The sequence below is a fragment of the Anopheles moucheti genome, chromosome 2 (assembly GCF_943734755.1).
Source record: "Anopheles moucheti chromosome 2, idAnoMoucSN_F20_07, whole genome shotgun sequence".
In the NCBI taxonomy this organism is placed as follows: domain Eukaryota; kingdom Metazoa; phylum Arthropoda; class Insecta; order Diptera; family Culicidae; genus Anopheles; species Anopheles moucheti.
The window spans coordinates 69578437-69650525 of NC_069140.1; the positions used below are offsets into that span (position 1 = coordinate 69578437).

The 72089-nt window shown below is 40.1% G+C and overlaps 1 protein-coding gene and 1 pseudogene across 1 annotated transcript; one reads left to right on the forward strand and one right to left on the reverse strand.

Annotated features, from left to right (window-relative positions):
- Positions 1 to 19439: 19439 nt before the first annotated feature.
- Positions 19440 to 20326, forward strand: LOC128298647 (uncharacterized). Its single transcript, XM_053034420.1, has 4 exons — positions 19440 to 19569; positions 19633 to 19908; positions 19939 to 20067; positions 20277 to 20326. Exons 1-4 carry the CDS (start codon positions 19440 to 19442, stop codon positions 20324 to 20326), a joined length of 585 nt encoding a protein of 194 aa, XP_052890380.1.
- Positions 20327 to 22049: 1723 nt separating this feature from the next.
- On the reverse strand, positions 22050 to 23089 carry LOC128298425 (uncharacterized; annotated as a pseudogene).
- Positions 23090 to 72089: the final 49000 nt, after the last annotated feature.

Below are 72089 nucleotides of genomic sequence, written 5' to 3' on the forward strand. Positions count from 1 at the left end.
AAGTCTCGATGATGTTTCGGTGGCTTGGCGAAACATCGAAATTGGTATTTTGTTGCCTTTATCACCAAACCATCACAACCTCTCACCGGCAGTTCGGTGTCCTATCCGTAGCGATTGTTCGATTCCATAAATTAATGGCCGAGTGGCAACGATTGAAGGGCAATTTCATCGCGTAGGGAGTGGATGGTGGTGCAGGATACAGTGTGCTATCGCGGTGCGGAACAACAAACTTCACAGGCGCTTACCGGCAGGGACTTGAACCCGTTAGCGTAACGGTAAAACCACGTGTCGATAAACATTCATCTGCTATTATTTATTTATTACTAAATTAATAGGAGACCCCCCCTGCTTGCGTACGGTAGGCATTGAACTAGACGAGAGATTCTTGGTAGAATCCCTTTCGGAAAAGGGCGACCGTATCGTGTATGGAGATCTCTCGCACGGGGTGGTTGAGCCGGGCCAGACCATAAATTACTACGCCTATCGGTCCATCGGAGATTTGTAGTTGTTTTCGAGCGAGGGAGAACAATCATTCCACATTCTGAAGCACTGGCAGGGTATGTGTGAAGAAAGGAAAGCATACATTAAAATATTGTCTGAATGCCTTTGGAAAAGTGAGTCTAGTGCGAATCAAGCAAAACGCGCGGATTCCTTGGTCTATTTCGTATTGATTATCTAGCTAGCTATACACGTTCTACAAACAGGACTTTCCGTGAGTGTCCCTAGAGCTTCATCGAATCAGGAAGTTATCCGGAAGTTAGTCTCTCACTAGGTGATTGGTAGTTTTTTTTTATATACGACTCAATATCATCCTATGATTTTGTCCTTCCATATGTGACGGAATGCTGAGCGTACGCAGGAGGGTAGGGGTATTAATATATTTTCATTAATTATCCGCCCCACGCAAACCGACGTCTTGGTTCAATTAAATTAATTAATATCCGCCCGGTGAAATGGAGAGACCCGTTGGAGTGGCATTGACCGCGGGGCGTTCCAACATACAGCCTTTTACCTAAGCCGTGTGCGGCTTGTTCATTTTGCTTCCCTGTAGGCAGAACATGACTTGAATTGCCTCGGAACGGTTTGGCTGTGCCGAAGCGTGTGAGTGTATCTGGAAGGAGCGTATCATCTCGGGGGAATGTATTTGCATCAATATCTTATAATCCTTCCAGAAAGGCTCGTCTGACAGCCGTGTGATTGATAGGATTATGGATGCTTTTCGAGCACGATGTGTACTTTTTTCTTCTAATTTTGAGTGGCACGCTTAGCATGAGTATATGTTAGACGCAGGGCACGTATTTTGCTGCCGGCATGTTCTGGTATTAAAGGATTATTCAATTAAATGGTGTTAGAGTATGTAAAACAAATTAGCAATCATTAGATAGAGTGAAACTGTTGAAAGATTTGTTGTCTGCTACCCGTTGACATAGGATTATTCTAAAAACGTAATTTAAATAGGATCTTTAAATTGATGTGAGTTGTCGATAAATGACAGATATTGTAACATTTGCTGCCCACGTGAAACCATTTCAAGGAATAATCTTAACGACTTTCATCAACTGTAAATGAGTTTTATGATGTAGAGCTTTAGATTTCTTTTTTGCATGCTATAAGCTGAAAACTAGTTTTACCATACTCGTAAGCTGATTAACGTTGATTTGTTTTTAATTTCCTCACCTCACCGGTATATTTTACATGAATTTAACATTTTTCATTCATTCGTAATGGTACCCGATTGTCTGCGACCCCTTGTTGGTTGACAAAACAAATAGTTGTTGGCGTGCATATTTGTTTTTACACTTTCCGTCGCACAGCTTGCAATAATTTTTCAATTAACATGCACAACTGTACGTGTGCGTCTATGTTGCAGTCAGCATGAGGCTGTGCATGGCCCATCCGTCTGGGTGGCATTAATTTATAATGGATTGCACCGTGGAGTCGATGACTCTTGCCCGAACGAAGCGAAGGTTGGTCAGTGCGAGACTTGATAAATTATTTATTAGTTTTAATTAATCGACTGATAATGTATGGCGCTTTGGATCACGAGCTGTGATGGTCTGTGTGAGAAAAAATGCATACAGAAAGGAGAATACTGTTGTTTTTTTGTGGTTCTTTTTTGTTTATCATCATACATTTTCGTCCGCCAAATATTCAACCAAATGGCATCAACTGTCAGACGTAAATGAATTTATGTAACAATTTTATGCCATCCGGGTGAATCGTATGTATCATAATAATAAAAAAGAATAAATATACTTTTCGGTCTGCACCACATGTTGCAATGATTTATAATTGTTCCCATTATCGAAACGATTACAATCCCAACGCATTTGGAAGGAATTTGTTAAGCGTATAACACTGTTTTTCTTTGCAATTGAGAAAAAGTTTCACCCTTAAACACATGGTTTTGCGAAACAAGGTAGCTAATGGTGGGTGCTTATGGGGCATACCTTTCCCTTAGTTTTATTGCTTTTCTGCGGCATGATAATCATCTGACAGCTGCTACTGCTTTTTTCTTCCTTTTTTTATCCTGGCGATTGTGCCCACGTAACGAGACCCCACTTTGCGTTGGGGAACAAAAATAGCTAAATCGTTAAAATTTATCTATGCTTTGCTTTTGCTTGATTATAAACCGAGGCAGAAGTAGGTGCCAGTTCTAGTGAAGACGTTTCTTACGTATGGTGGTGTTCTGAAATTATTGTCCCCTATAAATGTCTACTTAAAATGATAAACTGTGTCATTAATAGGCAGCGCCTAACGGGGAGCAGAAAGTCCATTCATTTTTACCCAGTCCCACATTGGATCTTGAGACGGTAGTGTGTCCTTCGTCCTGTCCAATTGTCTAGTTTGTCGATTGCCTAGACCTTCGGGATAGATGTTGATCTGTAAAGCGGGTTTGAAAGATGCTACGATCCCTTCGCCTGGAACCCATTTTCTGGCAAATTGAGCAGTGCGATTCATTTCTCTAATAGATTCCGTCTATTGAGCTATTTTTCTGTCTCGTCTCGTTTGTGGGTCTTATTTATGGTCCATATCTTATTTAGCTACTTTTTCAAAAGATTTTCGGAAGTATTTTGGACGCATGAAACGATACAAAAAGTGTTTTTCGTAAAGTTTCATATCTTCTCGTAACGAGGTCCCTTATAACGAGTTGAAAAAAGGTAATAATAATATCCCCAACGTTGCTTGAAGGCTTTTCTTAAGTTAAGCACCCTGTCGTGGGGTTGATAACACAAGCGTCATGATTTATTTGCAACTGCAATAGACTATCGCAAATAAAAACTACAGCAAACCGCACATTGCGAAGGAATTTTATTTTGAGTTTCTATTCCTGAATGGCGATTTATTTATTGCAATGTAGGAATGGTTGTTAAGTAGGATTTTATGTTAGGAATGTTACTGTAGTAACTGTAGTAAGTTTACTGATAATGGACTGTTTTATATTCAACGTAATGAAGAGTTCGTTAGTAGAACTTTTATAGGTATAGAAATGGGTGCTGTTAATTGAGAACCTATTTCTCGTTAATTGTCGTATTCCAAAAATGGCCAATATTGTAGGACCCAGAAAAGTCCCCGTTTCGATTACAGGCTGAGAGTTTAAAGTTAAATTAAATTATTTATTATTAACAAAACATAACATAAAATCACAGAATCCGTCGATTGTTTCACGGTAATCATTTATACACAAAGAAGCACCAAATACAAGAAGTTTTCTGTAAATCAAATATGCATTAATGAAAGACGAAAGGTGGGAAGACAGTTGAAAGCATGGTTTCAATAAAAAATAGATAATAAATGACTAGTAATTAAATACTTCCCTTATATTATTGGAATGCTTCAAAAATGTTCGTAACATACAATAACAAAAGATCAAAATTAAATTAATTTTTAATTTCTCAATTAAAATATCTATGAGCTATACAAATTGAGGCACCCGTTACAATTATTCCAACCATTCATTCGATTTGCTTGGCATTGAAACATTATTTACCAACAGACAGCTTTAAATAGAGACACCACTTTACCGCTGCCGTAAAACAGAAGACAACTGCACAAGCTCCCCGGGTGCTACCAGTCCGATTGCTCATTTAACACCATCAAACGGTCGCTGGTACCGATTGGAACTGGAAGCGATTGAATTGGTTCGGTACCGGCCAGCTTGGTCGAAAACCCTGGGCAGGTAGGTGTCCAAGAAGGCCCCCAAGAACCGCCAGAGAGGAGGTTGGGCTGTTGCCATTAACCTTCTCAGGAGCGCAAGCAATCTTCAAAAACCTCAAGCACCTTCGACCAGATCGGCGACGTGACTTGCGGAAAAGGGTCTATATTCGTATGCATACGCCCTGCAAATACGGTCCAGACAAAAACACACACGGGCAGCGCACACGAGGAGGCTAATATTTGTCTAGCAAAGGGTAAACTTTTACGGATTGCGTGCAGACGTGGAGGTGAAGTATACTAATGGTAACGTTATAGTTAGCTAACGGTAGAATGTGTAGCAGAGATAGCCATAACGCTGTATCTCGCGAAGTTCGCAATAAAAGACTCCCTTAAGGCGATCATGCGAGTTAAAATTATCGTTGTGTTTACTTGTTGCTGTTGTGTGGAGGGTTACGCATCGATCATTAGTGAGTTGAAATATAAAAAATTGAAAATTTGCTTATACAACTAAACCTAAAAGAGTGAACATCAAGAAGGTTTTATTCGTGTAGAAAAATGAACAGATTTTGAGGTTAATTTTCAAATGCCTATTCACGGATCGGATAGACAATTGCGTGAGCCTTAGCTGAACCTTCCGTAGTTTTAGTCTAAAAATATAATTTTTGTTTACTATCGCTGGCCCCTTCGGTTCCGTTTTATAAAACGCGACATCGTGGTTTGACGATTTATTACAAAATCGCGAGCACTCGTCGCATTCGGTAGGCCGAACTCACACGGCGCTTATTAAAATTAATCGATCGTGGCACATATTGATCGTAATGCTAATTAGGGATTAAGGGAACAAAAAATACTAGCTCTAGTTTAGAAGAAGGGATATTGCGATGGATTTTAGACTATGTAGGGCAACCCTTCTATCAAGAAAGGGTTTTGGGAAAGGGATTGATTCGATTACAAATTAGGTGGTTAGTGGGGACTGTAAAATAACGAATAGTTAATGCTCTCTAATTGAGGCTAGGTATGTGAAGCTGATGATCATGACGTAATGCAAGTAATTCCAGTAAAAGATTTCAAATTTCAATTTACATATTTTTTAGTCTTTTGCAACTATTGGGCTTTGTATTGTAAGATTGGTAATCGTATAGATTTTTTTAACATAGTATTCATGGTTTTATATAGCGCTATGAATTAAATTTAATTTTCCGTTGTAACAAAATGATCGAAAATCTCATTATTGAAGTGCACAAGTCTTTTCCAATTGCAGCATGAACTGGTACATACTTACTCAAATGTAACACTGATGACATCAGTTATAAAATCTGTATTTTAAAATGCTACGGTTTTTAGAAAAAAGTTTATATAACATTCAAACTAACGCTAAACTGTATGTAACGCTGTAGGTTTATGTCAAAATTTTACATAAGTTTGCTGTAAATAATTCAGAGTATAAAGTTCTACGATATTAATAAAATATTGAAAGATGGCCGAGGCCAAAATTCAAAAAAGGTCAAAATTGTGATAAAGTGACCATAACATAAAATCGCTTAAGTTGCTAATCATTTTTAAAAACCTTAAATATGTTCATTAGTTTTTCGTATTCGCACCATGTTAAAAATTAAGGATCAATTGCGGTAGAAATGTTGTTCACCAAAAATTAACTTACGATCCAAACCGTATTATTCTTTCATTCGTTGTAATTGACCATGAAGCTTTGGATACAATAAAATTTGTGAATCAAGAACAAAAGTCAAAACTTTCTTTAGTGTCTAGTTCAGAATTTTAAGACAAAATAAAATATGATCAACAGTCTTTCAATAACAATTGTTAAAACGTATTTATATTTATAACTTTCGAATCGATTTTAAATGATTTATTTTAGTCGTGTTTTGACCATTTCGTTTATTGAGAAATTAAATTGTGTGAATAGTTCGAATCTTTTTGAATCCTCCGTGTTTCGCGGTTATTTTAACTATTCAGAGAATCATTAGAAATAATTTATTGTTAAGGTTTGACTGAAGTGAGAATTTGAAGTTTGCGGTTAGTTTTATAATAAGTGAGGTTCGTTAAAAAGTGTTTTTTTGTTCATAATATAACTCTTAGTAGTATGGGGCGGCCCGGTGGCATGATGATAGTGGAGCCAATCTTCACACGAACGGACCGGACCAAAATCCCATTCAGACCAATCACCCGTAGCAAGGACTAACTATCCGCCTCGTGGTAAAATAAAAGTCGATACGGTCAGGCCATTCTTACAAAAAAACTCTTAGTAGTATTATTTAAACATGTAACGCTGTGCATTTTTGTTTTAATTTTCATTGCACTGCAAGCAATTACACTAAATGGCCGCCTTCAGGAAAATTAGCAAATTGAAGCAATAAGCTCTCGTAAACTGCTTCGAACACCAACCCCCGTTTATGATGCTTTGGTCATAACGGTTACACCAGGGCGTTCGATGCTCGTTAGAAAAACACCTTCAGAAATAGCTACAAGTGCAGATAGTAGAAAGGGAGAAACCCAGCCGAGCACGAGCCAAAGCTGGTACCACAGAATGTAAGTGACTGTTATGTTTAATGCGATTACTTGGCAGTAACAAACGAATTGACATCCTTTGCAATTCTCGCATAAAAGGCGGTGAGGTCGAGACAACAAAAACTGTAGTATACATATGTTCAACAGCACACTTGTACCCGAGTGGCACCCAACCTCAAAAAGTGGTCGTCACAAACGGTTCATAATTCGATGATAAGCCAAACCATGTGTGGGAGACACCCATTTCTGAGAGTTTGACTGATTCTCGGTCCGATTGCTTGCAAGGAAGAAAAAAAAAACATAACAAAAAAAAAACGCAACTACCCATGTAAGAAGTGAATTGTCTGATCGGACTCGCGCGATGTCCTCGAATTGCTCAGGTTCGGGTGATTGGCTTCTTAGGTGAGGCTAAGGTGATGTAACGCCCGAAAGGGAACTGTCTTAGAACCCTACCAAACTGAGCGTTGATCCGAAGGTGGAAGGCACATGAACTTTTCGTGTCCATTTCTTGGACCGGGGCGTTGGACACCGGGGCTGGATTGGATCTGAACGGTGCGCTGGGACAACCTTGAGTTGCGCGACCTAAGCCCACCGGGGAGTGGCCCGTAACTATGGGAGCAGCAGTAGAAGCACCACGGTGAGCATAATGTTTCCTATGTTGTTCATTAAATTCATAAAGCGCCAAATGGGTGCAATCGTTTTGCGAGGTGCTCCACACACTGTGGCTTCAGTCGGACGGTCGATCGATGGATGGACGTACAAAAGAAACGGTGCCCAAAAGGGTCGCATTGGGCTGCGAGGTAACGAGCGTGTAAGGCATAGTTGCACACAGTTAGAGAAAATGTCTCACGTCGCGTCACCACGGTGCCAAGTGGATTTCGATTGATTGGCTCGAGGAACGATTCAAGAGTGTCCTGAGCATTGCGGTGAAACGAGAGGGCGGTTGCAGGAACCGGGAAATTGTGGGCGCGTTTGCAAGCTGGACAAGCGAAGAGACCCGTTAGGAGCGTACACAACAAAAAACTGTAAACTGTCATGCTAACGGCTTCGCTGACCAGAGGGCTGAAGGTTAGACTTTCGAAAAGTTGGCCCCTTCAATGCGAACGGTTCGGAATTGATGTCGATGGCGCTTGGAGAAACGTTTAACGGTACGGTCGCTCGAAGTACGAAATGTCCCAACTCGAGGAAGGTGTGCTAATGTTTTAATATTTCTTCCAATTTGTTCTTACGCACCATGAGCGAGCATGCGTTCCACGCTCACGCACGTGCACACAAAAAGCACACACGAAACCTCGTGTATACACGAGTGAGTCGTGAATACAGACGATGACGACATCCGCAGCGCCCAGGGACTGGATCAAGCGCGCGTGTACGGCGTGCCGCATGATTTATGATATCAATCTCGTTCCCGATCGTGTACCGCTGGACGAACGATATTGATCCCCGACATCCGCCGGAGATCACGCCGCATCATGCCAACCCGGGATATGTTTTGTTGTGGTCGTTTCTGGGTCAGGCGGTAGTTATGTTATCTTGTGGCTTCTGAAGTAACACTTGATGCTGTACGTCTTTGGCATCGGTATGAGACTGAGAAAGGGAAAGCGACTGGTGGTCAGCGATCGAAACTGGATCAATTCGTGTACTAATTCGTTTGTGTCATGCACTTTGGGTGCGCAGGATGATATACGGTTGGCTATTTTTGATTTATGCATCAGGGAACATAATTTGAAACTGTTGCCGTCGTTCATTTTAGTAAGGTTTAGAGAGTTAGCTCTTAAAAACTATTTATGTTTTTTTTCTTTATTAAACTGTTGAGAAGTTTTGTTAACTATAATAAAAGTGATACATAAACTTACTAAGCGTTCGGTGCAGTAACCTCCACAAAAATGTAAATAAAGAAACGAGCAATAAAAAAAAAGCGTTCAAACATCACTAATCATCAATGAGCTTTTGACAAATGATTATTGCTGCCGGTGACAAATTGACAGCAGCTGTGATTATGATAAATTCCCGAAAACGCGCTCGTTAGTATGCTTCGACACCTTCCCATTTCGCGCCGACGATGCCAAAGAACCGTGGGCGTATGGAGGACTTTCCACGTCGAGTCAGTAAACGGTTGGTTCGGTCGTCCAGACAGGCAAGTCCAGTTACCCGTTGTGATAGTTTACAAAGTTACAGGCCATGATTGAGTGATAGCGTTTAATCACCAGCATAGTCGTAAATGTTTATGTTCTCCCGGTGCGCAACTAGCAGGGACGTGCGATTTTACTGTGGTTAATAGTTTTCTGCGCTTAGGGTATTGATACAAGGAAGCTAAAGTGTAGTGCACATGATGACAGGTGTTTCTTTTTTCAATTATTGTACAAAATATTACAAAATAAAACGAAAGCTTGCATCAGCATTAGAATTATTTAACTAACAGTTTTATTGTACACATCTGTAACATGCTTAAAGCTAAAATATACGCGCCTATGTACTTTATCCTGTAAAGAACCGCACCAAACTGGAACAAGGCGTGAAGGTTTCATTTTTATAGACCATTTAATTCAGCCTGGTGTGACAGAAATTGTGGCTTACCATAACCATGAATTTGTGCGTCGTAATTGTCGTATTCCACCAGGAGGGAGCTACTTGCTCTAGGTCAGACTGTGGTCTGACCGTAACGACAAATCTAATTTGTCATACGAAGATCAAATGCTATCATTCAGCAGTGCTTGTACTTTAGCGTTGTAATTGAAGCCTAAGATAAATTCCAGAACTGTTGGATAAAAGCTTGAAACAAGAAAAGTTATCACAATCCAACACTAATTTATTGCGTACCGACCTGACTATCAAATTGATGCATATTAGGTTTTCTTCCATAGCACAGTTTAATTTGGGTCAGTCTTGCCTGTCAATAAACAAAAAAGCAAGAACACACTGTCAAATGCGTTTTTTGTACAGTTCTTAATATCTTAATTGACCACAAAACGGTAGTGTGGGATACCGCAAGGGTGTCCCAAAATTAAGTCGACCTCACAAACACTGTCCATTATCTTGGCTCGGGTGACGATAAAAGTAATTGCCACTCGTGTGGACGGTGAGAAATAATACAGTACTACAAAACTGCCGGTACGTACCAAGTCCTTACGATTGGTGGTACTGAAACAGTGGATGCTTATCAGTAAACCTGGATCTTGCTTGACCATACACACTATGCGGGAACGTGTCACGCGACACCAGTCCGTCGACTAATCGATTTACAAGCTGTATTTTGCTTACATTTCAATTTACGGCCAGTTCACCGGCAAAGGTAGATAATTTTGGTCACCTCGAGTCAGTTGTCACAACTGGCTACCGGGTATTGCATCGTTGTGACCATATCAATAGCAAATCTGCAACACCGGCAACGGGTTTAGCACCGTAGGAAATTTGCAAACGATTACTATTTTGTACCCATTTGACAGCTGTCATCGAAACGGCAATGGGATTTGAAAGCTAGGCTCTCTTTTTCACGTTTGTCTCTCCCTCTCTCTCTGCACGCAGTGTCGCATAGTACCTCCGACGAGTATTTCGAACAGCTTGGGGAATCGGCATCGTCACCTTCCAATCGACAGGCGACGACACAGTACCCTCTCGCTCGGTGGGATGCGGTTGAGTAAGTTGTCAACGCGTTGGCGCGTCGTACGAATGTGTGGTCCCGTGGTGTGGTCCGATGACAGACCTGTGGGTCTATGCTTAGCTCTGCATGTCTCCGAAATGTGCTAGTTGCTGCAGGCGACCACAACGAATCGTTTTTGCTAAGGTGGCAGTAGGTTAATAGAGATAGACAGGATAGAGATGGCAGTGTTCAGGCAAGTTGAGGAAAAATTTATAGAGTTGTGGAGGTTAGTCGGTTAGTCTTGGTGTAGTGTCGATTAAATTTGTTTCAGATTGCATTATTGGTAGAAAAAATGAAATTAAAGTCACGAGGTAACGAATGAATGTGTATAGAATTTTCTTATCCGTGAAGTAAAATCGTTTCAGATAGAATTGGTTTCTGTCGTTGAGAAAATAAATCTTAGTGATGGAGTATATAAATACGCTTAAAATGGATTGTTAGAAGAAAGGTCATTTGAATTATCGGTGGTTGCGTGAAGAATTTTTCCATGTACTCCAATAAAAGCCTTGCCAACAGCTCTTGAATATACATTGTACCAATCAAAGTGCAACAATTTGCATTCAACCATGCACGCGATGCGTTTTAAAAGAAACGTTTCAAAATCGTAGTCCATCCGTGCTGTGATGGGCGAAAGTTGAAAAGTTTCATTAGTCTCAGCTGTCTCACATGAATGCGAGCACCCAAGAGGGTGGGCCGTCCGTCATCATTAATCTTTCGACAAGTGCATTATATATTCTTTATTATTTATTACCCGAGTTGTTGTGAAGTTGCTTCACTTGGTAAAGCTCGTCAGAAAACGACCGTAAAACGGTCATCCAGCTTCGCATCGTGTCAACTGACGACGGTTTGAACGGTGAGAGGTTTTTGGCCTCCTACAAAACCGACTGGATATAGTTTGGTCTATGTAACGGTGCAAGCATACCAGTAATAGAGTAGTTTTTGTTCGTGATGCACTTGTGCTTGCGATTCTTGTGTTTTGTGTGAGAAGAAGCTTGAAACTACAGCCAGGTGCCTTTAAGCAGACATAAAACTGCATCATCGAATGCCGGCTCGGGCGTTTGCAAGTGTCTGCCCTTACGCTGCACTTTTGAGTGTCGTCTCACGAGAAGATGCTGAGGTAATCGCTCATCAAGTCCATCAAACTGGTCTCGTAGAGTGTGTCGTTTTTTCGTGGTGTTTTTAAAATAGGCAAGTGAAGAGCCAGATCCAACGAAATGCAATGGAGAAGCGCTAACGTGGCGAAAAAAAAAAGATACTGCATTGCTCGTAGCGTAATCAATTGTTCGCTCCGTAGCTGTGGGCACGAACGATAAGTCATTAATTTTATTATTCAACTGTACTTCTGTACATTGGCATTTACACACGAAAAAAACTGTTCCCATCGTACGCGCATCTTTCCATTACAACACATGAAACAAGCATAATTCAGAAAATTAATCGATTGTGAATGCTGGAAAAAACCAAAAAAACCCCAAAAGCGCATTTGAAGGAAAAATGAAATGAATTTCGGGGTAAAAAAAATCAGAGAGGAAGAAAAAATCAGCAATCCTTGCAAGTGTGCTTGTGGTTCATCCCACAGGCATACCATTCAACCGAGATCGGTTAAATGCAATCAATTCATTTGCGGACATCAATTTGCCATCGATCGGGTTCGCTGATAGGCCCGCGCAATGAAACGGCCCCTCAGGTGATAAACGGTCTCGGTATGGGGAGTTTTAATTGGTATGTAAAAAAAAACCCCTTTGCGTTGTATTACTTCTGATTGTTAATTCTCTCCGGACATGGTTAAAGTGTTGGTTGGTTCGTGTAAATGACAACGTTTTTGGTGCAAACATTTTTGAAATCTTCCATTTAAACCATGTTTCATGTTGTTTTGAACGAAAACCTGACATGTTGAACACATCCATAGTTTTAAATCTTGAACTTTCTTTGAATAAGAATCAAATCTAAATTAAAAAAAGGATTTCTTCATATATTTTACTATACATACAAATTTTTATTATATAAGCATATATATTTATTTAATGCATACTGCAAAAATTCAAAATCAAATTCTTATCGTTTAATTTTTAGTTAACTTTTAGGTAATTTGTGGGTTTCTATGTAATGTGTTTTTATATTTAAGAATGTATTTTAGTACAAATAATACGTTACGTCAAAATCACAAATAAAAATACTTTCTATTGTTGCATGCAGATTTAGTTAAAACCCATTTCCGCTCTGAGCGGAAACAAACAAACGAATGTAACATGCACTTGAAGTAGCAGTACACTATCATTCATCTATGAATGTCACTCGTCAACGGTGTTGCTCCAAGCAACGGAAGGAAATTAATTTAATGCTACGACAAACAAAAACAAACCCATGCGCGCGTTGAAATGCTTTTCTTTTCCTCTCTTTCAAAAACCACTGGAGCAGTGGCACGAACAAGCACGGAAAATCGCACTCGAGGGCAACCGGTGCTGCAGCCGGGCGGTTGTTAATGGTCGCAAAAGTTTGCGATCGTTATGGTCGATGGTTTATGCGACGCGACGTTAACGACACTGGCCGACGCGATAGTGATCGTCTCCGTCAATAGGGGAGTGCGAGTGCGTTTTGCTCGATGGTGCTTAAAGTCAATGGTGTAAACGTCACCTTTCACCAGGAAGGAAACGGCTAGCTGCCATGCTGGAGCGGTTGTGCGAAATTGAAGAAGGCAATAAAACGGGCAATAAACATAAACATGTGTAAAAATTGATATTCATCCTGAGCTGGGTGTGTTAAGAAACTTTGATTAAATTGTTTGCTCCATGTCGATGTGCGTCGTTATTTTGACGTTTATAAAGTTTTTATATGAGCTGATGTGTTTCTTTTATGGCAGTCAACTTAGAAAAACAGCAGTTATTTAAAAGAAACGAGATTTTAATTTGATCGGACAAGACGCAAAGAATAAAATTTAAAAAAATGTGCAGAGTGTGTACCTCGGGAAATAACGATTTTGAGTTCTTAGCTCGTCGTTAAAATATATCCTTTTCCTTTTTTCTTGGGCGGCAATAACGAACTATTCAAAAGTTTTCATCATCGAGAATTTGAATATTTACTCAAACGTGCTTTTTAGATCAAACAAACAGCAAAAGTTGAACTCTTTTATTCTATTAACACTTTCTGCAACGCCAGTACACGATACAAGGCTAACAAAATACTGGACACATGATTGAAGCAAAGTAAATGGACTACTTTGTTGTTGCCAAAGAACCCTTATTAAGGTCTAGCGATGTAGTTAAAACACAGGATGAAAAGTAGTATAAAACGACATATACATATTATATAGATTAGTGTTTCATAATAACCGAACTCTTAAACCATACTATAACATTTCATATCAAACGTTCTTTGGTGTAATCATTTTACGGCTAAAAAAAATTAACAGCATAAAACGACGGCATTGGTGCATTTTACTCCAGACTGGGTGGCACGCGTCTGCACTAATTTCGACTGACATTTATCGCATTAATCTCTTCACCAGAAAGCAAACCAACTCGCGTACTGATGCCGGTTGCAATATCGAGCTTATTATGCGTGGCCCCTGAGATTGATCTGCAATGTATGCAGAAAATTGTGCAAGTGCATGGGCAACGTTGCACCTAATCTGCGTAAGGAGCGGTTCGTGAGCGTATTTCGGCTTTTCGTGTGCGCACGCTGGGGAAGTGTTTCTTGGCTGTGGGTGTTTGAAGGAAGGAGATAAACTTCCTATTAAAAGTAAATTGCATGGGTTCGTTCTTGATGCCGGGAGCATTAAGCTAAGCGAACGGGGCAAATTTGAACGCCAAACCATGTATCGAATTTCAAGGACAGCACGATGGCGGAAAAGCAACCGAACGCCCTGAACATTGTCGCAGAACGCAATTCCACGATGGTTTAATTTTATTAACGAAAGGATAGCGTATTGCACCGGGCAATAGATTGGGCAATGGTAGCAGTCGTATTGATTCGTGGAATGTATTTGCGTAACATAACTTTGCCGGAACAAATGCTAACCTTTCCCTTTCTGGTGTACGTTCTGGATCGAGTAGCTCTCGTTCATCGAGTGAGAATTTTGCAACGACAGGTTGCAAAGCGGCTTAGGGAAGCTTAGAGGCTTCATAAATATTTACGTTCGATTAATTAATCGATTGGGCTGTTAAACTCGAAATGGATAAATCGTGCTGTATGGGCGAGATTGTTGTGGAAATGAGTCCTGTAGGAAGGATATGACTTGGTGCAGAATGTGGATCATGTAGTTGAAGGAATAAAAAAAGTTTTATTAATCACCAAAGATCATTTCAGTTTTTGCTGCATTCATGAGGTTTAAAACTAGTTTTGAAAAACTTTTTTACCAATTTTTTCAACTACCTTATTCTCAAAAATATAGATTCTTCTGTAGTTGTTTTTATAACTTTATAAGCATGCTGTTTTTTATTATAGCCGATGTTAAAAAAACATGGATTTTAAAAATTCAATTAAAGTAAATAAACGGTTCTTTTAAAGAATTTACTCACTTAGTAACTCAACGGTCACTGTACTGATACAGATTAAATCTGTTTAGAAAACGACCAACCTGTTGAATATTTTTGAGATGTGACTGACATAACTTATTTCACATCGCAATATGACTTATACCAATAATTCAAAATAAAAACAAAGGGGAATTGAGATGTACACGTTGACATTTTCATGGGCTTTTGCTTTTGGAAGAACGTGCATCAAGCAATTGATTTATTATCATAGATTATTATAACCTTCATGAATGCAAGGAAAGTTTTTTTTTCTTTTTTTCGTCATTCTTACTTGAGTAATTTTTAATTGCAATCGTTTCACAAAGAAACTGCTTTTTTAATATCACCACAATTCTTTGTCATTACACGTTAAATATATGAGACATCGTTGACTTCGTGCTCTGCGTCATAGTTGCGCATAGCTTAAGCGCTCGTTAGTGCTTTCACTTCCGTGGTTTCGCACGATGGAGATGAGTGCAAAGTATCGATAACGCATTACCTTTAACAGGTTATTTCATTTTTCATTAAATCAACGAGATGACACGAGATAAGGAAGGGTAAATTCATTTGACTGGTTTAGCATAAACATTATTGCCCAGCGCGATTGCTTAAATGTTTCTCATCAGCGTAAGTGCGAAGTAATTCAAGGAGATATGTATATTCACCAGTTTGATCGCAAACCGTGAGTAGATGCTTGCGATCATTACATTACATAAGAAATCAGATAGTTAGCTAAAGACGCGTTAATTGAGAAAGCAATTTGATTATTTAACGTGCTTTAGGCTATGAATTGGATGTGATAACAAATTTCAAGCACCAAATCGGGGTGAACCAATTGTTACGATCGTCCATTTTTGGTGCCCTATTTGTATGATCGGCAATACCACAGATCAATAGCAACCAAATCAATGGTATGGATAGCCGATAAAAGGAATTCCCATTCCTTACCTTCTATTGCAAGATAGATTTATCAGGAATTTCTTAAGATGGTTTTCAACCACTCGATGATGATAATCGCTATTACCGATCCGATTGTGCACACCCTGGCACCTGTATAGGGCACAGTCACTGTTGATCAGCGTTGAATGGTAATTGCACGCGAACTTATCGTAGGGCGCAACTTCTCGCTCCCAGCGGGAATTTTCTCTCCAGGGTACGGTGCTGCTGCCAATAGCTGCAGGTTGTTGTGAAAACATTTGTTTGCATTTTGTACCTTTTATGGGTGGGTGGCGGTAAACGAATGCTATCTCACCGGGCTTTGCATTGAACATGCTAAACGTTTTACCAACCCGGTGCAGTGGAGTTTCCGTGATTTTTTCACTTGCAAAACCTTAACCTCACCGCAGGGGTTCCTATCTGCGCGGCTCGTGAGACGAAGAAAGACAAGAAACCTTCCGACGAATTATTGTGAAATTACCATTGCTCCCCGAAGGTTTTACCCTCGGACACTCGTTTCAGAAGCGGCCTTAGTATTGGCAACTCCGGCTCGTGGTCGTAGGTCTTTGCTTGATTAAATTGGTAACGAAATAAAAATGGTTAACATTTCATTTTGCAAGACATTTGGCGTTTAAGCATGTCGATCAGAGGGCTTTCGCTGTGGCGGCCAATGTTTTGTTCAGCGTTTTGCATACGATTGGTCTCGTGTGTGTGAGGATGTTGATTCACGGTAAAGAAGGGAGATTTCTGTTGGTGCGGAGTGGGTTACGGTGTCGTGTGTAAGAAATGCGAAACAGAGGCTTGACATTCATGTACACAAAACACTAATTCATTTCGTTAAGGAAGCTGCATGTAAGGCTGTGATTTTGTGCTGCGATCATTACATAAATGATAAGTGTTTAGAATGCTTAGGTGACTTATAACTTTAATAGAGCAATTAAATTTAGAAATGAATGAATGGAAACTGAAACTGTAAAATGTAGGGTTTTGTACGTCGTGAAACAATTTTAAAAGCTTAAAATTTAGAAATCAGCAAAGATTTGTGTTTTAGGATATAATACATTTTCTTAAGAAGCTGGCTTTAAATAAATAATTACTTTTATAATTTTTTTTTTTTGTTTTATGTTGCTTATTATGCTTTTCAAAAACGCGCATAGACAATTTGACTGCTGGAACTTATCATTTGATGAAGAATAACTGCAAATTTGCATGATAATTTTTTTGTACGCCAGGATTCCATTGGATTGGCTCCCGGTGGAGCAATCCGTGATAGAAAAAATAAAAAAAATGAAAACGACCCGTACATCGACAGGTAAGTGACGCACGAAACAAAAGCGCTCCTTCAGATATGGTCACCGTTGTCTTAGATGGTAGACAGATGCCCTGTACCATGTCGCTCTGCCACAGACAGCTGGCAATCGCCAACTGAACAATGCCTTTTCCCGACAATATTCACATCACTCGAGTCCGAGGTTGGTACGGTGCGCAAAGTAGTGTTTAGCCTCCATTAATCGTGTTCGCGTTGGACGATGGCTATTTTTGGATCAACGCTTGCGATTTCTGGACTGTCGGTATGATCGTACCGGGAGCTTGTTGAGCTTGAATCACGACACTCCTGTGCGCGTTGATGTTTGATGGGTGTTTGAAATCGGTCACGGTCTGAAGGGATCCTTTTGTAGCGCTAAGCGGGAACCATGGCATGCTTTTCGCACATTTTTCACTAGCTCCGCTCCATTCGCACTGGTTACGCGCGCCACACGAGAATGAATGGCACTGGATTTTGTTGTAGGCCTATTTGTAAAATTTACGGAAATGGACCAGTGCGGAACGAGTTGCGAAAGTGACAAATGTTTGGTAAAAAGCATTTGAAGCATGCGTCCATGTGCTTATAAATCATTATTATGGTGTGATGTGCCAAAATGAGGAATAAAAGATGTCTTTGAACTGTATAGATTCGCGAATGAGCTGATTCGTACGTACAAAACATTGTTGGTCCAAATTCTTGAAAAAATGTACAATTTTTGTGTATAAAGGAAGTCATTTGGTGTATGATTAATTCAGTAATGCATATTTAACTCAAAACATCTGTGATTTATCCTTTGAATCATAATGAAGAAAGGAGGTGAAGTAGGTTTTAAGTAAAATCTAACAAATTGTGGGAAGTTTCGCTAAGTTTTTTTAAGTGAATTTTTCATAATAAAAATTTGTAACTATCCACTTTGCATCGTTAATCCAAATTGCATTTAAAAAATGTATTAAGCTCAATGGAAGTAGTGTTGACGATACGGCTATTGGTGTCATTACCAAATAATAAAATCGATCTAAACAATCGTTTTGTATTCCTTGACGGTGGTATCAACTGTATCGCTAGATAAAACTTTGCTAAGTTGATTATTTGGTAATTGTTTTAACATATATTATGTCACGAATTTTGTTACAATTGCAAAAAAGAAGCTTATTTAATGAGATGTAGTAAAATGAACTCAATCAAATAAGTATTACGATGTGTCAATTGTTCTGTGCGCATAACACAGCATCTGGATTGATCCTAAAACCCAGATAACATTTCTTGAATTTTTTATTCGTAGTCGAAACGCTGATCAAACAAACTGCTAGTTCATCCTACTTTCTATCATCTCCTCCAAAAATTTCCTTCACGAAATTTGAACAGCAATCTGATACGCTTTAATCCAGCTCGTTAAACGAGATTTATGGTTAAGATTTCAAGTAGCTCCGATAGGTCGTCCTCAAGCATTCGGCAAGGTGCAGAAAAGAACGGAGTTTTATGGCTTTCGCTCAACTAATTGCAGACCATTTGCAACAGTTTGTGCTCGATTTCCTCTTTCGAGGGAAGCAAAACGTACCAACAGCTCCACCCGGCGTGCTGTTCTGCGTGACCGATTGCAGAAAAAGCAAGGGCGAGCGCTGCGGCGTGCAAGAAGTTTTCAATTAGCTTCGATTTTTTTCCGTTTTGGCTGTCTTTTTTCCAACTGGATGCCATACCGAAAGTGTCATTTCGTTGTCGTTTTGCTGGGGATGCGAACTTATCGCCGCGAAATGAAAACAGTTTGAAAAGTGCAGTTTCATTTCAAATGCACCGAATTGACGATTGTGTTGGTGCATAAAAACAGTGAAGGTATTTTTTTTATTCAGCCGCCAAACCAACGGTACAGACGTAGAAGCGTACCCACTGCTCGACAAGACCGATTCAGGCATGGTTCAAGCGATTGTTTGCTAAAGAAGAAGAAGAAGTGTCTCGTTCGATCATTAGTCGTCTTAATGGTTGATTTCTTGCGCTACCCAGGCTACAAAGAACCCACGAAAAGACCGATTCTTTGTGTTTATACTACTAGTTAGCGAGTTCATTTGTTTCAAAATCATTTGTACGGGATATTAAGCGAAAATTCGACGTAAAATTATATTTAGAGCAGGTTTCTTATTTTTCCATACAACTTTTATGCACAATCAGACGATTTTTCAACAATTTTCGTTTTAAAGCTAACAATCACGGGCGTTGGTATTGTTGTTGTTGGTATTTATACTTGACGTTTTGAATTGGAACCGACGCGCGATTAAAAACAAACTAGACGCTGTATACATAACAAGTTTTTTTAAAGAGTTTCTGATATAAATTGCTGCTCAGTGCTACGACAAATCCTGTTGTAATGGAAGATCAATTTACAAAACGGGTCAAATATAGTTCATATTTGTATCGCTATCGGGATGCAACAGCTCGCAGGTCAGCTGCAATGGAACAGGTCGAGGAAGATCTAGCTCCGGAAAGTAGTGCAAATGGTATGAGATAAAAGGAATTATTTGTGTATGATTTTGTAATAGGACTTATGTTTTGAATTACAGTTATACCAAACAACCTAAATGAGGATCCTGCTCCCATTCCTTTTGCTTCAAACGAAACTGAATACAATGTCGGCGAAACAGAATTCGAATCAGTCGAAACCATGGAGGAATCAGGAAATGAAGAGTTTATTGTGGACTATTTACCGGAAAGCTCTGACGATGAACCGATAGACGTAGAACGCACAAATGGTTATTGTGTAGAAACCGCCTTACGTCGATGGGCAATAAACACGAACCAAACGTATGATTCTATCAGTCAAGTTATGGAAATCATACGTAACGTGAGTTCCTGTAAGCTTCCAAAAGATGCTAGAACTTTACTGAAAACTAATACAAATGCCTCTAAGAATATTGTAACGATAAACGGAAGCCAGTATTGGTATCATGGTATAAGGCAGTGTCTGCTGAATAACCTAAGGTACGTAGGCAATATAAGTTGTTTGAAACATTATTTATTAAAAAACTGTTTCGATTTGTATTTAAATTTACAGCGATAGAAACCTCAATTCGTCGTCTAAGTTGCAGCTTAATGTTTCTATAGATGGATTGCCTATATTTAGAAGCAGCAATCTTCAATTTTGGCCAATATTAATTAACGTACATAATGTACCTGACGCTCCAGTGATGACTGTTTCAATTTACAGCGGATCTACAAAACCAGGAAGCATCGAACAATTCCTTCAGCCCTTCGTAGATGAAATGAATTTTCTTACGAAAAATGGGATAGCCATCAACAGCAGAACATTTAACGTTGAATTACGAGTGATTATAGCTGATTCACCTGCTCGGGCATACATTAAAGGTAAAATAACAAAAATTACTTTGTGTATTGTTTATAACCTAACACGCTTCTTCCAATAGGTGTTGCTGGTTACAATGCACGACATGGCTGTTTGAAGTGCACAACAGTAGGAAGAAGCCTGAAAAGAAGAACTGCATTCTCTACAAAGAGTGCACCAGAGCGAACAGATCAGGGGTTTAGAATGCGCATTTATGGTGAGCATCACAAGATTGATTCACCATTGTTAAAGTTAGAAAACTTCGACATGGTAAAGCAAATAATTGTTGCAGATGCATTACATTTATTAGATTTAGGAATGAGCAAACGAACAGTAGTCAGCCTAATGGAAGGAAGATTTGGTATTAAAAAAAAACTAACTCCCATACAAATTAATAATGCGTCTGCAATGTTGATCAACATAAAATTACCTTCTGAGATACATAGAAAGTTCCGATCTCTTCGTGAATATAAACACTGGAAAGGTTCAGAATATTCCTCATTTTTGTTTTACGCCAGCATTGTAGTACTCAAAGACATAATGGATGAGGAAAAATACCAACACTTTATGCTGTTATTTTGTAGCATTACAATGTTTTCAACTGAAATTTACAAAGCGCATTGGCCATTAGCGAACACCTTGCTGAAACTTTATGTTCAGCAATATGCCAATATATATGGCCCAGAGTTTGTATCGAGCAACGTACACAATCTATTGCATATTTTTAAAGACGTTCAACAATATGGTTCACTTTGCAGCATTTCATCATATCCCTTTGAAAACCATTTACAATACTTAAAACGTTCATTGCGCAATGGTTGGAAATGTTTAGAGCAGACTATTAACAGATTGTCCGAAAGGGACGTTTATTGTACTCGTGAAACTAATGCAATCCAAAATTATCCTTCCCTTCAATACAAAGCTGGTTTCGAAACGTTGCATGTTCGCGAAGCCTTTCTTTTAAAAAATGGTGAACGTAACAAATGGTTTTTGACTAAATGCGGTAAAGTTTGTCAATATAAAAGAGCACATCAAGAAGAATCCAACATTACAATTGTTGCCAAGAAGCTATCGCGAACTATCGATCATTTTGCTTATCCTTTTCATTCAAATTTTCTTCACATACATCGTGGAAATTTCAGCAATGTTGAACAAACAAACTTGAATCTTACTGTTGAGGACATTAAATGTAAATTAGTGATGATTCCTCTCTCTCAAGAAAATGATTCTTGTTTTGTTCCCTTGATACATACGCTAGTAGAATAATATGTGATAGATTGTAACACAATTTATTTTTAGTAAAAAGAAACATAACCAAAACCGGTAGGTTCTGGTTGTTTTTGTTTAATTCACTATATATCATTGTTATAGTATTACATTGAGTTTACATTCTGTATGAACATTAGGAAAAAATGACTATCAAGTAATTTATTTTGAATGTAACTTGAACTAACCTAGTTTAACACTAAAACTGTTAATAAGGAAACTTTCGTACGAGAAATAACATTATGATAAAACATTGAATTGATTATAAATAAGAAAAGTAAATAAAAAATATGAATATGAATAATATAAAAAAATATAAATATGAAAAGTATTGCAAAAAACATTCCTTAAACTTAAACTTAAACTTAAACCCTACATTTGTCGGTGTCGATGGTGGGTGGATTTCACTTTGCCTAGAAGATGCAGCCTTTGGCCGGCATGTTTAAGTTTATTTTGGAAGAATTGTTTAATTTTTTGTTGTGTTGGAGTCACTCCGTGGAACGTTCCGATGTGTTTATATAAAGCTAAAATATTTACATATGTACACAAGGGTATCTTATTATTTGGATGTCCGATACCCGTCCAGCTCATCTCCGTCACAAATTCCCTTCCGAATAATAGATCCATTGCCGCATGTAACCTCTCTTCGGAATTATCAGTCGGGAGTTGGCATTCCAAATAATCGTGTAGTTTTTGTTTATAATCCGGCATTCCAAGCTGTTGTTCAAATTCACCAAGTTTTCTTTAGTGTTAATGGCTTCCCATTGGAATGTAGATGTTGGTACCAATCCCGACCGAGGAGAAAGCTTGTCTAAAATTAAATCCAGTTTGGCTTTAATGATGCTTTGATTTTTCTCCAAAGCACTCATCCTTTTGTTGCGATCGTTTTCATAGTCCTGTTGTCGTTGTTCAATGCGATTTAATTTTTCCATTGCTGCGTCTATTTTTTGATTTAATAAGTCCATATCTATATGTGATGTACTGCCAATAGAACTGTGTAGTTTGGATGTTGATGCCATAGGTAGCCGTTTGATGTTTGCGGGAAGACGGAGAGGTACATTGCGGTTGTGTCGTTGCGAATTGGAATCGGTAAAACTGTTTTCTTTATTGTCGTCATCGCATATATTGGATTCTCCAAATATTTGTGAAACTAAGTTTGTATGTAGCTTCGGTTGTGGGTTAGGAGCTGTAACACAATAACCAAAACAAAATAAAATATGTATACCGTTCCAAAATTTTATCAGACGGGATTTCATTATTTGATTTACCTGCACTTTGAGGCTTTGCGGATAAAACCATTTTTCCATTATTCATTTTTAGCAATACAACTTTGCTTTGTGTGCTGTAAAAATGGAATAGAGAACATGTGGATTGTTGTCTTACATTAATGTGGGCTATACATACTTTTCCATGGTAGCTTTTATTGGTCTTCTATTGCACTTTCAACAACACTACCGTATGGACCAACCGGATCGAGGGATGCGTTTTCCACAGATGATGTAAGTATAAGTTCGAATCTCAATTAGCTAAATATGAATGAAGTTAACAACAACACTAACAAATAAAAATGTTGCGGCTCAACCAATACCGTGCACGGAATGTGAGCGGGGAAAAAGAAGAAAAAAAAACCCTTGTTTTTTTCTTTTTGCTAGCAAAACCAAACCACTTTTTTATTTTCTTGGCAATCAAGATACATACATAGCCTAGAAATATATATGTATACCTCATGCGTACGCCATGACAGTTGGTCCGATGAGGTGTTATTAAGACGTCTTTGCGCCGTCTTTGCGGGGACGAAAAGACCGCGCAAAGACGTCTTTTCATGTGACGTTTTGGAGCATGGGTATCAGCCATATCATTTCACCCCCCCATTCGATGAGCAGGTCATCTGCCGGGGGGTTGTGATGCGAGAAAAGTCATTAAATTCTTTGTCAGTTGCCCATTTTCGTTTCGTCATCGTTTGCCACGGTGGGAGTGTACGTGGGACCGATAGTTTGATGAAAAGATTCACCCTTTCAGCGACATTAGGCAAGTCGTGCTCGGCATGGAAAGGAAAAGCGATGCGCAATGATGCTAGCCGTTCCGATACGATTGTTTTTACTCGGGGGTTTTTTTTTGCTGCATCTACCGCGCATCTGTTATTGGGGCTCTTCATCACTTCGAAATCCCTCTTCGCCCGAGCTCATTCCATTTGTGTTCCGATGGGATGTGTGTGTGTGTTTTTTTTTCGTTTTTTACGACGCGCTCGGAAAGAAGCTTACCGGTAACGCGATGATGCGTTACGGGATGAGTATCAAATCTGGAATGCATCTGCACGGTTGCAATTGCAATTGGCGATGCGCCATCGTAGCGGCAAAACGTATCGTGCTGGACCGGTAAGCTGATAGTGATGGAGCGAAATCGATAAATCATGCATTGGGAAGGAATGCAGAGCTAATTTATTATGAAGTGTCTGCAATATGCCCACTCGTGGAGCAGCATTTTGGGTGGAGAAGTGTGAGCAACTTTGGTTGGCTGGACAAATGGATTGGCTTTTAGGGGATTTTATGCTTCCCAGTGTGGATTCCGATACGATATATTCCATTTGAAATGTTCTATTGGGTTTGGGACACGTTTGTCAGACGTCACGATGCGCTCGGTTTGTTTGAAAGGGTTACATCATTCGGATATGTTTAGTGGTGGAACAATCGTGAATGTTAGCAGTGAACATCACAAAAAAAGAGGCTGATTCACTTTCTAGCGGGTACTGTTTGATTAGTTTGCCGTGTGCATTCCGCATTCCGGCACAAGCCGTCATCAACGTCAACCAACCTGTGCTGGTTGGGGTCGAGGTAAAGGATCATCAAATCAGATCCTTTTCAACGGTGACAGGCTCTGCTTTATTAACTAATGATGCAAACGCTTCACCATTAGCTTCAGCATCTCGTGCGGAAGGTGTTTGGGTTCGTTAGCTCCAAGGCATTCCAAGAGAAACAAGGTCACACTGGTTGAAGATAGCGTTTGCGTTAGGATCTTTTGTAGGTTCGAACAAGAAATATTACAAAAAATGTGCCAACTAATGCAATGAAGTTGTGGTGCACATTTTGACAGTCTGAAGCGATTGAGTGCCTTTTGGTGCGCCTAATTTCGAAAAGGGTTCCGGTTGTATAATCGACGGCAAAGTCTTCGCAAGGGAGTGCCAATGAGTGGCTGGGTTGATTTCGCGCTTCATATATGGTAATGCTCCTGGGAAGGAAATAATATCTGGCCTTGGATTTGAGACGAAAATAAACGCTCCACGATTCATGACGGAGTTGAGGGAAGTGTTTGATTGATATAGATCATACCGATCGACGATGTCACGGACGAGGGTTCGACGTTTAAGTAAATTGTTGGCGAAGCAAAAATGGTGATTTATAAGGAAAGTGTAAAATATGACAGGACATCCATATGTAAGGAGGTTATGATAATTTATGAAGTTAATGAAATCATTTATTATTGCATAGAAAATGATTTAAAATATACCAAATTTATAAAACATCACTCTCAAGATGACGATGGTTTGCTGAACTATGATAAAATTGATCACATCGCAGGTTCGTCGCTTAAGTCTTTTTTTATGTATTGACGAAAGTCATGTTGTTATTCACCTTATCTCAGCGTATAAACATGCTACAAGACACCAATACTTAAATCTCATCATAGTAATGAGCTCGCTTAAGATACGCGTACGCCCACTGGCATTCCGTTCAAGTCACTTCCTTTTTCGTTATTCAGATTGAATGACACCAGTGCAAGCCGATGTCACTGTTATGAGTCGGAACAGATCAGTGAAGATATACGTCGCTTTGGCCTAAAGGAGTGTCCCAGGATTGATTTGTCCATTAAGAACTGAACGTGTTACGCTTAAAACGTTCTCCATCCGGATGGCCTACCCTTGAAAGGTCACCTCGCACGGCTCACACTTCGGTCACAAGAGGTCACGACGGCACAGCACGCACGGTCCCCATGCACGTCAAAGCGTTTGATGTGCGCAACAAGCAGCAGAACGCAATAAGTGACATGGTCGAGCCATTTCGCTTTCGGTGCGGGAAACCTCTTGACGCGCGGTACCTTCGATTGGGCGACTGCAAAAGCAGCAACCAAGCAGCGTACTAGTCGGTGGTTCCAGCACACATTGTTCTGTCGTCCACCGTCGCACCGTATGGGCCTGTGTGCGCGTGTGTACTTGAGAGCACTTTTTCCGCATACTTGCGCGCTTGATGAAGCCACACCTTAGCGTCTCGGTGGCAACGTTCTTAGCGATCTCGCGCAACACCCCCTTAAGCCGGACAGCATCGGGTTTTGCGCTTCAAGCGCTTTGCCTCAAGGGTTCTCTAGCACCTTGTAAGGCGGCTCCTTCGGTTCATTTTCGGTACAGCACCCATTCAGTGAAGGGTTGTGTTGGCATGTACACCGGTTACACTGGGTTATGATTGTTGATTCATTTTGGTTGTTTTGTGCGTTTGGCTCGTACGGTTGTTACAAATACGAATAGTTTGGTTTTTTTTCTGCTTATCCAAACGCTTGGTCATGTTTTAGTGTGTTGATGGTCCGGCTGCAGGCGTACCCATTTCCGGACAGCGATCGGTCAAATCGGGCGACCATGTTCTCACGGCTTGGCCCGCGATTGGAGGGCAGAAAAGGTGGGACTGTGTTTGTTTGATTTATGGTTTGATTACACTGAAAAATTATTCCACTTAATGCACTACGTGCTTTACGACTGTTGTAAGAAACTGAAAGTGGTTCGATTGGATGTGGAGATGTGATGAGGGTCGAAGCACTGAACATTGACAGACCGGTAAGCATTGCAAACAGCATTTAGTGGAGATCTGTGATAGATGCGTGCTGTGTTAGAAATTTTATTTGATTTATTTGTAACATGAAGATTTGGTAGCTTTTTCGTTGTAATAAACTTATCATGAAGGTATTTTATGGTAAATAAAATTTCATCAAGAATAAAATGATTCAAATTTATTTCAAGATAATAAATCTATTTTTTGATTATCTGAATACTTTCTGCTTATAAGTTATGTTATCTAATAATAACGTTTGTTTTATCGCGAGCCTTGGAAATTTATGTGAATTAAGAAAAATAATAATAACAAATTTATTACAAGGATCGTTTCATTTAGATTGCAACTTCGGTTTATTGAACTTTTAAAAGCGCTTTTTGCATATTGTAGATTGATTTACTTGTGTTTTTAAGATTTTTACTTCTGTTTGAGAACATTTAGGAATACTGTGCGCTTAGCAGGATGCACTGAAATGATAATTAGGATTAGTTATCACTTTGATTTGCATAATAGAAATATGTACTGTTTTATTTCTTTTCAGTGTTTAGTAGTCTTTTAAAATTAGACATTTCGTTTCATTCATACTGCCAGTTGCTTCTTATGATGTTAGTTCGCCATTAAAATATTAGACTTCAGACTGGATTTCCAAACAAAATTAGTTCAAACGATACTAAAAAGAAATTTTACAACGAAGTGGAAGACCACAAATTATCGCATATTAGTTGACAAAATATATTACTATCCCCTATCGCTGCAATTAATTTCGATGCTGATAAAGATTGATAGCTGGAGGTCAGAAAAATGTCCGCACCACACATTAGCAGTGAACGCACTCGAATAACAAGAACGCTTTCGGGGTGTGGATCCGAAACGCACTCGACATCTCGTGTCCTTTCGCATCCGAGTGTTTTTCGCCCAACCCAACGCGCACGGCATGAAATGAAATGTGTCACTCACAGCCAAGCATGGACCAAACCAAGCAAACCAGCAATCGAAACAGGCACCCGCTACAACATAAAAAATGGCCCTTCAGTTCGGTGCGCTCTTCTAAGCTGCGACGTGACTTGCGATTGAAAGTGCCAACTGAGCTGGCGACGGAAGGTATGTGTGTGTGTGTGTTGTTAGCAGAGCTACTAGTGTTTGGTTTTATGTTGTAATTTAATTAAGAAAGCGAGTAACCAGAGCCACGGTTGCAATGAGGTTGTCCGTCCCGACCATCAAAGGCAGGGTAGGTGGTTTCACGAGTTCCTTTTTGTCGGGCGTTGGTCCGGGTGTATTCTGAAGAGAATCAGAAAAGGCACGTTCGATTGAAATTGAAATCGTTTATTGAATCGAATTATCGCGTAACGTTTTCTTAAGTGCTACGAAATGGTAGGAAAATACATTTATCCGCGAGATGCGAGATGTTTGAGGTTCCAATATCTAATCGAAATGCTTAGCTAATCGCTTTTGCCTTAAATGCAATAGCGTATCGAAAATGAAATATTTGACCTATTCAACTGTAAAATGGCCAATTTGTTTCACAACAGTCTGAAGACAGAATAGTGCATGAAACTTATCGGAATATAATCAGATGAACCAAAGGTCATCTTACATACGCAAAATGATACCAAATTTGTATTTGTGGTTAAAAAAATTTTAAGAAAATTCACAAACGGAGGATAATTGACTTTTAAAATGAAATACGACCAATATTTAAAAAAAATATTATAATTTTGGAACACAAACTGTCAATGCCAACTGTCAAAACGGCCAATGTGATTCACAACAGTAAAGACAGAATGTTGCATGAAACTTATCGGAATATAATCAGATGAACAAAGGTTCATCTTACATACGCAAAATAGTGCCAAATTAGTATTTATAGTTAATAAAATTTTAAGAAAATCCACAAACGAAGGATAATTGACTTTTAAAATGAAATACGATCAATATCAAAAAAAAAAATATTGTAATTTTGGAACACAAACTGTCGTTCACCAATATATTCTTGACAAATGTCTTCAAAATGAAGGTTCGAGGACATACGAACTGGGTGTGAATGGTTCTTTGGCCTGGCTGGCTGGCAAACGGCTGCACTCCATTTGCTGAAGGCTATCGGTCACCTTTACCTTCACCACAACCGATAGCTAGCGGTGCTGGTGGTTAACTGTTCTTTAACACCCTTACCAACCGTCATTAAGCGGGGGAGCCTTGGGGTCGTGAGTCCCATGCATCCTGACCCATGCGACCGGTATGCCTGTTAGAACATGCGGTGCACAATTTAGCTTGGCAAAAAGTGCCGTAAAACTACCGTCTGTAACTTCCAGAGCCTTTCCCGAGCGTTTTTGGTGGCTGGCTGTAGGAAGAAAAACAAGAATCAGAAACTAAATAAACTAACAACTTCTCGATCACGATCCCCCTTCTAACGGAGCCACCGAGGCAAGGACCAAGTGAAAACGTCAAATACCCGGTGGTAGACTGAATTTATTTCAATATATTTAATTCCGATTCTTGCTGCATACAAATTAGCAAAATCCGCTAGGGCCGTGCCTTCCGCTCGGGAAGGTGTGGCCGGGTGGGGTTGATTCTGCAAAAAGTGCACTCACCTGGGGAACACCGGAGGAGAGCTGAGCGGAGTATTCGTGCGGAGATTTTGCTTGCACGGCGCACAGGTTGACGACTTCGTTCATTCTGCGAAATCGAACGCCACCATTACGAAGGGACCCTCAAAGAAGCCGGCAAGGGGAAGGGCAAAAAGCGAAAGCCATTAGTCTGGTGCGAAGGTTTTGCGAACTCCCACACGCCCACGCGCGTTTTCATGTACGAGATTTGTGGATTTTCATACTAAAGGCAAAAAAAAGACGGTATACAAACGTCAGGCCCCGCTTCGTTTGGGTAGTGTTGGACCTTTAATTTTGAAGGTCATATTTTAGGGTTAGCGAATCGGACCAGCTGCACGACCGTCACGAAAGGCGGGAAGGGCACATTACAAATCAATTTCGTTGCGAATTTGTATACCATTTCGGGTCGCAACCCGGAGGGTTTGGAAGCGAAAGTGGAACGGTGCGTTGGATTTGATTATTGTCCCGTGGAATGTTCGATTGGTGTTGCAGAAGGAGGTGATAGGGGCATTTGTTTAATGAACACATTTGATTAAGCCTGAAGATAATGCCTCACGAAAAGAGGCAGAACGAAATGAAAGGAGCATTTACGTGGGCCACTGTTTTTTTTTCGTCTTCTAGGCGACGGTAATTTAATTTACCAAAACCAGAGGCAGTGCCAGTAGGTGACTCACTGATAGGATTTGTCTCGTAATGTTAGTGATTATCCGGTTGTAACGCTTAATTATGTTAATTATTCTCTTTGTTATGCAAATACGAAGGTGGTTGATTAATTTATCATGCGTCGACTTAACGCTTTAGCTAGTAACATTTGCAACACATCATTTCTTTTGTTGACCTAAATAATTTTTTATTTTTTTATCTCAAAAAATCTTAACACGATGACCTACATTTCTTAACAGAGGTGAAACGTTTTTCGATATAATTAATGTTTACATGTGACATAAAATCTTCGTACGATTCAACCAAGCAGAAAGATTCATTATATTTTGAAGTGGTTTATGAAACAAATTTGTATACACAGAGTACCAAAGGTTTGTTCTTTCTGCTTAATTCAAAGCACAATAATTGCATTTCAAATTGTTATTAAGTTTACGTTGTTTTGACTACGTGTGATTCGTGCGAAAAAAAAGGTTTTGAGAACAAGGCAGTACTTAATTGGGAATTGGGATTAACTGCGTGTATCTACGACTACGTGGAGGCGTAGAGGCTTGAAGTGTATCTAATATGCCATAACGTGGGTTGTGTTTGTGAATTATTCCTCTTTGAAGGATTTACTGCATTCCATCCTGTTTAGGTTGGTATGGCGTTATCTGTCCTAATCATTCAGTACCTAAGAATATCTTAAGTTGGCTAAGGTTAGTTGGGTGTGTTGTGTAAAAGCAAAAGCCTGGGGATTATTGCCTTTTTTGAAAAATTTATTTTATAATATTTTGATATGTTATACTAATTTATATATTGCGGCTTATTCCTTATAGCGGAGTTATGTCTCCATTTATATTGTACATTCGTTAGCTGGAATATTCTTTTTTTAATAATCGAAATGTACAGCTCGGAGAATCAAGTATTGCTTGCAAATGTAAAAAATCTAATCTAAATGTTCTTTAATGGAATGTAATTTACCCACTTCTCTAACGATCGCGTGCGCTATCATCACGGTGCATCAGCCTTATTTTGGATGAAGCAATGTTGAAACGAAATTTTACCGGCATATATGCGGTCATTTTCGTTTATCTCCATATAGTCAGCCAATATAAAAAACTACTTTCAGAAGTTTTCTTGATTTATTTGTTTGTTTATCCATAATTGCAATTTTTGCATGAGTTCCCGAAAAAATATCAATGCTTTAAAATTCGTTTATAATGGAGAAATAAATGAGTAGTTTCCTTATGTCTTGCAGTCTTCTAATATGATTTACACTAATTATACAGGTGATTGAAAAGCTTTTTCTAATCATGGTTCTTTGCCTTTGGCCTTGAGTGATTCACTGGACGTTGTAACTCGCTGCAAAATTTTAACTTTCCTCTTCCGAGAACATTGGTCACAATTTTACAAATGCCGCACACTCCAAGCACAACAGACCGTATACTGCTGCTTGGACGAATGCAATCCTCTGCTGCTTCTGGATCTTTATTGTTTGGTTGCAATTTCCCGCCCTTTTTTGATAGGATAAAAGGAAAGCAAGAATTTTTAGAAGACGTTTGTGTGCAGTTAACAATTGCTTTCTGATCAGCTTTTGGAAGGATTTTTACTGATACTGTTTAGTGCATACAAAAAAGGAATAGTAAAGCTTTATCAACAATTCACCCACTGTGGTGACTTTTATTGTACTTTTGCCAGTTGGTGCAGGTAGTGAGCTTACATGCATCAGGTTGCTGCTGTGGATCGTGAGGGAACTAATTCGTAAAATATAAAACCGACTGAATGTATGGTGTGTCCCCTTTACCGACGGACGATTATTTAATGGAAAAAAAAGAAACGGCTTATGGAATGAGCACTTTGCTATTTTTTCCGAACTTGTAAGCTTGTTTGGTAAAGTACTTGCGCTTGGTTTGCACAAAAGTTTACTGAAAAGATGAGAAAAATAGAAAATGTAAAGCCTACTAGAATTGGTCAGTGGATGCTCATTTCTGTGTGAAAGCGCTTTTTTCTGATAAAATGGCAACATGTCAAAATTGTCTATCGTTTGCTAGAGCTTTTACGGTAGGCGAACCATCGGGAGTTGGGAATTATAGATAGCATTTAACGAAAATCGTGATTCAGCCAAAAGACACAATTACGAGTGAATCGGTTTTGGTTGGGATGGTTTTATTTGATCGAATTTCCAGTACCAACAAGGCAACCGTACGATAGCACTGACGGTGGCATCTGCTAACGAGCCCTTTCCCCAACGCGACCAGCACGAATTGAAACCAACCAGCAGAAAAGTCCTTTACGGTTGCACAAAAATAGTCATGGAGTAAAAAGGGTGCATCACATCGAGATACTCGATGTCAGGTGAGCTAGGCGATGCCATGGAAAATTGATTTTTTTCTTCTCTGTAAATTGAATAGGAAGCAATGGCGGCATCTAGGTTACAGTGCCATCTTGAAATGGAATCGTACCGAAAGACAATAAGCACAACGGTTCGCTTTGGTGGGTTTCATTCCATTTCATAAACAGGAAATTAAATTCAAAAACTTATCTCCATCCTTCCGGTCTGGTTTGTCGATTTGGAAAGGTGTGCGGTATTGTTTGTGGTGGTCTTTGCTTGTAAGGAAAGCATTACAAGGTATTAGTGTGCGGATTATGTTTAGCACATCCGCTGTGAGACAAACGACATGTAGGTACAATGGAAAAGAATATAAGCGACCTGCAATTGATAAATTATTGCGTTCTATTGATTATCGTTGCAGATAAATGTTGGTTTGTGGTCATTTTATGGACAGGCGTCAACAGTCTTATTTTTATCGCTGAGCAGTAGTCACAAAAAGTAGTTAATCAATTGGTAATAAGTACAAAAAACATGAGTTTGTGGTATACTGAGCGTTATAGGGTAGTTAAGTAACCAGGATCATTTAAAGAAAATCCATCTGGAATGTTTCTACAAATGCGGAAGTGAATGTCCCGCTTGAGGTACATATAAATAAAGGAATGTCAAAGGTGACATGATAAAAGATCCAGAAATAATCGTAACAAAGAGAAAAAGAAGCATCAGAGCTTAGGTAGCAAGTTTGTTAATTGTTTTGTATTTACAAATTTAGAACATTTGTCGCATAAAAGCGACTAACTGATGCAAAATCCAGGCTCCACAAAAAAAAAATACAATAAATAGGTGATAGATAAGTATGCTAATAACCATAGTATGTCATTGAAGAACAAATTCGTATAAGTAATTAGGACTAGAAATGTTGTACTAAAGTGTTACAATAAGTAGAATACTTTTTTTAAATATATTTTTTATATAAATTAAATTCAATTACTCATGATGTCACGCATGTATTTTAAAAATGTGTTTAGATTATATTATAGAATGTCTTTTAATGTGCATAGTCTTCTCGATAAGAATTTTAAAAGTTAAAAATTAGAGCTTAAGCATGTGTTATGAAATTGATATAAATTAATGATTTTTTTTGCAATTAAATGAGATAAATGAAATATAAACTTCCATGTACTAGGAAACAGTGGAATTTGTAAAGAATACTACCTACCTTTCCCCTTCCCGCAAACAATTGCCTCGGCTTATTGCGTCAATAATTACACCTGCACCAAGAATGTACGATCAAACGCCGCAAGGAAGCACTGCGTGAAAAAACAAACATACCACATCCACCGCCCTTTTTGCCACGGGGAGCCAAATCGAATGCAATCGGATCGATTATAGAGCGATTAAAAGGGCGGATAAAAGTGAGCGATAAAAAGTACAGCATCATGCATTGATGCTGCGGGGTAGGACTGCCTCTCGCTCTCGCAAGGAGTTCGTTCGAATCGTGGTTATCGATTCGAGAAGGGTTGGCTTGATTAATTGGCAGTAAATTATAAAAAACCGTACTCCACTCCGGGGCACAGCACAGTAGCTAACGTGTGCTCATACGTTTTTTGCTTGCCACGGTGTTGGAAATCAGGTTTGGAAGTTAGCAGATCACGGCGTTTGCGTGTGGCTTCTTGAGAGCTAATAAAACAGGGTGGTTCTTTTCGGTGTGTACTTACCGGTGGGCACTTTTAATTATCGTCTTTCGTGGTTGTTTGATATGATCATGCCTAAGTCAACGGTGAATGTTTACACGCACGCCATCCAAAAAGAATGGTAGTGCATGGGAGTGCAGGGAGTGGTTGAGTTTGGTAGGAATTTTCGCTAAGGTGAGTTAGGCCAGTAGTTACAGCATCTGATCGGATTCGGAAAGCCCGATAATCAGGCTCACTGGTACCGTGGGGTCCCGCCGGGGGAGAGTTCTAATTGATTAAAACATGAGTAAGTATCACAGTACATCCTTCGTGAAACCATGTCCGTGGCCATGCTGTGTTCCGTCTGTGTTTACATCGTGCGGTAGTACCTTTTTCACCTGACTTGTTAAAAGGGTACGTGTGTATGTGACTGCGGGAGGGCTAATCCCGGGCCGATAAAACCGCTAAAATAGGTTTATCTGGACGTTCTAATCGAACATTGACCAACATGAAGGGTGGAATTGAGTCTTATTCAATGTTAGGCATCGGTTGTTTGATTTTGTTGCCGTGTTTAAAGGGTTTGGTGGAATCGTAACCGTCATGGCAGGTGCACTGGAAAAAGGATTGAATTGAAAGACACATTCCAGGTGGTCTGATTAGTTTCTTTTCGAGGCATGCTTCACGTGATCCAGAGGGTCACATGTCGTGCAGTCGCCGTTTACGTACGCAATCATCTCCCGGTGCGTTGCGGACAAGGTATTAATTTAACTAATTTACTTATTTCAGCAAAACTGTCACTGGCCTTTCTAGGAGGTTGATACAAGTGTAGCAAGAGGTACAAGTAATTCCTAGCTGCTGGTACTTTCCAGACTGTGGTTTTGTATGACTAAAGATGTGCTATTTGGTGTCTAACTAGTTTTTGTAGATTGGGAAATCAGGTGTCAGATACTATATTTTGTATGCGGAATTTTTGCGAATGTTACTCTGTTATTTTGAATTACAATAATTATAATAATATTTTTCAGAACCTGCAGAGAAGCAAGACAACTGGAAACAGAAATTTATAACAATTTTAAAAATACTCCATTTGTACAAATCACATGGTTTTTGTAGACTAAAATAGTAAGACTGATTTAGATGCTAGAGATACATTAAATGTTCAATCACATATTGATCATTACTGTAAGTTTACACTTATAGCATCCAGTTTATTCCACTGATTCTTTATTGCAACTTGGGAACTCTATTCTTTACGTCCATAAGGTCATCTACCGTGAGAACGTTGTCAGAATCTATAGGATCGTTAAAGTCAGAACAACTTTTGAGTTCAGATTAATCTTTGTTTGTTCAGTTTATTCCTTTAACAAAACGTATTGTTTTTATATAGGTAAATACACTTGAATGGTTTGATTGATCTCATTGTAGACGAACAGATGGAATTTAAATTTTCCAAAAGCTCAATTTTATTAAAAAAATCAATAAAAATAGTTTTAAATTATTATACGATATTTTTTAATCTTTCGAAGATTTCGTTTTAAAAACCTTAAAAACGATTTATGATCGTATTCTTAGTGTATATCTTCCCTTAATCATTGTAATAAAAAAGTGTCAACAACACATTGTCGAAAAGCAATGTGTTGATGAGTTAACGAACTCACTACGAACTTTGAAAACCCTGCATGTAAAGTGACCATTTTCCTTGCCAAGTGAGGCTCACGTACAGAGGAAAAACGACACCTTAATTGATGTTTCACTTCATTTGCCCAACCATTCCGCGTCAAACGTCGCGTGTTGATTTGTTATTCGCAGGAAGTGCACCGCGTATCGTATCGTAACGATTCTTTAGGCCGGAAATTGGTAGGACGTTCGGTGGAGAGGCCTGAAATGTCCTAATATACGGGTGGATGGCCAAGAATGTCAAGCTGTCAAGTTGCCTGTTTTGCGCTCGTCCAGGATCGTCCTCGGTGTAATGAAGAGTAATCATTTTCGAACGATAAATATTTATCTTTCATAAAGCAATAAGCATACCGCGCTCAGGAAGCGACCGAGACGGTCGGATGAGAGGATGGTTTTCTGTTTGCTTTGAAGCAAGGCGTCGCTTTTCTATTTTGCTTTTTATTGTGGAAGTTTTTACAGCAGGAAGAAAAAATCGTTAGAGCTATGGCTTTGTGGGCAAACGTTTGAGTTTGCTTGGGAGGAAGCTTAGGAGCAAAAAATACTGACATTTGGCTTAATACCATGATACCTTGTCTTGCTGGTAATGAGAGTGTTTCCGTTATTTGTTTATTATTAACAAAGTGTCAATTTTTTTGGGACTCTGTGGTAATGTATCGTGTCACAAGGTTAACAATGTGGAGTTTTTGCACGAAGGTTGTAATTTGTTTTCTTCCGAACACATCCAAGTAAATGGTTCGATGCGTCGCAATTAGAACCCAAATTCCGTTAACGATGTGTACGAATGGTAGGGAAAATAATGAACAAGAACAAATTCCACTGTCACCCGACAGTACACAAAACGGTGAAGCAAAAATCATCCACAAAAGTTTTAAAACTTTTATTTGCGTATCGCAGTTTTAATGAGCGGTTACTATGGGTGATTGAACCGACTAAGCCGCAATTTTTTCGCTGTGCTTTGTGTCTGCTAAATATACATGCACATCACATTTTTTGTAGACCTAAAAAATGTTTCGTGTTACAAAGAAAACTCATCGTACGAATATCGCAACCCATATAATCATCCCCGTTTCCTGGCGGTAATTGGGAAAATCGTTGGCGTAGAAAAAGAGGCAGTGAAAAATTTTTAGCCACGACACGCAAAATTAATTAAAATGTTTTAAACTCTATAAAACGCCCCCGGAAATGCAATGCGGAGAGGTGCAAAGGTTCGGTTTAATTAGAAAATTCTTTTCGCCACCGATGGTGTCGTTTGAAACACTGCTTAAGAGCGTAGGAATCGCGCATGTTGTTGTCGGTTGGGAAAACATTTACGATGGGATTAATTTTTCTTGGTGTTCTGGAGTTTTGTTTTTGGCGCTTCATTTAACATGCGAGCAAATTAACGTAAAGATGTTGTGAGCGACGTTTAGAGATGTTTAATTGCATGCAATTGCGCGTGAAAAGTGTGATTTTGAAAATATGAGTTTTATATATTTTCCCTGTATTATCGAATAGCATAGAAAAAAATTGATGCTTAAAAATTGATGTTAACACTTCAGTTTATTAAATATGCAGGCTTAAAATTTCTTAAATATGCAGGCTGTACTCCTAACGTACATTTTCTTAGCATTTTTCTTCTGCCTGATATCCTGTTTGAACTACCGATCGACTCAAATTCGCCTTGATGTAGTAGCATGTATTTGTTGTCTAGTTTTGTTGTTGCTTGTGCTACTGACCAGCAGGGAATGCGTCGCCACTATCTGCGCCTTGTACTGTATTATAAACATGATGACAACGTCCTGTCGTGCAGTAACAGACCGTTTCCTCCGGTAGTGGCATGTGGGCGCATGGCCGTGCGTGTTACCTTTTGCATGATTTTGATTTATTACGCTGCAAATGGTATGGCTGCTCGATGCAGCACTAAATCAAAAGCAAGATATCAGTGAGTGACGATATGCACATAACATTTGTAATGAAATCAGCACAAAAATATAATTTAAAATAAAGTTTATTATGTAATGTAAAATAGTTTCCGTATGATAAATCAAGAGGATTCAATTTTATTAATATGGTTTCAATTTTGTTTTAAAATTATTTAATTATTTCAATCCGATTCAGGATATTTGAGATAATTAAAACGTATAAAATCAAGTAATCAGCAGTTTCTCAATTATTTTTTTTCGCTTAAATTTTTCCATGGGACAAGCCACATTCCGGAACAGATCAGAGCACTTTCATAATAGCTTAAGATTTCGGGCGCTCCTCCAGTTCGCATTGGTTCCAGTGTCAGCCCGTATCGGTCCGTGAGAACTGCTCCATCAATTACCGATCGTTCTGCGTACTGGAGCGACTAATCCACACCTACCCTCCATCGCGATGGTCATTAGATCGAATCCAATCCGCCGCACCTTCATCCGCATACGTCACATCAGTGGCTAAAAGGCTGCCGCTTGAGGCGCTTTGCTTGCGCTTGCGATCAGCATGTTAGCAAACCACGCGGTTCTGTCTAGATGGGTTGGTGAGTTAACAGCGTAACCTCCGACGCCTCGGAGCTGTTGGGTAGCTAACTCTAGTTTAGCCTACGACACGAAGGAGAGTTGGTTGTGGTAACCCCTTTCGAACCAGGAAATAACCCCCGTGAGGCATAGGAACGACTTGACCAGTACAGTGCACTAAACGTGTGGACCAGCGGTGAATGTGTATCATTATTGAAGAATACTCTGGAAATTGTGTATTGTGAAAAAATGGAATGTGAATACATGGTGTTGTATTTTTTAAATAATAATATTAAATAATTTAATGACTGTTCTGAAAACTCTTTTTAGATAAAAAGATTATAATTTATTGAAGTAAAAGTTGCATTGATAACAGATCGATTGATATCCTAGCATTTTTTCTATATCATGTTGATTTAAGCATAAAACACCTCCGTGAGACGATCACCTTTCCATTATGCTGTCTCTGCTCGTAATAGAGTTTAATTGAAACTGAAAAGACCAATTACATTACACCATTTCCTGCTTCTTCCATTATCCTCCCAAACAAGACTCCATTCTACCGATCCAAAAGAAGGTCCACACCAATGAAATGTGGATGTTTAGTTAAGAAACCAAACCCACAACGAAATAAAACACATTTGCTCGTTGGAAGTGCGATCGAAGGTGAGTCGTGACGATTGAAGCCTCGTCCGCCGGAGGATAACTACTGCCCCGATGGTGGTATCGGTTCCGCATTTAGCCGATGTGTACTTTGGTAGTACGTCGAGTACAAGATGGGTAGAGCGGAAAGGTAGCAGGCTAGAAGAAATCACGTGCGATCGAAGCATGAAGTTCGCATTCGATGCGCCATCTGGAACCGTCTTTCTTTACGTTCCATCGCAGCGATCGAAGAGAAAGATCGAAGATCAATGAATTTATCCCACCGAAAGCGATATCGGTTACGCTCGGCATTTGTTCTGGTTAGGAAAATACACTTGGAGGGCATGGACAGGGTTCGTGTTTAGATTCAATTCGTGCGAAATGGGAAGAGTGAAACAACATCACGCAAAAGATGGCATCGCATGCAGATGGTACGTGATGGAACGGAACAAGGGAAATAACAGCATGAGTTATGGTATGTTAAATGGTGCCGAGCTACTCCATAACATTAAATGATCGCGAAACAGCATGCCGCCGCATGTTACTGTTTAGTGTTTTATTGCAGTAAAGGAATAAAGGTAGAAATCGTGAAGCATGCAGAACAAATGCAACCGCGAGTGCTTAGAATGGTGGAGAGTATTTATGCACGAGCATGAGGGCCCTTAAACGACAGGTCATCTGTCGGTGGAAGATGATGAATGTATCGGTCATGTTGTTTAATTTTTGCCGCAGAAGAACTGCTGCAATGCTGCTGGTGCTGGTTAATTTTTGTGACATTTATGGGAAACGACTTGCTGTCATAGTTAATCATGCGGCTTTGGCAGGTTCGAATAGTTGCAAACCATGATACCCGGGTGTCTGAAGATGCAATGATAGTGTTGAACATGAAGTTATTATGATATTGGAATGTTTTTGTTTTAAAGTGATTTTCTACTCCAAATACACAGTCATTGATTTATTATCAAATATTTTTATAGTAGGAATTGTTTTTTTGTTTAATATTTTAAAATTTCCAAATATTGTTTCCTGAACTTTTAAAACATAATATTATTAACTTCCATTTTTGCATTTCAAGAGGAAGAGATCAACATCATCAACATGATGATTTAGGCGTTCACGAAAAATTAATTAAATATAACTAATTACATGTCAAACACGGAGTTTTGTATTTAATCTGATATCTTTCTACTTGAATGTGATTGGGTATTGAAATTTGATTATGGGAACATTTTCTTCCGCTGTACTAATTTACACATAAATCTAAAATTATTTCTTCACTTTCCAAGCGAGCTGTTCATCGCGAGCCTTGCTATTCATCGAACTTCAATTGTCTCGCTAAAATGGCGTCACGTTTGTAAAATCTGTTTCACCATTCAACGCTTTGACATTTGACGTAATCATCATCCAGCACCAACAGGGATGGTTTCGTTTTAGATTTGTGAGTAGTGTTTTTTTTTTGTTAAAGGCGCTTCTAAAACACCTTTGCTGCATCGAATCCTCAGTACAGCACCGATTGCATTGCTCAATCGCTCGCGTTCTTTTCTGCGCCAAAGCGCTTTAGGCCCGGCCGGTCTGTGAGGGCACACTGCTTTTTTGTTGTTGCTATTGCTGATGTTAAGTGTGTATGTGTTGTGTGGCGGATTCTAATGTCGTCAGACCGCTCCTTTGCAAGAGCAAACGCGGTGCGGGCACCGTCTGCGAAGCTCGATCCGACCGGAGGAGGTGGGCACCGAGTCCGGACCATAATTGGAATGTCGGCACTCCTCCGGAGGTGGTGCCTGGCGTTTCGTATCGATACCGCACCATCTTGCTCTTTTCGAACCTGCTGGTTCGGTACGTATTTCTGCGAATGTAGCAACGAAAGAGCGGGACGAGAGCCTAGTAGATCATTATTTGATACGCGGGGGACTTTATTTGCAAAAGCTCAGGAAAATGTCTCCCTTTTAGCACGACAAAAGACGGCAGACCGAATGGTGGCTGCTAGCATCCTCGTGGTGAGAATCGGTGCGCCCGTTCCGAAAGGTGGCAATTGAAGCGTTGCCAGATTCATGACTTGTAGTTTGAGAGGAGGAAAGAGATAGAGGGTTCAAATTTTGCGAAAAAAAAGCAACGAAAAAGGGCAAACATCGTCTCGACATCGTGGGATGATGGAACAATCGATTGCGATAGGTTTCGGTTTTGGAGTGGTGAAATTTCAAAAGCGAAACAATCGATCCTGATGCTGGGTGATTTTGTTGGTATTTGACGAAGGGACGGCAAAGGAGTGCAGCCCAACAATGTTCGCTCCTTGTGGAACATTAGAATCACAACTTAGAGCACAAAGGTAGAGAGCAGCAAACAAAAAATCATCCGAGTATTAGTGTTCGATTCTCGTACCGTTGCACGTGTGTATCGTTTATGTGTGCTGGGCTTAAGATTTTGCGCTGTGAGTCAGTGAGCTCCAAAAGGTGGGCACGGCATGAGTCGGACAAGCAACTCGGGTAGGGAAGGGGCTGATCTGAGTAGAATAATTTATAAATAAAAGCAAACGTTCGACATGCTCGACGCGAGAGAAATCATCAATTTTCCGTACGGTAGGGAACGAACGTCACTGAGCTTGCAGTTGGAAGGATTTCTCGGGAAAAAAGGGATATATCTAAGTTTGAAGTCTGGCAGAATGCATGAGTGTTTGTGAATGTGATAGTGTATTTGAGGTAGACAATGGTATTATTAGATTATTTGTGCAGTGTTTGGAGCGATTATTTTTAAAGTATTTGGCATAGAACCAAGTCCCAAATTGTAATAAGTTTAGTGATTTATTCGAAGGTTTGTGATTTGCTTTTCTACCTATGCATAATAGAAGCACGGTAAAATTAGGGATCAAAAGTTCGATCGGAGTTGCATATCTGTTGCTCATCTGTTGGTTTGTTTGCCTCGAAATCAATGCAAGGGTAAAATCAATCACGCCACTTAATCCCCGCAGACGCACAAACAGATCATCTTTAATGGAAAATAAATAAGAGTACGAGCATTGCTTGCACACGATGAGCGCATTCCGCAACGGTGATAAGAAAACCCAATCAATCAAACCATTCACCGGGACAAACCGAAAGAAGAAGAACCGTCGCGTATCGCATTTCGTTGGCCATTATTTATCTGGTATATTCGCTCGAAACGAAGTATACAAATGGTACCCCACCGGAGCAGGACCATGACCGCAAGCAGCTCAAACAGCGGGCGGTATGCAGTTTATGGTTGCGTTTGACATTGGTGCAAATTAAACGCAAATATTTCTTCGCACTTATGCGATGTTTGGCAGTGCGGTGTGTGAACTGCAAATGGCAATAAAACGGTGCCGTGCAGCAGCGATGAAGATGAAGCAATCGTCAGAACGGCGCTGTCGTTGGATTGCTCACGGCGAAGAAGAAAGAACTGCAATTTTGTGTGCCTTTGTGAGGAGTATAGTGTGGTGCACCTGGTAATTTACAGCACGGGATGAATGTGGAATGTGCAAATTTGGAAAGAATTTTTGGGGAAGAACCATGTTACGCTCGTAAGAAGATTACAGTGATTGCGTGATACATTCGCATGATTCGGTACGTTATAATTCAGAAGAGTATGCCAAAGATGTATTCATGAGGCCTGTGAAGTGAAAAAAACTCGTTCTGCAGATCATTGAACAAAGCAAATGTTTATTGCTTGGTTTGGAATGTTTTTAATGCGCATTTCTTTTTAAAATCACTTGAACCGTTATTTTATTATTATCAAACTTAACCAAGCAAACCAAATAAGTCAAAGAAAATGCAAGAAAAGTTTTATAAAAACGTTAAAAAAGGCAAATGAGCATCAAGAACACACGCTCGAGTAAAAGAAACACATGACTTCAATTATCGGAAAGGCGACGAACCTGATCTGGATTGCGATTAACAGGTAAAATCAATGCTTCAAGATCTCTTTTTGCTGTATTTAAACAAAACACTCAAACTTTTCTTTATCATTACAGTCGATCGAGTTATTCCTGCTGGAAGGTTTTATTTTTCAGGTCTTCCTGCAGAACATAACAAATCAACAAATCTAACAGAAATATAAATTAGCATCATCAGAAAATCATTTTAATGTTTCATAACTATTCGAGCGGTTCTATTCGAGATTCTATAAAAATTGAGTATAATCAAAAAATACAGTTTAACGATGATTATAATGTCAACGAGATAGTTGTAAAATTTATTGTAAAATAAGTGTAAAAAATTGAATAATAAAGAATTGATAAATAAAACCGCTCTAACGATATTGTGCCTTATTATCATTTTCATTTTCATTTCATGCTTTTTTAACATTTTCACGGCCAACATAAAGTTGTGCTGCTCGTATGAGTGGCTATCGTTACCTCCCCTTGGTGAGTGCGGTACTCAAAGTAAGCGAACTCACCATGATCGGTTCGTCGCTTAGTACGGTGGGGGTGAAATGATCTCCATCGCAACATCAGCTTGGCGGCTGGCGTACGATCGTCCGCCGATCGTACACTCAAACACCGTGAGAAAGTGAGCCCAATAGCGCGGTAATGGTGAATATAGCTTGAGTGGTCCTAAACTCACCACCATCACAGCGGAAGCGTGAAAAGGAACGAGACCGGTCCGTGACCGTCAACGGTTCATTCTCCCTCTCCGGTACGCTCGCTCAAGCATTCGGCAGACACGGCGGCATTCACCGATGCGCCCTGGCCAGCATGATTCAGTGCGATGCCATGGATACAGACTCGATGCGACGCTGATCGTGCTTCACGCGTTTAGTCGACAAAGTCAGTGCGGTGTGTACGCAAACATTGCTCGCATTCCCGAGCCTCCGTCGGATGAGGTATAGCAGGATACGCACGTGCGTAGCAGCGATTTGGTTTTGATTTTGGTGAAGGTGTGCAAGGATCAATTCTATGCTGGCGGTGCAGTAAATCAACCACGAAACCGGGTTGAGAAATAAATCACCCACCTTTCGCCGTGCCGAAAGAACACACATTGACAGTGACAGTGAAATTCAACATTCAAGTGCCCGCGCGGTGAACGAATCAAGCCTTTCGCTTTCAGGCAAGGTTTTCGATTTCACTGTGGGCCCGAGCGCTGTGCAAGGTTCCGTAAGGAGGCACACATTTTTCCAACAGCGAAAGAGAAATCACTCCAATTTCCACAGCACCGTTCGAAGGTTAGTGTCGGTGTGGATTCGGTGACATTGCACGTTCTGGTGACTGTTTTTTGCACCTTTTTTTTTCGTTGCTCCACGAAATACGGGGCCGTGCGGGGGCTCATTTTGGTTTTGGAAGAAAGTGCATCCCGTGCAGCAAAAGCCCGATACACGACAGGAAGAAAGGTGTGTTGGTTCAGCGGCAAAGAAAGCGTTTCTAGAGAGATCGAAACCCGCGGGTGATTTGTGTTTGTGCGAGAGTTAACCAACCCCCGAGCGTGCTGTGTGTGGTGGCGTTTCCGTCGGAAAGGTGAAAGAAATTGCTTCGCAGCAGATGGTTTTTTTGTTTTTTCGATAGTTTGCACCATTGCACGTGCTTTCTTCCACCTGTCCCGGGAAGAGCGAAGTTTGAACGAAACTGTGCATAAAGCGGAAGTCGACTAAGTCTGACAATTGAAGTTTGTTTGTGTGTTGTGCGTTTCGTTGGCGTTGCTTTACCGTTTTTCCGTGTTCGTGTTTTGCGCCAACCAACCTGTCCGGGCTAAGCAGCTCCATGTGCACACCGGACGTGTTTATTGACGAAGCGCTTGAAACGCGATTGTCGTGAACTTTGCCGAAGGTGAGTAGTGTTCTGTAAATGGGACCATTTAAACGATTGATTGAGAAAGTCTGTATTTTTCGACTCGGCATGGGGGAGTGGTTGTGATTTCGATTGAAAATTCAACCACAAACCGTTCGCCTTCACGAACAGTTTTGTCTTCTGCCTCGTTCTACTGTTTGGTTGGCTGCATTCGTTAGCGTTGTGCAAGCGTGTGCAGGAAAGGTGGTTCAACGGTGTGGCGATTGCATCGGTCGGCGTCTGTGCGCTATGGATGAGTGGTTATTTCGCGCGCCGTTTTTCGGTTTTTCGGTTTGAATTTAAACTTTTGTTCGCATTACAGGCAGCGGTTCGTCGCTTTTGCGATCGGAATGCAACGAATCTTTCGTTTCGCCTGGCACATGGTGGCTCAATTTCCTACCGTTCGGTTTGGAAAAAAACTGATCGATCGTGCGAGGGCGCCTGGATGTATTTGCTAACAAGCGCTAGCGCTACTAACTAAGTTGGCCCCGATTGGATTTTCAGCTGCTTTCATAATCTATAGTGTGCATGGGTGTGTGCGTGTTTGTTTGTATGGAGTTGTGGTGGATTAACGACGAACGGCGACGATGTGCGATGGAGTTGAGTATCTTTATAGCTTAATTAGGGTTTAAGGAGGCCCTTTTTAAAGGGATAATTTAGAAGGTGTTATTCAATTGTTGATTTGTTACTTATGTGACGTAGTGGTTTTTTTCTGTTTTATTTGGCTGGCCGTTTTTGATGTTAATGAAAGACCCTTGCGCAAAAGTTACCTTGTTAATGAGTTTTGTAATACGAAATGGCATTCTTATGCGGTAGTTGTGTTAAAGCAAATGTGGTTGAATTTTTTAAAAATAAAAGAATGAAATTTTCTTCTTATTAGTATATTTCATAAACAACCAACATCAGATCATTTTTTAGAAACATTGTTACAACATTATTTAGGCAATGTGTTAATTTTTCTGCAGTATAGTTAATGGCAACTTTTAATCAGCACTGCTAACATTTCCATTGTAACTACCATTGAATAGTTTATAACGGAGTTCAGATGCTTGAGTGACTCTCCATTTACCTACTTAACGCCTTGGATTCAAATTTTGGCATTCATCCTATGGGTTGTAAATTATTTCACAGCTTTTCAACATAATTCTATTGCGTAGCATACCATGTAATGAAGCTTTCAGGTGCAACCACCGAAACAATGCGCTCATAAAGTGCATCCAGCGCTTCCCATCGTTAGTGACAACGGCACGAGATGCTTACCGACGATGGTAATACGAAGCGTCATAAAGACACAAAAAATCACAGTGCAAAACGACACGCAAAAACGGCATCCCAAAACCACTGGGATGGCGTTAGGACGTTACGTCAGCAAATTAAACCCAAACATAAAAAAAACATCAAAGAAGAGTAACAAAAATCTCTCACCTAATCCACCCGGTATCGGACGGAAAGTGAAATTTGGTTGAAACGATAGAGCTTAATCGTAGCTAACCAGCAGCCACTGCGTGGTAATCAAGTTGATGCCCTGTTTTTTTGATTGGGTGTTTATTTTTGGGTGGTCTACCTTTAGCTTTCCCATCGCACGAACGTCTCAAAAATAACGAAATAATCGAAAATATGCCTGTGAAAATCCGGCGCAAGATCATCAATCGTCTGGTTCAGTGCGGGCTGTCGGTACTGTTTGCGTTAGGTTGCTGGTTTTGCTATGCATCCGGTTCGCTGGAAGGAAAGATTTATCAATTTCGACCGACGAAACAGAGCGTTACAGGTGAACAAGTGTTCCGGGTGACAGTTATGCGACTGAGAACGTGTTCGAAGATTTATTAGGATGGAGAAATGTTTTTGTGTGTTTGCTTAACGCAGCGATGATGGATGGTTGTTATTTTGGAACTTGGGTAACGATTTTATTATTTTTTGGAATGTATAGAAAGTTTAAATAATTTTAAATAAACGAATGATCAGCATGCTAAAAATATTTACTTTAATCTGACATTTTTATCACTTGTCATTTAGAAAATCACTCTATTACTAATATTTTTAAAATAAAATATGTGCCAATTCTTTATTTACACAATAAATTTTAACATTCCATCTAGGTCTGAAAGGTAATAAAAATATGTTAGTTTATTTATTTGTTTCGATTTGTTTAGCAAAAACATTACAGCACAGTGAAACACTTACGGTACGTTTTAAAGCATTTAAAGATTAAAACTAGTGCATCATATAATTTCCACACCCTCATAAATCATGAATCTTTTACTTTGTCTTTCTGTCTGATTGGCATCGCTAGCCATCACACCCCCATCAGTAAACCTTCAAAATGCAAACAATTGTCTTCATTGTCGATGGTTTCTTCACTGTCGCGCTGTGGAAGACACGAATTAAAACAAAAAATAAAAAAATGCCAAGAAACAACAGATCGCGACCACAATAATCCGCAAGATTCCGTTCGCCTCGATCTTCATCAAGCGAAACGCCGGCCATACCGCCACCATCCTTTGCAAGACCGAACGACCGAACAGATCGTACCGTTCGAGAAAGAGTGAAAGTTTTTCCTTCATCTCACCTTCATTTCTTTTCCTCGCGAGTTCAGTTTCATCGTTTGTTTCTCTTCATTCGTGTAGTGCGGTGAAATACATGTGTGTAAGGGTAGGAGTTTGGTTAATTTCGCCTGCAGACCTTCGCTTTTCGGTGATAATTGGTCGAAGAAAGAAAATGAAACCTCCTCTCGGCTGTGCGACCAACGGCCGTACCACACACGGGCATGGTCTGGTGTGGTGGATTGAAATGCCTCCCGTGAATGGAAGGCGCAAAGAATAATGGCATCGTGAAGCGCTAAATATTGGTTCAAAGAGTGAATTTTTAACTGGCATACAGTCAACGCTGTCGTTGCCGCTTCGGAGAAACCGTCAGTGGGAGTATACATTTTATGTTTTATCGAGATAGAAAAAGGGAAAATTGTAAACAAAAATATTGCAAAACTATTAAAATCAATAGGAAAACATTAAAACGCAAAAAACTGAACTGAACAATTATTTGCGGAGATCGCTGGGCCGTTTGTTTGCAGCATTAATACAAAGGACACAAAAAAGAGCAAAAAAGTTGCAATAAATTAGAATGCCCTCTGTATGTTTACGTTGTGTACGAGAGTGTGTGAAAGGGTTTATTTTTTGCCAATAGTTTTGGTCCATTTGTAAGTTGTCCACCGATATTAAATTATGTACAGATATCGGAAATTGGCAATCGACAGCAGATACAAAAAAAAAGTTTGTTTTCAAATCAGTGGACTATTTTTCACGCCGGCATGTGGCAAGTTATGGGTTTCGGGTTAAGCGGTTGCTTTTTCCCGAGCCACGGTTGCTAAATGAACATCCCACCAACGGAGAGGAAAACCAGAATAAATCAGAAGCTGTTTTTCGACTGAAATGAATTGATTTTTCGTTATAGGTACGGTTCAGTATTGATTTTTGTTTTAAAAGTGTGCCTTCACCAGCCATTTATTACAAAAGAGCAATTAAAATTGACATATTTTGAAACAAATAGACTTCGTGGTTGAATTTGCATAATAAATGGATAAAGTTTAGTTTTCCAATGCTTGAATTCAATCTGCACAATGCCAGCGATTTAATAGCAAAAAAAGGCTAAGAAGGTTAGTGTCTATGATTAATGACGATTTGAGAGGACTCTCTGTGAAAGGGAAATCAAAATACAGGCGAGTGAAAAGATAAACCGTACCCGAGATGTTGGTACAATCCTTTCTGGTGTGCTATAGAATTAATGCTTCAAATCAACACACCAATATACCTTGAGAAGGCGACAAACCGGGAGCAGAAAGTGATTAATAACCAAGAAATTCCAGCGACTAATTACAACGCGCTCGCCAGGCTCAACAATGAGCGATGCCAATCCCATCCAGTTGTATGTACGCGCGACGGCTTCGATCAAGGTGTGCCAGCAGTAGGCGTTGGATGGAGAAAAAAGGGTTTTCAGTAGTGATCCGCTACACACGGGCTGCATGTTCTCGATCGTTTGTTCTGTCATTGCAAAAATGGTGATTTGTAGTGTAGTTTAGTCAAAAGATGAAAGTGTTCTAGCAACAGCATGCAATGGCAGGAATTGATTTAATGATGGTTTTGACACATTTGTTTGCAACGATAATTAGCCGCACAAAACAGATGGAGCATTTGAAAAATGGAATCAGTATGACTAGGATGTCTGTTCACTAATGTAGCTTTAATAATTATCATTTGAGAATGTTTTCTAATTAATATCAAACGATAGAATTTTCATGAGACATGCAAACTAAAATGAAAGTGAAAACTAATCTGCCTCATATTTGTCAAGATCTAGGCAAATGAATGTCTGCAAGTTGCGCAACATCCTCATAGCATTAATTATAGCGCTGTTGTTTTTGCAAAAGCTGTTATACATTTTCCCCAATCCGTTACACATTAAAGCAAAACCAAAGAGTGGTAATCGGTTAAGCGCCGTGAGGATCGAAAATTGCACGAACATGGAAATCGACATTTGAAATAAGCTCCAAAGTAGACATTTCCGATCCATGATCGGTTTGCCGTTAATGTTTCCGATCCGTTTCATATGTTCCCGGTGGAGTTTGCAAGGGGACCCATAATTTCGGTAACCTTTTCCGCCGGGAAACAAACGTACCGAAAGGTGAAGAAAGAGTTTGATCTGTGTGGACGAATTTCTCCTTCGCGGAGTTTGAAACCGTTCGATGCCTTGGTGAGAGCACGCGATACAAAAAAAAAATGCACGCAACGCACGCTCGCACGTCACCTTTTTAGACGCGTTCCAGTCTAGGTAGGTAATCAGCGAACAAACGCGGTGGAGAAATTCAAGTAATCAATGCTTCCAAAGCGACGAACCCACGGGTTACATAAGTGACGTGATGGAGAACGCGCATGTTGGCGTGTGTTTAGTATGTTGCGGGCGGAGACGCTCGCTCACGTACCGTATGACTTCATAATCCGTCGCTTCGAGTAGCATCGGTGTCAAACAACGTGCCCAGGCGTTAGTTATGTGTGTATGTTTGCGTGTGGAACGGTGCTGATAGCTTCAATAGGTTTCGTCTCGCCGGGGATTAGAGACGGGAATCGTTTCCTGAAAGTGATCATTTTGGAGATGCATTTCTTCGGGAGGGTTCACGGATTTGTTTGCGCTAGCGTGTTGGGTTTGATTGCGCTCGTGCAACTAGAAAGAAAGGGAAGGTGATTTATGTTTGATCATGCTTCAAATATCACGTCTGGTGTTTTACGGGAAGGGTAGCGTAATTTTGGGTCAATGGGTTTTGTTTGTTTGATTTTCACATGCTACGGGTGGTTTGTTTATATGCTTCTATATGATAACACATGGAACATGGTGACCTGGAAATGAGAAAAAAAATACTCCGATGATTTGTACGCGTCGTTAAAAGTACAAAGTGATAAATTGTTATGTGGAAAACGATTATAAAACAATATGATGGCCTATTGGCCGTTTTGATTAAGTGCGGTATGTAAAAGATTATGGCACATTAACTTACATCATCTGCTTAGGAAAGCGTATAATGTTGGCGTGGTTTCTGTTTGAATGATTTAGTTAATTTGTTGAAAAAAATCGCTAACAAAGGATGCTTTAACTGCCTTTAACGTAGCTTGTTTTTTATTGTTTACATAAAAATAAATACTCGATTGCATAGTTTAAAAATATTTGTAACTATAATGACCTTAAAGAGATTTTTTCGGTATTGAAATAAAATAAATAAATGTAAAAAGTATCACATTTTAAACATCAAATCTTTCTATAGTTTTCTGCAAATGTTTTAATAGGCAATGTATTTGGTTGAAAGACGGTAAAACAAGATAGTAAATATGATTCGCAAAAATTGATTTAGTTGTTAATTTATATTATTTTAAATTGTAATTATCTAATCTATTGTTTGCAAAATCAGCAATGCAACAACTACATGTATTTACGGCCATTAAATATTTATAGAAAACTATAAACAAAACCTTCCGAATGATCGTGCTATGCCACTTTGCTAGACGCAGGTTTGGCACACATCGGCCAATTATGGACCTCCGGCTATAGAACCGATTAGGGTCGAATGTCATACACATAAACTTCCTCGTACTGAGTGCAAGCATACCATCAGTTCCCGTACCACCGATTACGTTGCCGCCTTAAGTCCATCCTGCCAGCTTGTATCGGTGAAATTTCTGCACGTACTCGACCTGACCGAAATTTCGTAACGCTCGCGCGAGAACCGGTAATGCTTACCTGCCACCTGACGACACCGCCAGTAATCGGCTCTATTTTTATGGCCATCCTGCCGTCGCAGATATTGCGGAAAGTGCCGGGACAGGATTCCACCATCGAGAAAGCACCGTTGTTCGTCGCGTAGCTTTGCTTTCTATCGTGCAGGCACGCGTATAATACCGCGGGCTGCCGGGAGGTTCGAAGCGCGAAAGATGCGCAAATCGAATGCGCGAACGAAACGACTTAAGCTAATGCCACACGGTCGATGGCGAAGACGCCAAACGATCCGATCCGGCCGAGGCGCGAGTTGAATGACCAACGGGATGCGCACAAGACGGTGCGACGGCTCATCGTTACCGGTTTTATTTTCTCTGTTTTTATCACCGGTTCGTGGAGAGTTTTTTTATTCCAATGCACTCTGAAAGAAGCTTCAACTTTGAATGGCCAAAATTTAAGAGTTTGAAATATATATTTCTTTAAATATCTCAAAGTAAAATTTGCTTTAAATGATACTTTTTAAATTCGAAAGAGGAATAGGCTAGTGTTTTCATAACGAAACTTTCGTATACTTTTTACTAGTTAAAGTTCTTACTCTTTGCTCACCGTGCATTTTAAATGGGATGCGAGTAAAACGATGCTTTAATTGCCTGTCGGTAACGGGTAGATATTGCCATCTGCTGATCGCGAGAGGCCATCGAGGAATGGATGCGATTCGATGTTGTTGGGTGCCTTTTTTAATACGTTCATCGAACTCAGCGTTGTTGTCGTTCGTTTACATTCGGCGCATAGTTTACGTAAGCAGAGAGAAGGGAATGATAGGTAAGATATGGTTGATAAGATTACGCTTTGGGAACGAAATGATTTTTCCTGATAAAGAGAATGGTGATTGTTAAGAAATTGAATGTTGTACTGAAAATCATACTTTTTCGACAAAACAAAACAAAAGTAATTTCGTTTTCATAAGAGACAAATTACTTAAGGTTAAATGCGCCTTTCACGATTTTTGGAGAACCGTATCGAGCAAACCAACAGAGCAACGAGGTTTGTCGCTTACAGTCATAAGTCACTTAACCTTAACATTGAAACAAAAGCATCTCGTGGTCAGATTTGGCCTTAACATCTCGATCCAAAGCATGAAAAATGACAGGCTTCCTTATTGGAGGATTGGTACAGCTGCACTGTAACGCGCAGAAAGTGTTGGACGGGTTAATATGGCGCACTCGTCAGGTACCGGTGTTACCGCTCAAAAAGACACAGCGAAAACATTTGTTTACGATTCAGGTAATGGTTGTTTAATTGTGGTTTTATGTACTAGCGCATGTACAGTACATGTAGTTCATCTGTATACAGGAAGAGGTGGTAACTGGTGAACGGATATCGTTCATTACAATCTGTGGAGATGTTTCAAAAGCATCCGTTGTTCTTTGTTGATATTCAACCTGAATTTTGATGTTGAAGCGGCTTAAAACAATGACCTTCCAGAGGTCATGAGCACAGAGTTTTTTTTTTCTCAATATTTCTGCTTTTACATGGTAGAATTATCGAAATAAAGCATTCGAATTGAAGGCATGTTCAAGCCACGTTGATTTTACATTACAAGGTGAATTCTTTTTTTTAAAATCAGTTAACTTGTTATATGATTTCGGTGATTGGCAAAAAGCACGACCAACCATTAGCGCGATAATTAACGTGTAGTTTACGCAAGCTTTTGCAAATTAGAAACGCTTGAATTATCGGCTTAAGCGGAGGATCGAAATGATATTTATTTGAAAGTAAATTACTTCTCCAGAAAAAAGGTCGTTAAATCATAACGTGGGAGGCATACACATCAAATGTGTATCTTTTCAGCAAAAGTCGTTTCTAGGACACCTTTCTTTTTTTTTTTTTTTGCTCAACGTTATCAGTATGCTTTGCTGAATTACCACTTGGAAGGTTGCTCCTGCCACTAGAAAGCTGCATCATTAGGCTGCTGATTTCACTGAGTAGGCCAGGATTTTGAACACTAATTATCCTTGCCGGTGTGCGTCTCCATGGCAACGAAGTGCAGCTGCATGATTTAACGAGATCAGCATGAATATTATTAACACGCACACGACGTCAGACGACGAGGGGCGAACAGGGTGGTTGGAAAGGGAAGATACGGAGAGAGAAATCAATCGCTTCATGCGGGATTAATGAGTTTGGGGCATGACTTCCTTCTTCATGCCATGAGACTTTCCTTTCGTAGAAACCCTTCCGATGGGCATGCATGTGAAGCTGTTAGTGAGAAGGCACACGAAACCATTTGATGGATACGATATTTGTTTATTAATTCAGGAATCGTGCCCTATAGCATGAAACTATCGGTTTGGTTGTAAGTAAATTAGACCCCGAGTGAGGTTCAGTTTTCTACCTCGAAATCGTTTACATCGATCGGGTATTCGGTGGCAGGTTCGTCAAACGTGCAATTGCAATTTCCTGCACTGTAATTTGCGCCCTACTAAACCCACTTTACGCAATGCGCGTTGGTGGATTGGTTATTAAGTTTCTTTTTGCATTTACGGTGCATTCGTATCGTTATTCATAACACTGCACAGTACAGAATCATGTTAAATTAGAGAAAGGAATAAAATATTAAAATACGTTTGTTTGAAAAAATGGAATGAATGATGTTCAAATTTAAGTTGACATTATTTAAGTGAAATTTAAATTTAACTTGGTTTTGATGCCAATTTTTCCAATACCAAGTGGTTTTCACAATAACCACAAACTAGGTCACAGGAAAGAGGCATGGAAACTCATGGCTCCAATACAAATTAACTTATTGCACAAAATGCTACTCACAAAGAAAACTTAAAGAAACAATGTGCAATCATCGTAAAGTTAGTGTGTGATTTGCATCTCTCTGGATTAATGATGCCTGTGGTGGTCAGTTCTATTTTTCGCCTCGCGCTGATTTTCCCATTTCGGTGCAAACAAAAAAAAAAGTCAAATCGACTTCAATGGCAAAAATAACACACAGGTGGCATTATTGGTGCAATTGAATCTCAACGTGTGAAGCTAATAGTACTTTTCCAGCGCACCACTGATCTTCGAATTAAAGCAAATAAATAAAGCTCAAGCACTTCATCTCTTTCTTATGAACGGTGTGATCACATTCGGGTCAATAGAAGGAAAAAAAAGGTTGGCCATCGTTCCATTTTACGATTTCGTACGGTACAGGTGTAAATAAATAGCCACCGAACTTTTCCATGCAGAGGCGTGTGGTTTGTAAAAACGGTGTCAATAAGATCATTGCACGCGTAATGCGGAGCGGATCGCACTGTTAGTGGTTTCGATTTCACGTGGTATTTGTTTTTCACGAAGAAACATATTACTCGCCCTCGTTTGCATGGACCTTAACCTTAGAGAAATGTTACATAAATGTTTTTACGGTGATGTCTGTTTGCTTTATGTGCACAAAAAAGCAATAAAAACGGTCTAAAAGATCACAGTGTTAAGCAATTTGACTGATTAAATGTAAATTGTTCAAGCTACGAATGGACCAAAACAAACAAGAACATAACCTTATTCGCCACTCATCAATAATTGCTTTTTGTGGGATTGTTTACCAGCTACTGAGACTCTGTTATTTTATTGTTTCGTGCATAAATTAATAACATTTCCACACTTCAGCTTGCACCAATGTACCCCTTTGCGTCTGCTTTTCTGCTGTTCCCTATCAAATACTGGTGATTTTCCTCCAATTGCTCTGAAAACTGTAGGCAGGAAAGGGAATCCACTTATAATAGCCTCCCACAACAGCCGTTCAATCAATATTTCATTCGAAATTATAATAACAATGTTTGATAATAGTAGGCGAATCGATAGTGCGTGTTGATTGGATCCCGTGGGATTGGAAACTGTGAGTAAGGCAGGATGAGGATAAGGAATATACAAATTTTGTGATAACCAATCCACACTGTACTGTATTTGAAATTGCACATTGCAGTAGTATTACAAATGCGCATTAAAGCGTGACCGTCAGCGATGAATGAAAGCGAACAAGTGCACCAACTCAACACTTCGTCCCGCGCTCGTAATGGGTGGTTAAAAATCAACAAACACATGCGATCCTTTTACGCTACGCAGCAATGAAGAGAGTTCGGTGTGCATTCGATTTCACGAACCGTTGAGCTGCACAATATCGTTTCGATATCATTCGAGTGGTTGCGATTGAAACTGGGAAGCCGGATGTGCACCGTGCAGTAATTCCAATAATCATCGCTCTTATTTGCGCACTCGACACAACGAGTGGCGCTTGAGGTGATGCCGCTTGTATGCTGGAGAATTAATATGTTTGTTTGGGTTTTCGCCAGCGGATGATGTTTCAGTTGAAATTATCGATATTGTATTACGATTTATCAAGAGTTGGTTTTTTAATTCAAATAATATGCCATAGTGGAAATACATCTATGTACATTATTATTGAGTTCTATTCTTCAGGGCATTAGTTGAGTAATATATTAGAAGATTTTATTAGTAGAATATACACATATTCAACATACATATTAAAAAAAAATAAAAATACCATTTATCTTACCTAACTCATCTTGAGGAAGGTTTTATCGGAACTCCCTAATGATAGCGACATGGTTTATCAAGAAATCTTCCTAAATTTCGAATTGATTTTATCAACGCTTCATTAAAATGGGCACACGTTCTTCAGAGAAGCCAGAAAATTAAGCCTTAAAGATAGACCGAATATCTCATCCGTGTCTCACGTACGCTGTCAATGGATATGTATTCAATGGCACGTATCCCAATGATTAACCCATTAAAAGAACACCTTCCGAGGTATCCCATTCAGCCAATTGTACTACTTTTTCCAAAAAAGAGAATTTTTGTTTTAATGAAATGTTTCGTAAACTTGTTTTTAGTTTTTGATGTCTTTCAAAAGTATATTGCTTCGATGGAGCAGAAAAGGAAACTTCGAACATAGTTCTAAGAACAATAGAATGTTAACAATTAATGCTGGTAATGTCTTATTTGTTCAGCTTTTATTCAATTAATCAAGTTGCGTTTATGTTAGGCTTTTAAAAAATATAACAAGTTTTTTCCCCAATCAACTTCCCTTATGAAGTGCATTCACGTCATAATTTAGCATCTTTGATTAATGAGACACTCAGAGGAATAAAAGGCAAACCACCATGCAACCACTATTAACAATAGAACGGAGGCGTTTCTGAATGCAAATTAGACACGGCAGCATCTCGGGTTGATCTTCCCCTCAAAAGATCTTGTCACTAGCACATGCACACACACATACACTCTTTGGCCATTCATTAAGTCAAAAGCTTCGTGAGCTTGTGCACAAATCACCCTCTCATTATGCGGCAACCCTTTCGCACACGACTTTCCGGCACTGCGTTGTGCAATACAAAACCCTCCGAGTGGCCAAGTGGGGATGAGCAGTACGTTCTTTCGCGCTGCCGCTGCTGCTGCCCTGCTTCGCGCGGAGGACAAATTATGTTGCAATTGTCATTGGAAGACGCAGTTAATCGTCTCCCGCGGAGAATCGTTCTGCCGCGTGCAATTGTTGGTTTGGTGTGGCGTTCGTTTCGGTGATTGAAGCGATCGCATAGAACGATGTGATGGGGCGCTGGGTGGCCTCATTTGCCTCTCGATGTTCAGGTCTGATCGTGTGCCTAGCCAGTTGCTTTGATTGTAACGACTGTAAATTAATTTACGACTCCGACAAGCCAAATGATGTAGGAAAGAAGGAACAGCTGAGTCTTTTAAATAGACTTTACGCTGATCTTTGAAAATCTGTTTGGAAGCGTTAAATAGATTGTTCCCGCTCGGTCTGAATTCGAAGGGAAAGGCATTTGTTAGGCCATGTTTAGAGTGGCATGAATTTGGCCGGTGTGCCGTGAGTCATAAGGCACGCGCCCGCCGTTCATTTGTATGCAGCTGAAGCTGTAACTACAAGCTCGGTGTACTAGTTCGGAACGGGCACGGAGCACGGCAAATTGGAGTGATCACTGTGGGTCAAGCGCTTGTCTTTATTTAACACGCCCGATTGCTCGGGGGATGTCGAAGGTGGATCTAATTTATGACCCTGGAAGTGGAATGTTTCTGGGCGACATGTTTCGTGCAGATGTGGACCCCCGAAAGGAAGGTGACAGCGGTCAATTAGACGCTGTGAAGTTGAACGGTGCTGTGATTCATCAAAAGACAAAAAAAAGCAATGGAGAATGTGGCATGTACACGTTTAGAAACACAATTGAAAGCATAAGATGTTTTCGGAATATAAAAGATTTCAAGTTGCTAAAAGACCTTGACGATATTGAAAACATCAGTCAAAAGGGAAATTTAGCAATTAAAGAAACACTTGACAACAGCTGTCATCGCAACAATTGTGACTTTCGGTGCACTTTTGCTTTCGATTTTGGGTGAAGCGGGAATGTTTTTAAAAATTGAACCTCAATTGGGATCATTTGTTGGAAGGTCACGCGAATGACGCAGAGCGAGTATAACTGTTAGCATTCTTTCGCGCGTTTGGACATTTTTTCACGCTTTTATAGTGTACTTTTACAAGTACTCTCGGACATGTTTGAAAGGCTTGACTAGTAATTGTTTTACATATGAATAGAGAGTACTTCACTTTTGTTGGGGTAGCGTGAAGTGAATGGACAAATGGAATGCAATATCCATCGTGAATAGATATTGAAAAGCACAGATAAAGAAATTTCTACTTCATTTCAGTTGTCTCAAATTCATGATGATGACAGCTGTCAATGAGACCAGGCGTACGTTATAACACATTTTGCGTACTCTCTAATGCTTTAAGCAAACAACCTAAAATTATGCATACATTCTTTCATGGAACTGTATGCGTGTAATTTATTCTTGCCGCAATTCTTAGTCAACCGTCCAGCAAAAGGTCGTACCGAATTGATCTATCATAACCATTCAATCACACCAAAGCGAACGAACAATTGGAAAGTGCGGAAGCGATTGCGTCTTTGCCGGTGCGGGCGTAAAACCCTTCGAACTGTATCGAGCTGTCCGTCGGCGAAGCGTGACTTTGGCGCAACCAAAGCTCAACCGATTGCAATTACTTCAGTCCTAACCACAGCAAATTTTGTTCACGCCGGTAGCGCATTCTTTGGAAAAATTAGAGCCCCCAGACTACCGACTTCGGCCGGGAGTATTTCAATGCAAACAACAAGGGGAAAAAAAACTTCAAACGCATCACCTCCACCGTCGGTGATCATCGTTGCAGAACGATCAATCGTGACGACGGTGTATTTACGATGTCCATCCCGCCCGAGTGTGACTTGGGTAGTGGCAATGGTTTCGTAAACAAATGAAAATAGAAAAAAAATACGGTACGGACCCAAAATCGGTCATTGGGCACGATTAAGGCGCAGAATGTTACAAAGCGACCGATGACGGAAGCGACTAATTGCTAATCGGGGTCGCGACTTTAACCAACACGGTTTGCGCGGGTGGTCAGAGGGAGAGAGGAGAAAAGGTTAAGCGATTTGCAACGATTTCAAACACTCTGCCGTTAAATCGATTCGTTGTAGGGTTGTAGAGACACTTATAGGATTGAAAAGCAAAACTTATGTTTCCGACTGCTTGAACGTTTACAGCCAGCCACAGTTCACAAACTTCAGCCAGGTCGGTATTATTTAATTAGTGCCGTAACACCGTACCAGGAAGCTGCGAGAGTTCGGTTGTTGGTGGTTATTAAGAATTAAAAACTGTAAAACAGTAAATTCCGTTCAGCGGTAACACCCGTGCGTAGGGTTCGAGATGGAAGGATAAACGGTTCAGGTGGGATAACAATTTGATTTATTGGTTCAGTTTGATCGATCCCACCAGTACGGTGATTTGGGTTTTGATTCCAGCATCGGAGTGATCCTTAAAAAAGGAATTGTGCTTGAACTTGAGTTTTTTAAGATGGTTCCCTATTTGGAAAGCGCAAGGTGAAGGCATCTTGCCGTTGTTCTCAACCGTCTTCTTTCGTTTAATGAGTAAAGATCGATCGTAAGTAGCGAAGAGGTGGAAGTTGGTAGGTTTTTATGATAGGCTTATAAAACTTCCGAACTCAGTGATATTAATTGCTTTTGTAAAGGAAACGTACAGCCGGAAGAGTTCTAAGGTAGTTTGCGGCAAGTATGGTGATGAATTACTTCAACTGAAATAGAATTCAATAAAACTTTATGATTAAATAGGCTAGTTGAGAATAGGACAGTATTTTAATTACTGAACCAATTAAAATGTCATTCAATTAAAGCATCATTTCATTTTTGCTATTAGATGTGTTATTATTATTATTATTAATATCGTTTTTATTTGAATTTAATTACCATTCTCTTTAAGGCTAACAAATAAAATATAGTTTAAACAACACACATACTTTACTAATTACTTAATTTAAATACTAATTTCAAAATATAAAGTCTTAAAATGTTGTAAATTTCGTTCGACAACACACACACTGATACATGAATTATAGCTAGTTTCTTGCAAGATTACAGGAATTGTTTTGATTAACTGATTTAATTGACAATATATCGCCTTTCAATGGTTCAGCCATTTGTAATTTAACGAGCTTTTCGACAATGGGACAAAATCAGTTGAAGCTTGATTTATAAATTTTGAATTTCTTTCACCTTTTAACAGATTTATCATGAAACACAGTTAAAAAAATGTGCGTTTTGTCTTCAAGAATATTATAGTTGATTTGTTGAAAACTGATCATGCGTAGTCGGTCTGGGCTATATCCAGGTGTTTAACCCAATATTCGATACATGGATAAAGGAACAAAGTACCGGATTCAAGAAACAGACGATAAAGTAAATTGCTTTAATGCATTAGATAGAGTTTTTGTGGAGCAAGCTCGTGTATGGTTTAATAAAATGATTGACAACATAATATCTTAAAATGATTGATGTATTATTAAACAAAGAAGAGAAAAGAAGCATTTTTACTGTTTTTTTTTTAAAACGGATGTCGAAATGATATACATCAACTCGTTTCACGTGCGATGCGGAATTATTTACAAGCTTATCATATTATTTTTCGCCACCACAATAAAAAACCATTGCCGTATTGTGCAATAGAATGCGATGGAAATAAAATCGTTTGACGACGACTCGTACAGGGTGTTAAAATCCGGTAAGCTTTATCGAGCATACCTTGTTTCGTGACCATGAATTATTAATGATTGCATCAAATCGCATCAACACTATTGTGAAGATGCTGAAGGTGTTTCTTCAGTTGAAGATTTTTCTCTGCTATTTTACCATCGTCCTAGCTCTCGGTGTGGGGGATCTCAAGATAGTTTGCTGCATTCGTATCATTCTTTGAAGGTGCTTTGAAGATGGTGAAGAACTCTTCTACCGTTGACGCACCAGTCAATGCTGACATTTTCTCTCGTATTCAAAAGAACCCTTCAAAATGCTCAGGTTTGAGCAGGCGAGCAAAGGTTGATGGTGGTTTGTGCGGTATTCAAATTACAAATCACTCCACCCTTCAAACGGTGTTGTCAGAAAACCATTCGTGTTTTGGGTGGGAGGCAGCTTCACCTCAAGAATGGAACGGTAAAATGAATTATGCACCACGCTGCAGTACGAAAAATGGTGCAGCGCTTTGTTGTTACATAAAACGGGTGGCCCAGGGTGTCTTTCGTGGCGGCGGCTGGAGAATGCAACATAATGCATCCCGTGTTCGTGTTCTCACCTTTGTCTTTATTTGGGGCGTTGGATCATGAGCTGTTATGTGCTTGTTAGTTTCGCTCAAGAAATGAGCTCAAAATACCGAAATTCTAACAACCTAGCGCCGGGAGGTGATCATTGAGTTTGTAAAGGTCGTGCACCTTTTGCATGTTGTTTGCCCTTAGGTTGGTGATAAGAGGGCGGACTGCGATCGAACCAAACACACTAAAGGTGAAACATATAAATCATACCGGCTGTTCACAAGCATTGTTTACGCTCTCAGCAAACTTTTTTTGTGAGCGCGTGTTAGCTGTGGGGATTTCTGAGAGAATGAAATGAAATGAATGCTGTATTATTGGCTGAGCTGAGCCCGTTTTTCATGGAGAAGGGATATAAATTATATTGTTATCATATTTCTAACCACAATTTCATATTAACGCCGAAAAGAAATTGTTAACAAAAATGTTAAAGGCTCTAAAAGCAACCATGTGCAATGCTTCCCAATGGCAAGCAAGCTAATTGTTGTGGGCAGACCGATTTGCTTTGAAGGCAAGCAAATTGTAATTCGCTCGACCGAGTTACATTTTGTGGTTGGCAAAATTGCATCACTTGGCTGCCTCACGCGATGCGGTTTTCAGATTTGGGTTTTATTAAATTTTGTGCTAAGTCGGGCGCGAGTAAACCACCGAAACCAAAATGTGGGATTAAATTCATAATTTTAAAATAGCGCTCGAAACCATAACGTTGTATTCAAACAATTTAAAATATAAAAATACTGTAATCAACATAGTTTTAAAATAATAACTAAAGAGTTTACGACAGTAGTGGTTTTTTTTTTTCAAATCCTCAAACCGACAAACCGACATAAAAATAACACTTGCTAATGAAATATCACACTTTCTGTTTTGTTGACATTCGAAACACCATCCAGTGCATGTTGCAAATTGTGCTGTGGTCAGCAGTGGGAACTCTGCGACATAGTTTCCTCACAGTTTCCACACAACAGCCAGCAGTTCAACAACAGAAGTTGTGTCTTCCCCAGTGCTCCAAAAACGAGTTACTTTCCCAAGCTCCTCCATTGCTCTCCGACAGATGTCCGCTAAAGAACTTCATCTCGGATGCTCGGTCAAATGCAGTTAAGTCAGGGTTGTAATTAATTTCTTCTCCAAGTGCAATATGGTGGGTTTGATGTTCCAGTTCCCGCCCAGTAGCCACGCCGACCAACGGCATTAAGATTGCACAGAGGGTGTCGGTTATTTCCCTTTGTTCGTCAGCTTCTCAGCAGTCTTTGTTGTTGTTTTCCTTTCGCCTGATTTCATTATCACAACTCATTAATCTTTATTTCATTGTTTTTGGGTGATGCGCCGTCGGAGACAATGGTTTGTGCCCATCGAGCGGTTGGGTGGTTAGGTATGAGAGTAGCAAATAAAAAAAGCGCAAGATCAGCTACATCATCCGGTCCAGTGTCTAGAAGTGGATTATCTCATTCGGAAGATTGTGACGCCCCCGGCGTGCGTTGGATATTTCATTTGATGAATGCTGTCAAGCTTCTGAGCTTCAAAAGGATTTGGAGGTAATCCACAGTTGTCTGGACGAATTTCTTGTGGGTTTCTGTTTTGGGTTTTGTTCTCATGGAGAGGTTTCCGGCTATTCCGGAACGCGTACCTCGAGCGAGAAGATGACGCATTCGCGTGATGTGAGCATACCAATGATGAGGCAATTTGTGGTGTGCGAGTTCTTACAGGGGGCGTAAATAATTTGTTGTCCTCTCGCGCATTAGGTACACAGTCCTCGGCCAGTCGTTGTTTACGGTACTCGAGGGCGTCAAAGGACGGAATCGGTCGGTTTGATTCAAGAACCTTTTTTTTTACTATTGCTCGAAACGTAAAGCAGGGCAAAGGAGCATGAGGTCGAGAACATGCGTCTAGTCGACGGTTACGACTTCATCTGGTGGTTAATACACTGGAAGAAAAAATAGTGGAACCTCACTAAATTACTCCACGGTCCGACTTGTTGGCCTCTTGTGAATGGCGTTGGTTCGTAGTTCGTAGTAGTAATTGTCATTCGGGTGGGTGATTTGTGTGATTGATTTATGATGCCACACCGTGGCAGAACGTCGTGAATCTGCATGAAATCATCTGAGGGTAAGGGTCATTCGATGGGGAGGTTTGTAACGTAAAGAATGAACTCACCACTCAGCTGATCGGAAGAAGATATGGGTGGTAGATATTTAACACCAACGAGTATTGCATCACCGTCAAAGGAAGAATTATTTTAAGGTGTTTTGTACTTAAGCTGTCATCACGTTAAGGTCGTTTCGGTGCGATCGCAAGAAAGGGAACTCTGCTCATCATATCTAATGGTATGAATGACACTAAAAACGTTCGTTCTGTCCTTAATGCACTTGACCTACACAGCAAATATGCAAGGAACGAAGGTTATCTCAGAAGCTTTTAAAGGGCGTTTAATTATCTGCATAAATTATTGCCAGGTATGTTAATTTGAAAGTAAGAATAAATGTGTAAAGAAAACGCAATTCAGAATAAATAATGATTTTTTGCAAAGGCGTTTTAAGTTGCGCTTGCAATACATAGTGAATGTAAATAAAATTACCATCATTTACCATTTACCACCAAACAAGCTTGCATAAAAAGTGTTAAAAAGTGTATAACATAAATAAAATTTCGTACATCAAAACATGATGTAAATCAATTCGAAAAAAAAAACGTTAAAATTTGCATATAAACATTTAAATAAACGAGTTAATATTCACTGAAAAGCTGTTTGGTCTTGTCTGTTCAAATATTTAATATAAATAGTTTTAGATTGGTTGTGACAACTCAATTTTCTACCTCATGTGTACCGTTCTTGTCATTTACCAACAGAGGACACGGTACAAATATTTGATTCTAATTTCGTCATCGCAACTGGCAACAAACGATTGATCAAATTGCGTTTCTTCCATCAAGTGCCGGGACCCGTATAAGTTATACAAACAGAACAGAGGTTCAAATTGATGAGTAAAAAGTTGTTTTGTTTTCTATGTGTGCAAAAACTATTCCCAATCGTAACTATGCATGCGAACGCTTCGAGTGCCCATCATCAAATCTATCCCTTTGGTGAAGCTGTCGTGCTTTTGAATCACGTGTAATGAATAGAAATAAAACAGACGATTGAAAATGAAATTGCAATAAAAGGGCACCCTTATGAAGAGCGTAGGGCAAACATTTACATTCCACTTGCCCGTTATGTTCGCCGTGATGGTCCTTACGGCGTGACTTTTGCAGAACCAACAGAGTCAGCCGGCAGACGGATGACATCCATGTCAACTCATCCAGTCTATTGATACGGGGATAACGTGTAGGGCGGGCGAATGGGACAAACGCGTATGAAATATTTTCATCGCATTCAATCGATGATGAGGTTCACGGATAACGTTTCAGCCGATTGTTTGACTGCGCGAAATGGACTCGGTGCTGGTATACGGGGCAAAAGACGAGATACAAAAGCGCTTCTTTGATTTTCGCTTTTCTCCGAAAATCGTGGGCCTAAAGTTCACTGTCCTATAGCGATGCCGGCATGCCAGTTGGTATGCCTTTGTGAACCGGTGCCATTCGATCTAAAGTTGCCTTTTAGCACTTTCTAGCTCGGTTCGTCCCCGGGGTTGGATTGTGTCGCGTGCAGTTTGGCAATCGAAAGATCCTGCTCAATATTTGTAATCCTAACATTTACTCTGTCATATTTGATCCGCAGCTCGAGTCGAGTGAAGAGCGAAGTCTGACGATGGTCTATTCTTCGTGGGATTGTTTGGGAAGATTTTGCTCGCCGAACTCTTTCTTTTGTAGCGCCATCGTTTCGGTCGGAAGGATGTGCTTTATACTTCGTGACGTGTTGCTCTTATTGCCCGAGAGACGTTCGTAAACCCAACAAAAGGGTGCGCTGTAGAAAATTGGAATGCAGACAAGCTTAGCATCAGCAAATAGGAAGATATCTCTCAAAGATTATATTTGCAGTTTTTATCGTTGCTGTCTAAACGTTTATTCGTTCATCCGTCTGTATCGTAACAGTGGTCGAAATATTTTCAAGTTTGTAGTTCTTCTCTCACTTTTACGCTAATTTGACATCGCTGTTTGCGCTAATTGCAGCTAACATCTTCAGTCACTCCAATTTCAAAGTGACAGCTGTTTCTCTAACTACTGCTTGCCATCCGGTCGGTGCCGTAACGTGGCATAATTTGTCGTTTTCGGTTGATATCGATACCGATTCGACACTAATTGAGAGCTCAAACAGACGCTAATGTAGTCTATCGCCCACCGCCTCCGGTCCGTTGGCTGGCAAGTGAAGAGGAATCGGCCTAAACGGACGCAATTTGCTTGAAAGAAACCAGTAGACTCATCCGCAGAAACGCCTGGACGTCAGGTTTCTTTGGATATCGTGTCACTCTGCGTATTGACATCGGTCAGCATTGCCGGAAGTTCATTAGTACCGTTGGCGTTTTCAGCCAGCCTAATGGCAAACGGGAGAAATTCCTATGCAAGAGTGGCAAACTGACAACGGAAGAAAATGAAAGTTTTGCGAACACTAGTGAGCATCGATCGGGTCTTAGTCGTTTTTTTTTCGGCATATCCAATATTGGGTTCGGCATCTGTCATTGAAAGGCGTTTGACGTTGACGGGTGATGTTATCTAAGCATTGTATGCTGTAAGCAAATATTAGTTGTCCAAGTGATTGTTGTTTGGTGGTCGGTGTAAAAGTTGAAAAAGCGAAAGCTATTTTTTGCTAAACAGTAGGAAACGAACTAATATTTGAAATTAATGTTTTGTTTTTTATTTTGTTGTTTACTTGCAGGTGAGCATCTACGAGTGTTGAAATTTCGTACGTTTAATACTGTAAGGTCAAACTTGATGTAAGACATAACTTTAGCGGACCGCTATAATCCGGAAAAAATCCGCGTAACTCGAATTTCAGCGTAAGTCGAATCCTGGTGCAATTTTGTTTATACTTCAATGTAACAGAGTCGATTTCCTTCTCTGGATTTAATTTTTTCACCGAATCAGGCGATTTTAAGAAAGAATACATTAAAATAAGTTAGAAAGAAATGTTTTATGTGACATAAAAAGGTATTTTCGACCAATTTTCATTCTTTTGCTTAGATTTTGTGCTATAAACTAGCTCATCTGTCAAATTTAGGAACCGCGTATTTCGGGGACTGCCTGTACGTATTATCATGTTTATTAAACCTTCAATTACCTTCAATGTTTTAACAAACTTACTATCACTAAAAATATATATCACTATACTAGTAATAGCATTGCCACTGTAAACATCAATTTGATATAAAATTAAAATAAAATATAAACATTTCATAAAATCACCCAAAGCCCTACTGAAACTCATGTACATTTTGTTGATATAAAGTAAATTATAATTTGTTTCATTTTGGTTGTATCCGTGAGGGGAATCGTTTATTGTAGTTTCCTAGGGCACTTTGAAAAACATAAAACCAAGCGTTATTTCATATCCGGATATTTTCACACGCCGAGTTTACCCGCCACGACGCGAACGCTGTGTTGCGGAATGAATTTAAACAATTTGAATAATTTTTGGTAATTCCAACGGGCACATATTGCGATGGGTGTTTTTTTTCTCCCGCTCCCAACGAACATTCTATCCGGCTCGACAAATCCGGTACGGTATGCTCACGGTTAGGTATGCATAAGCTAGAAATCGGCAATCGCAGCTCAACGGCAGGAATTTAACCGATCAACAATCCGTTCCCCGAGGGTGATGCGGAAATGTTAAACATACTGTGTGAAATTTTTCTCTCGCGAGCACGAGAAGGGAAACGCTCCGGTGCACGAGGAAGTGCATCGAACAGTTTGTGCCAATTATGGCACCACTAAACCCATAATCTAAACACCAAAATGCTCTGTCGCATAGGATGTGTGCGCGCGTGTGCCTCGCGAAAGAATTATAATTAACGCTAGTTTCGCATCACAAAGTGATCCCAAATGGTTGGGGTATTGGTATTAAACGTTAATTAATAAATAGTTTAGTGTGTGAGTCCGTTTGGAGCAGAATGAACCTTAATTCGAGCGAAATAAAAATCAATTAAAAATTAAAAATCAAATCGGGTTTATAGCAAATTGGATTAGATTTTAATCGGTTTATGCTGCCTGATTTGCTTGTATTTCGCTTCTAAATTGCTTCAACAATTTGTGTCAAACGTGCAGTTTGCAGTAAAATCTCACAGAAAATTGGGCTTTGGTGTGGGTTGTAGGTACTACACAGTTGCTTTTCGTAATCTTTGATCAAAACCTGTCTTTCGTCAAACATTTCCGGGACGGTGTCCCAGTACCAGTTAATATCGCCTTCACGAATCATGTGACACGGTAAGGATCAAAAGGACGTGTTGTCAGCGGCCTGTCGTGAACTACTCTCCCTGTCAATTGTACTGACATCTTACTTCATCGTCCACATGTGTACCAACACAGTCAAACACTTCGCTGCTGATAATTGCTTGGTCAGCTCGCGGAAGTGAGTAACCACATCACGGAGCATATGTCCAGCGGCAAACGTTCACCACGATTGACATTTTAACTCACATGCCGCCAAAGCCAACGCACTTCTGGCACGCTTTCGCAAACGTTTTCGGGTAAGGTTTGACGTTCCTTGCACGGCGGTGACACTTCAATTGGCTTAAGAATTACCAGACATTTTGATGTTGAAAATGTGCCGACGAACTTCCGCCTGGCATGGCATGTACGTCTGAAGCGGATTGCTACAAATTCGTGGGAAAGTATGGTGGTGTTTTTTTTTTGCACGCAAAATTTTGGAACATGCAGAACGGGGAACGCTGCATCCATCGAAAAAGGAACTGCACGAAGTCGTCACACTGACCGAGTGAGCCAGAGCACAACTTTAGCGAATCGGTTGCAGCGTGTGAGTGGTCCAATTTCCAACCGACCCGGTAGCGATTGCAACACCTTGCAAGTCGTGCGTAGTACGACCCGCTTTTCAGTTGCCACGTGTCGAGCGGTGGGACAATTTACTAAATTGTGGTCCGAAGCGTGATGGTTATGCCCCGTACTCAACCATGCTTTGCATGGAATTTGAGCTATTTGGTACGTTAAGTTGCAATGGGAAAATATAAATTTTTGCTGCATGTTTGTATGTTTGTATCGATCAGGTGCTATAAGCAGTAGTTAGTAACAAATAAGTGTCTTGATTGGTAATTGGTACGAAGTACTAAGTTCCGGTGGCGTTGAAGAACTCAGTTAGTTATGTCTAACGAAATACGTTTATTTCAATTAAGATTGTAATATTTCCAATAGAAACCCAGAATTGCACCACTAGAATTACCAATTGCTCTACTTTGGTATATCATAAATTGTAATGTCCATAATACTATTCGTGGGAGCATCTGCCGTTTCAGCAACTATTTTCTCATTTACCCTGGCATTTCATCACATTTGTTTTCTATAAAAGTAAACAGAATCCCACACGCCAGCCAACTGCTCTTCCCACGTAATATGTGAAATATTAAAACTGTTATACACTCGTTGCAAGTTCCTCTGCAAGCACCGCTGCAAAGTGGGCATTGCGTTGAATAGCATTAATTAACCATGTGCTGTTTAGCGCTCAGTGAGTGTCATTCAAAAATGCGCAACAGTAGCCATAATCAGTGCGGCATCTAATCATTCGTCCGATTCATTTCAAAGGATGTACATTTTGAGTTCTTTACAGACATCGCTCATGCAAGTGACGTGGAGCCTCAATCTGCCCGGGGCAGGGTGATGGATGGGTAAAAGTAAAGCAGCAAATACCATAATGTTTATTGCGCCTCCACACGCTTTTATATTCGACTGGCCACTCGTCGGGATTCACTTCCCATCACGGCAGGGCAGGAAACGTGGATCCACCAGACTGAACGTTGGACGAGTGATTCAATGAATACCGTTGCTAATTTTCTGCCTTCACCATCACCTCCTCGCACGATGTCAGAATCGCAGCATGAAAGGCGTTGGGAGGCGTCAGAAAAGCACCTCACCAAGCTCACCATATCCGGTTCCACTTCAGACGTGCACGGGTTGGTCTCGTGTCTCGTGGACGCAATAATTCCAGTTCATTACAGCGAGAGATTTGATCCCTGTCGATGGATGGCGGGTCTGGTGGGGGACACTGGAACGAGAGAGAGAGAGAGATTATTAGCAAAAGAAGCTCATAAACAAGAAATCCTCGTTAGTGACAACAAGGGAAGGCCCGGTACGGTGCACTATTCTCCCTGGAGTGACGCTGGAAATGCTGACACTGACACGTCCCGGGTCCGTTCCGATTCTGGCAGTTGGCTCCTTAGCACGTCATTACAGACTATTGGACCCGATGGTCGGAGGGCGCATCAGCTTTGCCAACCACCGGACGGGTGTGAGGGTGACCAGTTAGCAGGCCGGAGCAGTCACTCGTTTATGGTCCGATGGATGGATTTATCATTCCATCCTCGGGCAGTGTGTTGGATCGTTAGAGCAAACACTAAAAGGATGCGTCAGTTAGTGTCTGAAGGACTGTGCGATATCTTATCCTTCGCTGGTACTAACTCGACCGAGTCCTTGAAGCCATCCACTGAACGGATGGCCTAACGAAGCCACACGATTCGGACGCATGGGTTCCGCCGAGCAGACCAGCCTTCTCATGGGGTGCGTTACAGAGGAAACGTTACATACACACCGAACGATAGCATGGTTGGAAAAGGGAATAAAATGCAACTATTTATGGACACGTTCCGGGACTAACGATCCGACTGGTTGCGCACTAGGTCCTGCTAGGGTTATGTGTTTAGTACTGGTGGCGGGTAGTTTTGAACGGAAGTTGAGCCAGATGAATGAAGGAAAATGTGCAGCGTTCCACAGTACTCGATAGAAATCTAATGCGAGATGGGTGTAAATTTAAGTTCTTCGTTTGAACTTTAAGATAGGGGTATCCATCTTTATTTGTATGGACACCAACTAGCAGTTGGCGTCAAATAATGCTACAGCGGCATATTTTTATGATGCAGAAAATTGGACGAACTGCCCTGGATGTTTTGTTTAACAGCCTGCCACTAAAAGGTCCCTGAAGCTTTAGGTGACCATCATCATATGTTGTACTGTTGTTCTACCTTTTTATTGTCGCTTCAGTCGTACCTAACGTTGATGACACTGTGCAGGGACGTTAAGGAATCAAATTAAATCCAAATTCCGAATGAGCGTTTAAATCCAGGAGCTCAGCAGTCGATGAAATATTTTACTTTTAATGGACCCTTAACCTCGGGTACGTACTTTGTGTTCTAAATCGATTCCGGAAACACCATTTTGGGGAGGGATGTTAAATCTTCGCCGATACGCAATAAACCATCGCCCATCGAACGTGAAGCAATAAAGCAAAACTAAAGCGACATCATTCAAACGGGCCAGTCGGAGTCGTTGTTTCTTTTTTTTAATGGCACTTTCTTCGGGATTTTCTGTAATGTATGTTTCGTTGTAGCTGGGGGGGTGAGAGTGTCCCATTCCTTATTGAGTTGTTCTTTTTATTTCCTTCAGCCGTCTGCACGGTACACAGTGCTATACGGTTGTAAAGCAATTTCGCCATTAAAAGTCTCTCATTCATTTTGATTTCATCGCGAGCTACTACACAGCTTATGCCCTGTGAGGCTCCCAGTGGGTCCACCGTTGTCCTTTTGAGACCTTTCCAACTCTCTCTGCTTTTCCAACAAGTTCCTTGCGTAGTGCGTGGCTCATCGTGGTCGGATTTACGCACAATACCGCGGCGTATTCGGGTGAGTTCTTTCGTTAATGCCCTTATCGTACGGTTGTTTTATTGCAAAACTTTTACGCTGAAGGTGAGTGAAAGAGCGTGACACGCGGTCCGGAACGGCCGTTTCGAGCATAAATTGAATGAGTTTCCCGCATAAATCTCCCGAAGGCACATTAATTTAGCGCACAGGAAGGGACGTTTGATTAGCCTGAAGGAAGTGGAAAATGTTCCCATTGCAACGGTTCGCCTACAACGATCATCAAACGGTCAGTCAGAAGTCGTTCTGAGCAATTGTGTGCGGTAGTTTTTGTTTGTTGTCCACGTGGGTGTCGATCATTATTGCACCGTCAGCTACTTTTCTTTTTTTTCGTACGGTTAGCTTGGGTGCCGCTCAGGTGGCTTATCCACCGGGTCGAAAGGGCATCTAGATGACCCCATTGTAGCATGAGGAAAAACTTTATGCGTTTCTACCGACAGGGGAAAGAACGAAAAAAAAATCATAATGGCCCTCTTTTAGCAACAAAAAGGTTCTTGAATAGAATGTACTCGAATGGTTTTTTTTTTGTTCTAATGGAAAGAAAAGGGCTTCTAACACATCGGTTAGTTCTAGTGGATCGTGTCTAGCTTTCGTAAACTCGCCCAACAACAAAACCTTGCTGAAGCCGAATGAGGACGATAAAAATAGAGAATATACTGCAAATAGAATTTTCATTCGGGCGTAAATAATATTCCTGCGCCTAACACGTGCGTTTGGCTGTTCGACTTACAGATCTCACCCCCAAGAATAGCGAAATGCCCTTCTGTTTTGAGGACGGTGCGAGCCGAAGACAAACCCTGGCCCTTCTTTCAACACACACTAGCATTTGGTGAGGCTTGTGCCTTCACCAAGAGTGCACTGCAAAGCTGTTTTTTTCCTTTTTTTACCGCACCTTCAGATACGCGCATCGGAATCGGCCAATTTTCCAATTTTCACCAAATTTGCGCCCAAATCGTGGATTCGCCCACTTTGAATTCGGTTCGCTCGAATGGAATAGGGTAAGCACAAAGGAAACATGTTTTAAAAAATCTCTCCTCGTAACAATCGTAAGTTTAGGCTGTGCACGGAATGTTTGGGGCAGGCTTAGGTTTTAGGTTCCCATTTTGCGAGCACCGGTACAGCGCGGGTTCGTTACATTCGCGTTGAATGAATTTTTCAACGGTAGAATGACTATGATGTGAGTTTGGTTGCTGTTTTTTGTTGAATTTGATAGAAAAAAGTATATGACCAGGCGGTTGTTCTATACGCTCGCCGAAAGTGATAATAACCGGCTAGCCAATCGTTTTCGGTGCATCGTAAACATATGTTATTATGATTATGATTCTATCGAACTGTTTATTCGGGGGTAGTTATTATTGCTAATGTGGGCGAAAATTTTGAATTCAAACAAGTAAATCAAGAAAGCTATTGTATTCTAATAAATAAAAAATAAATAATAAAAGCGTGTTAGATTTTAAATTGAATTTCGAAGCTGACTATTACACGGGTTAAGCTGCACCTGATAAGTTCTAATGAGGAAATTAAGAAGAAATATGTATCTTTTACGGTGCAATGATTTGTATAATAGAATGTTTGCTTTGTTTATTTTAATGTTGTTACAAGGTGTTACACACACAAAGCACATATCGTGTGACTTACAAATATGAACATGGATTTGATAATAATTTTACAAAAATGATATGAACTTCTATTTTAATCGTTCTTTTAACTGATCACATTTCCTTAAATTTTAAACGAGCATGCCCGGGATAAGGCAAATCGCAAGGAAGAAATGCCTTGTGCCATTTGTTATTTTCTCTCAACACAAGCGGTGTTGAAAATACGGCATTGCCGTCATTATAGAAATTAAATAAAAGAAATAAAATTTCCCTTCGTTTGTTCATTTGTTTGTTTAAATTTGTTAATTTGTTAATTATTACATTTGATAAATTATATTTATTTATACGTCGCTATAACAGCTGCTAATTGCATGTTGCAGCTGAATCGACTATTTGTTTTATATTTTCCTGTGTTAT

Coding starts and splice junctions, on each gene's coding strand:
- LOC128298647 (XM_053034420.1), top strand. CDS start 19,440: ATGGAAGATCAATTTACAAAACGGGTCAAATATAGTTCATATTTGTAT. Junction 19,570..19,632: donor TCCGGAAAGTAGTGCAAATG/GTATGAGATAAA, acceptor TTTGAATTACAG/TTATACCAAACAACCTAAAT. Junction 19,909..19,938: donor TCAAGTTATGGAAATCATAC/GTAACGTGAGTT, acceptor AGCTTCCAAAAG/ATGCTAGAACTTTACTGAAA.